Genomic DNA, 72,089 nt, shown 5'->3' with positions numbered 1-72,089 from the left:
GCCCTCGACTGCCTACACGGCGCCAGTTATTTTTCTTCTATTTATCTTCGTTCCGGCTACTGGCAAATTGCTGTTGACGAACGGGATCGTGAGAAGACAGACAGCCTTTGTCACCCCCGATGGCCTGCACTAATTCAAAGTCATGCCTTTCGGCCTCTGCAACGCTCCTGCCACCTTTGAGCGTATGATGGACTCGCTCCAGCGTGGATTCAAATGGACGACGTGCTTGTGCTACCTGGATGACGTTGTCATTCTCTCCCCCACTTTCGAAGCCACCTACACCGTCTTTCTACTATTCTTTCCGTCTTCCGCCGCGCCGGCCTCCAACTCAACTCCAAGAAGTGCAGCTTCGGCCAGCGCCGAATCAAGGTCCTCGGCCACTTGGTCGATGCTTCTGGTGTCAAACCCGACCCTGACAAAGTTCGTGCCGTCCGCGAGTTCCTCACCCCCCGTTCCTCGAGCAATGTGCGCAGTTTCCTCGGGCTCTGCTCGCATTTCCGCCGGTTTATCCCGAACTTCGCCGACACGGCCCATCCCCTTACTTCCCTCCTGAAGAAAGATGTGCCTTTCTCCTGGGGCCTTGACCAAGCTAGCGCCTTCACCGCACTTGTTGCGGCCCTCACTGCTCCACCTATGCTGGCCCATTTCCACCCTTCTGCGCCTACGGAACTTCACACCGACGCCAGTGGCCATGGTATTGGGGCCATCCTTGCGCAGCGCCAGCACGACCACTATCGTGTCATTGCTTACTCCAGCCGCCTGCTATCTCCCTCTGAACGTCCATCACTGAGCGGGAGTACCTTGCATTTGTTTGGGCGGCCCTTCTGCGTCGTTACGGACCACCATGCCTTGTGTTGGCTCTCCTCTCTTAAAGACCCCACAGGCCGACTAGGTCGCTGGGCCTTGCGCTTGCAGTAATACACATTTACTCTTGTTTACAAGTCCAGCCAGTTGCACCAAGACGCTGACTGTCTGTCCCACCATCCTGTCAATCCTCCCGATTCCCACAACCATGATACCGACGATTGTGTTTTGTCCATCTCGGTCTTTCTACACATAGACGACGATCAGCGCCGTGATCCATCTCTGCGCCCTATAATCGAACGCCTACGAAGCGGCACTTCTGATCCTGATCTCAGCCTGTTCGTGCTGCATCACGATATTCTCTACCGTCGCAATATGTACCCTGATGGCTCCGACCTCTTGCTCGTCGTTCCGACGCATCTCCGCCCCACGGTCCTTGCCCAGCTTCATGACGCTCCTACTGCAGGGCACCTCGGCGTGTCCCGCACGTACGACAGCGTGCGCCGGCGGTTCTTCTGGCCTGGCCTTTACCGCTCTGTCCGCGGTGACGTTGCTGCCTGCGATCAATGTCAGCGCCGGAAAACGCCCCCGCTCCCGCCTAGTGGCCCCCCTCAGCCCATCGACATTCCGACTGAGCCATTTTTCCGTGTTGGTCTCGATCTGCTCGGGCCTTTTCCCGCATCAACTTCCGGGAACAAGTCGATTGCCGGTGCGACCGATTACACTACCTGGTACGCTATCACGCGCGCTATCCTGACCAGCTGTGCCTCCGATGTCACCGACTTTCTCCTCCATGACGTCGTCTTGCTTCATGGCGCTCCTCGTCATCTGCTTACGGACCGAGGCCCCGGTTTTTTTTTTTTAAGTGGTCCACGACCTTCTCTGCTCCTGCTCCACCCGTCACAAGTTCACCACGGCCTACCATCCCCAAACTAACGGCCTTACTGAGCGACTTAACCGCACCCTGACGGACATGCTGTTCATGTATGTCCCTGACCACCATCGTGACTGGGACGTCAGTTTACCCTTCGTGACGTTCGCCTACTATTCCTCACGCCATGATACCACCGGTTACTCCCCCTTCTACATGCTTTTTGGCCGCGACCCGTTGCTACCCTTTAAGAGCTTACTGCCTTCTGACCCTTCTACTAGCTGTTATGCGTGACGCCATTGACGGTGCAACGCCGCCCGCCAAATCGCTAGGGATCGTCTCCACGCTTCTCAGACCGCTCAAAAACGTCGTTACGACCTTCATCATCGTGACGTCCATTACCCTCCCGGCTCCCTGGTACTCCTCTGGCTCCCTGCACGCCGCGTGGGACTGTGAGAAGCTCCTGCCTCGTTACGTCGGTCCTTACCGCGTCTTGAGGTAGCAGAGCGATGTGACCTATGAACTGACGCCGCTGCACCCCCACTCCCTTTCCGTGGCCCACTTCACACAGCTTGTGCACTTCGCCCGTCTTAAACCCTAACACTCTCACCCACCCCCCCTAGGCCTCCCCGGGTCTGTGCCTTTTCCCGCAAGGCGGAGGGGGGGGGGGGGTTAGTGTTACGGTACGCAGTCGCCAAGCGAAGACGACGTTATTGTGTCGCTGGGTAGTCGACGAAGACGAAGACGCTGCCGCTAGTGCTTGTGTGACGTTTCGTGGTGTCTTCTGTGTACGGCGTACCGTTCCTGCACGCTGGTGAACGAACCTCGTAATACTATTTCAAAAATAAGTTAAATATCTTAGGTCCAAGGACCAACAGCAAATATTAAATCAGACACACACACACACACACACACACACACACACACACACACACACACACACACACACACACACACACACACACACACACACACACACACACACGCGCGCGCGCGCGCGCACGCGCACACACACACACACACGCACGCACGCACGCACGCACACACACACACACACAAACACACACACACACACACACACAAACACGCGCGCGCGCGCTTACGAAATATCGCGGGCATTTGCGATATAATCACATAACGTACCACACAAAAGCTTCTTCTAAACTGGCTTCAATGTTACCTGCAGGGACGCAAACAACGTGTATTGATTAATGGGTCCCAGTCTGATTATGTTCCTGTATCTTCGGGGGTACCGCAGGGGTCTGTTTTAGGACCTCTGCTGTTTCTAGTTTATATTAATGACATTTCTAAATATATGACCTGTAAAATACGTTTATATGCTGACGATTGTGTTATCTACCATGTTATTAACAGTTCTTCAGATTCTTGTCATTTGCAGTGCAACTTGGACCGCATACAGCAATGGTGTTTGAAGTGGCAGATGTTTCTGAACCCAATAAAATGTCAGTTTATTTCTTTCACGCGCAGGCATCACCCTTTCTTGGCTGAATACAAACTAGATTCTACCCGACTTTCTAGAGTTACTCACTATAAATACCTCGGCGTTTACTTTTCGTCTAATCTCACCTGGAATGAGCACGTCGAGCACGTTTCTGCTAAAGCTTATGGCATGCTAAATTTTCTAAGAAGAAATTTTAAAATGGCACCACTAAAAGTTAAAGAGCTTCTATATTTCACCTATATTCGGCCAATATTGGAGTATGCTTGTGTTGTTTGGCACCCCCCTACTTTAAATTTAACAGACATGCTTGAGCGTATTCAGAACTTTGCCGCTCGGTTTGTCTCAAGTAATTATGATTTTAACAGCAGTGTTACTAACATTAAACTAACGCTGGGATGGGAGCTGTTACGGAAACGCCGTACCAACTACCGGTTAGAAATGCTGTACAGAATCTTTCACCGAAAAATAAAAATAGATAAAGAAAATTATTTGCTTCCACCGCATTTCAGGTCAAACAGACTTGACCATGGGTGGTAGATTAGAGAAATTAAATGCAAAACTAACACTTATCAAAACGCATTTTTCCCATCTAGCATTCATGACTGGAATCGCCTGCCCCATGAAATTGTTGAGTGCCGTTCCGAGTCTATGTTCCGCGCGTTACTGTCGGATGTATGAGTGCGCAGTTGGCTTTCTTTTGGCTTTTTTAATCACGCGGTCTTCGTTCTTGTTGGTCCAGCATCATTTGGTCAGTTGGCTTTTTTTTTTCGTCATGTCTTTTTGTTGTTTCATATTTCATTCATTTTGTACTTGCTGTGTCATGCCTTGTTGTATTGCTTTTTTTTTCCTCTTTTTTTTCTGGCCTATTCTTCTGTTATGTATCCTCATCCCCCCTGCAATGATGCCTTCGGGCGCTGCAGTAATTTCCAATAAATAAATAAATAAACAACTGCGAACGAATTGAATTTGCCAAAACTTCGACCCGATGCTTGTGAACCTGCAGCCGGACGCAGGGGCGCTTTAAAAATGCAATTTTCATTTTCGCTAGTTTAAGATCATCGGAGGTCTGAGGACAATAAAAAAGGCGAAAAGTGGGCTGACGTAAAAAAGTTATCTTTTACTGGTTGAACTATGCCGACAATTAAAAGGAGTGCCATAGGTCATGCGACGGCGAAGAGTCTCTTCTGCAATAACTTCCGCTTCCTATTAGAACACGAACAATTTTAGTCAACAAACCGACGCTGTTCTTATTGTAGTTTTTACATTTTGTTATACAGATCATAAGCTCAGAGTTTTCAATCTGCCGGGGCGGGGGAGGGGGGGGGGGGCTGGAGGCCCAGTTAGCACCCTCTCTTTTTTTATTAGCCCTCCATCTCCTTTGGGAATGCTCCTTGGCAAGAGATATTTATTTCATTTTCGCTCTCAGCGCAACACGAACGGGACACAAAACGAAGGACTAGCACAAACAGGCGCTGACTATCAACTGATTTTTTATTGAAGAACGAAAAGCGTATAAATACAAACAGTGAACTACTTATCAATCAACAAAAGTTATCTGGAAGGCACGTGGGAGGTCAGATAGCTCAATTCCCTCTCGGATAACGTTATGGAAGGGCTGCTGATACATTTTGTGCCGTTGTGGTGAATATAAAAATCCTCTATTACCTCGCGTGTTAATTTATTGTTATGTCGGAAGAGGATGCACGCGTTCATGTAATCGGGAACACATTGGCACTTTTTGCAATGTAAAGACGCCTGGGAAAGGGGGTATCCTTTAGTTCTCCTTTCTGCATATTCCTTTCATGCCTGCATTGGCATTGCCTGCTGTGGGAGCCTGTGTGAGACAGGGGGTCATTTTTCCTGGTGTTTTCATGCTCCATCAAGCGTTTGTTAACGCACCTGTCAGTCTGGCCAATGTACATGGCACCGCAGGAGAAGGGGACCTGCTATACCACCCTTACATCGCAAGGTATAGGTGGCGACACATGACGCACCTGACAAGCATCCCTCTTGCTCCTGCCGTAGTGCCTCTGATTGACCTCTCCTCACCACCGAGAGGTGAGGAGAGGATGAAGCCAAGTGCGCGCAAGCTTGCACACTCTCAACGCGTTAAGAAGGGACACTTCTCTAAGATTCTTGAACAGTCTATGCGCGCTTCGCCGGCTTAACAAATATGTGCGCCAATTTTCGTGACACAGGAGCCTCCGGGTGCGTTTGAGGGAGCCATAATTGTCCTTTTTTCTTCAGATTTTAATGCTATAGCGTCGTAACACGGATTGACATAAAAAAACTGAATCCCGGTTATAGGTATCCTAAATGTGGTGTTTTAGTGTGCGACGGTTAGGCCTAGCTGGCATTGTCTAACAAATCAAAGATGGCGCCTGATGGCTAGTTACACTGGAGAGATGGATAGGGTGATTTCACGTAAGATCGAAGAAAGCGTGGCTGCTCGATCACTTAAGCTTATTTCATTTTTTATGTATTGCAACGGAGGCTTGCGAGAATTGCACTGGCACAAGATTAGAAGCGCAGCGAAGAAGAATGTATAAGATGGCGGACTCGCCACAGGCATAGGTAGGCGAACTCCCTCATGAGTGGACTCGCCGGAGCTCACTCACGCTTATATCATATGATCCGAATCGTGAGTGAGTCCGGGCTCACATTCAGATCATGATCTCAGCCTTGAGTGAGCTCGGACTCACATTCACATCATGATCTGAGTCGTGAGTGAGTCCAAACTCATATTCAGATCGTGATCTGAGTCATGAGTCCGGGCTCTATTTCAGATCCTAATCTGAGTCATTCTGAGTCCGTGCTCACATTCAGATCATGATCTCAGTCATTGGAGTCCGGGCTCATGTTCAGATCGCAATGTGAGTCATGAGTCCGGGTTCACATTAAGATCGTGATCAGAGTCTTGGTTAGTCCGGGCTCAGATTCAGATCATTATGAGTCGTGGTCAGTCCGGTAGAGTTTGCTGTGCACTCGTAATACTTCTTAAGTTTCTAATCGAGATGATGCAAAGAACTTTCATTGTTTCCTGATATGTAATTCCTGTGGATGTTGTACTCTAGATTATAAAAACACAAGAAAAGTTTATTGGCCGCCGCGCTTGGTCTCGATGGATATGACCCGTGTCTGGCTGTAACGCGCTTACAGTAGATCTTCTTTTGCTGTTTATTAATTAGTCACAAAACGCATGCAGCGGCCTCAGACATTTGCGTCCCGTGAGGGCCAGCTACAGACCTCTAGGCCTCTCAGGCAGGCCCGCCTACAGGCTAGCTGCAGTTAAGAGGTCATCGCATCGAAGTGTTAATATTTTTTTTGCATCCTGACTTTAAGTAAGTCAGGTTTGAACATTACTAAGTTTTTTTTTACCCATAGCATCATATTTTGAAATTTAATTCTTTATCCATAATATTCTTATCCATACAATGTCCCAAAACATACTCCGTCTGGACTTAAGAGAAAATAGCGCAAAAGACGGGGACAAGTGAAGAAAACAACAGGACCAGCGCATCACTTGTCCCGGTCCCCTTCTGCGGTGCCATGTACATTGGCCAAACTGGCAGGTGCGTTAACAAACGCTTGATGGAGCATGAAAACACCAGGAAAAATGACCCCCTGTCTTACACAGGCTCCCACAGCAGACAATGCCAATGCAGGCATGAAAAGGATCATGCAGAAAAGAGAACTAAAAGGGACCCCCTTGCCCAGGCGCCTTTTCAGTGCAAAAATTGCCAATGTGTTCCCGGTTACAAGAACACGTGCATCCTGTTCCGACATAACAATAAATTAACACGCGAGGTAATGGAAGCTTTTTATATTCATCACAACGGCACAAAATGTATCAGAAGCCCTTCCATAACGTTATCCGAGAGGGAATTGAGCTATGTGACCTCCCACGTGCCTTCCAGATAACTTTTGTTGATTGATAAGTAGTTTTCTATTTATACGCTTTTCGTTCTTCAATAAAAAACCAGTTGATAGTCAGCGCCTGTTTGTGCTAGTCCTTCGTCTTGTGTCCCGTTCGTGTTGCGCTGAGAGCGAAAATGAATTCTCCAGAGGGTGTTTGCTTAAGGTGGGAGCGGCTGACCCCCTCTGCCATTTGGGTGTGATACCATTGTCCCGCATGACTTGATGTACACGTAAACAGTGGCGTGTCGGCTCCACGAGATACACTAGAAAATACAATACGCCACTGTTGTATTCATGTTTTCATGTAAACAGGGCGAGAGATTACTCAAAAAGAAAAGTACTCGCCACCGCTGTGATTTGGCCTTTAATTGAATTGTTCCATCAGGCGGGACAGCAAAGCGTGGCCGGAGGCAGCAGTTCATTGCCGATTAAGTACGCAACCAACGCAGCGAAACGTGCGAAGTGGTGGTGGTGGTGGAAACATTTATTGCCAAATACCGAGGGGGCTACCCTTAAATACCCTTAGGGGGCTACCCTTACAGGGCAAAGGACAGCCCTTGGAGGGCTATCCGCTTCAGGGCGTCAGTAATTATCCGGCGCTGGTCAGCAGCAGCGGAGCTGGCCAGGAGAGTCTCCCAGTATGAATCCTCTGTGGTGGGGGATGGAGGGTGTGGGAAGGCAGGACATGTGAGGAGAACATGAAGGAAGTCTCCCGGTTTCCCGCAGAGCTTACAAGAAGAAAGTAATCGATCGGGATAGCGGGCATGAAGGAGAATAGGGTAGGGAACAGTTCGGGTCTGGAGTCGGCGCCAGTGGGAGGCCTCGATTAAGGTTAGGGAGGGAGCCGGCGGTGCGTAAACGCGCCGCATATCTCGGTAGTAGGCAAGAATACCTTTTAACGTAAGCAGACGCTCTCGGGATGGCGGAGGAACTCCAACTCCGGCCCAGAAAGTGAGACCTCGGGCGAGGGAGTGGACCTCCTCGTTACCCGGGAGGCCTGCGTGTGCGGGGGTCCAGATAAGGGTTACGGGGTGGGTGAGGTGCCAGAAGCGTAGAAGCCGAGCCGCGGTGCGGGATATCAGGCCTTTGGCGAAATTGGATAGGGCGGATTTTGAGTCGGAGATAATTTTGGTGGCAGAGGTGGAGGCAAGAGCGAGTGCAATGGCCGCTTCCTCAGCAATTTCCGTTGAGTCTGTGGTGACGGATCCTGATGCGATTAGTCGGGCCTGAGAATTAGCGACAGCGAGAACCATGCGGGAGCCCGACGAGTACGCTGCCGCGTCCACGTAGGCTACCTCGGGACTGTTGCCGTAGAGCTTGTGCAGGGCTTTGGCGCGGGCTGTCCTGCGTTCTCCGTCGTGCTCGGGGTGCATGTTCTTAGGGACTGGAAGGATGATGAGATGGGAGCGTTGGTCTGGATGTATGGGAACCCCCTCGGTAGGATGGGTGATCGGGGTGATGATGCCTAGCTGACAGAGTAGAGTGCGGCCTGCCGCGGTACTCGACAGGCGAGTCAGCTGGCTTCTGCCAGCTCCTCAAACGTGTTGTGGGTACCGAGGTTGAGCAGCCGGGTAGTAGAGGTGCTGGGGGGTAGGCGGAGGAAAACCTTCGTGCAGCTCCTGAGGAGCGCGTTGATGCGGTCCCGCTCCTTCTGCTTTAGGGAGATGTAGGGGAATGAGTACGCCGTGCGGCTCATGATGTAAGCTTGGGTGAGGCGGAGAGAGTTCCGCTCTCTCAGACCCGCGCGCCGGTTCGCCACGCGCCGAATGAGACGGGTGGCTTGCTGGGCTTGGGTCTGGAGAGTTTGGATGGCGTTGCCATGCGCGCCGTGGGAGTGAAGGACGAGGCCCAGGATGCGAATCTTGGAGACCAGGGGAATGGGGTGGTTTCCTAGAGTGAGTGAGATGGGAGGGTTGGCGGGGTCGTGCGGCCTGGGGCGGTAGAAGAAGAGTTCTGATTTACAAGGGGAGCAGGCTAGGCCGCGCGAGCTAGCGTATGAGTCGACGATGTTGAGGGCCGACTGTAGGTTGTGTTCCATGTCGGCATCACTGCCTCGATTAGCCCAGATAGTGATGTCGTCAGCATAGAGGCTGAAATGTATGTCGGGTATTTGGGCGAGTTGGTGGGGGAGTTGGAGGAGGGCTATATTAAAGAGGATAGGAGACAGTACAGCACCCTGAGGAGTTCCCCGTGCTCCCAGTGAGACACCGGACAGCCGGTGGTCGCGCATGATGAGTGTGGCTGTTCGTTCGGACCGGAAATCGCGCACGTAATTGTACATACGCGGGCCTACACCTACGGCGTGGAGGCCTTCTAGGATGGCTGCGTGGGTAACGTTGTCGAAAGCTTTTGTTAGGTCGACGCCGAGGATAGCCTTGGTGTCGCCCGCGGGGGAGTCAAGGATGTGGTGCTTGAGCTGTAGAAAGACGTCCTGAGTGGACAAGCCCGGACGGAAACCAAACATGCACGAAGGCATAAGGTTGTTGTTCTCCAAATACCGGCTGAGCCGGGTCTGGAGAACGCGCTCCATGAGCTTGCCCACACACGACGTAAGAGAGATGGGACAGAGGTTAGGCTGCCACCGCTGCCTTGGCAGCGGTGGCAGCACATCGTTCACAGCCTGACGCCTTATCTGTCACATTTTGCAGCTGCTCGCACCGTTGCAAGGCTTAAAGAAGAGTGACCGGAATCTACCGTGCCGCTGCGCCCTGGGTGTAAGGACTGGCTTCTGCGCATCCTATGCGGCACCACCGACGACTGGATACAGCTTAAAAGGAGCGGCTGGACACACGACGGTTTCTTGGCAGCAGTGGCAGCGCATCATTCACAGCCTGACGCCTTATCTGTCACATTTTGCAGCTGCTCGCACCGTTGTAAGGCTTAAAGAAGAGTGACCGGAATCTACCGTGCGCTGCGCCCTGGGTGTAAGGACTGGCTTCTGCGCATCCTATGCGGTGCCACCGACGACTGGATACAGCTTAAAAGGAGCGGCTGGACACACGACGGTTTCTTGGCAACGGTGGCAGCGCATCGTTCACAGCTTGACGCCTTATCTGTCACATTTTGCAGCTGCTCGCACCGTTGCAATGCTTAAAGAAGAGTGACCGGAATCTACCGTGCCGCTGCGCCCTGGGTGTAAGGACTGGCTTCTGCGCATCCTATGCGGCGCCACCGACGACTGGATACAGCTTAAAAGGAGCGGCTGGACACACGACGGTTTCTTGGCAGCGGTGGCAGCGCATCGTTCACAGCCTGACGCCTTATCTGTCACATTTTGCAGCTGCTCGCACCGTTGTAAGGCTTAAAGAAGAGTGACCGGAATCTACCGTGCCGCTGCGCCCTGGGTGTAAGGACTGGCTTCTGCGCATACTATGCGGCGCCACCGACGACTGGATACAGCTTAAAAGGAGCGGCTGGACACACGACGGTTTCTTGGCAGCGGTGGCAGCGCATCGTTCACAGCCTGACGCCTTATCTGTCACATTTTGCAGCTGCTCGCACCGTTGCAAGGCTTAAAGAAGAGTGACCGGAATCTACCGTGCCGCTGCGCCCTGGGTGTAAGGACTGGCTTCTGCGCATCCTATGCGGCGCCACCGACGACTGGATACAGCTTAAAAGGAGCGGCTGGACACACGACGGTTTCTTGGCAGCGGTGGCAGCGCATCGTTCACAGCCTGACGCCTTATCTGTCACGTTTTGCAGGTTGGTTTACAAAATCTCTCCTTCTGTTAGTACAGGATTGTTGCATGTTCTGTCTGCTGCCACTGCTGCCAGTATTGCGTTACATTGTGTATGCTTGTTGGTTGTGCTAAAGGGGCCATGTCGCAGAAGATAAGTGACCTGCGTGATGAACTCCGCCTTGAAATTAAAGCTGCGCGAGAAGCGGTAGACCGCGACTTGCGTGCAGAAATTAGAGCGCTTCGGAGCGAACTCTCCGAACATACTCGGAGCTTGGAATACATGAACGGCGTCTTTGAAGAAATGCGGGAAAACTATAATGCTGCCAAGGTAGAGAATTCTGCCCTGAAAGAAGAGAACAGTGCATTGCATGCTGCACTACAGGCCACCCAAACCCGCCTCGCTGATGCTGAGTCCCGCCTAGTGTTCTCAGAGCAGTACTCACGCAGCAAAGACATTGAACTCAAAGAAATAGAGGAAAGCCCCGATGAAGACGTCACTGACATTGTATGCAAACTTGGAGTGCTCACTGGTGTACCCGTTAATGCCGAGGACGTAGAGGCGTGTCATCGTGTTCCCTCCAAATCTAAACCAAATAACATAATTGTACAATTCACTAGGCGTCAGAAAAGAGACACACTGGTTGAAAAGGCAAGGAAACTCCGACTCAGCAGCAAAGACTTCGGAAACGCATCAACATCGCCGGTCTTCGTTAATGATCACCTTTGTCCCTTTCTTCGGCGCCTTCTGAGCTTGGCCGTAGCTAAGAAAAAGGCAGCCGGATGGAAGTATGTCTGGAGCAGAGGAGGAAAGATATATGACAGGCAGTCTGACGGCTCGGAATTGATTGTTATCAAGAACGACAATGACCTAAACAGGATTCAGTAGAGACACACAGATAGCCTGCGCGTGCGTAGAACAGACTACTTGAAAAAAATATAAGTATGGGTCACCGCTTGTCTTCTGAACTAGAAAACAGCTGCAGAATTACTAAGGGCGCTGCGCAGCGCGCATTCAGAATGAGGCTACTGAAAAGCGAATACCTTAGAAACGTGCCTTGGCTGATTATCAATTCAAATGATAGCGAAGGCAGGCGCCCTATTCCTATGCTTCGACCGAAACTGATAAACGTAAACACAGGTGCGTGCTTTTGGGTAGCTCTAGATGACTACATGGATCAACAAACGCCTTACATAAAGAACCTCCAGACACACGATGTAACACCCGATTGCATTCCCTTACTTTTTATTCTCTTCATTATGGCTTCGCCGGATGGTAGTGATCTGGATATGTCGGAACTTAGAAACTATGCCACCACCAACACACAGACACGGTTTACCTGTGTTCACTTCAATCTGCAGTCTGGTAGAAATAAATACGCGAATTTAGAATGTTTCTTTCGTGAAGTAGGAGTGCTGTTTGATGTAGTAATGTTTTCTGAGACTTGGTTCAACACTGAAAATGATGTGTTTCGTATGCCTGGATACCGATCATATTTTATTAATCGCACTGACCAATGAGGTGGCGGTGTTTGTGCCCTGACCTCGAACAATATGAACTGTGAGCTGCAAAGAGTATGGTGGAGCTGCCATAAAAAAACGTAAACCAATAAGCTCCTGCCTGTACCACTAAAGTATCACAGGCTTAACCCAATCGTAATATAAATGAAAAGGCCCGAAGGCAATGTTGTGCTTTTGCCACCCGTAGGTGGGAAAATAAAAAAATGGGGTAATGCTACTAAGCGACCCACAGCCGGGGTAGCGGGCCCGGGGAGACTCCCCTGATCTCCCCTGGGACGTAGCGGAGGGGGTGGGACATAGGTTGTGGGAATGGGACTGAGGGAAGGGGTATGGGTAATGTGATGGGAATGGGGACAGCGAGATATTGACCCTCATTTTATCATCGCTCGACTCCTGTCTGGCGAGGACAGGGAGGGCGTCGATGTTGTCCAATGGTGCGGCTCCACTCACGGGATGCCCGACCACCCAACGACGCAATAGCTCCGACTCGGAGACAGGGAATCCTAACCCGGGGCAGCTGCCTCGGGCTCCTCCACGACTTTCAGGGGTCCGGTTCGGACTGGCGTTACGCTCCCAGCTACTAACCGTCAAGTGTTTTTCGCGGCTTTTCAGACTCCGGAAGTATGTGTTGTGGATCCAGCCAATGGAATTAGACTCCCAGGGACCCACCTGTGCTTCCAACCAACCAACCTTGCACTTATTTCCTCCCCTGGCTTGCTCCACACCTACTGAGGAGCGAGTGTTCAGGGCCGGGCTGACCGGGCCACAAACCAAGAACCTGGCCGAGGGTGAGATAACCCGGGCCTACTCCACCGCTACTCCACAACATCGACGGTTTTTGCATCGGTCCTACTAAGGTCCCCCTTACCTCGGCGTCCCGCGCTCTAGCCTCACGGCCCCGCGGTCAGCCATCCCTGGCTGCTTCCCCGAGGACATCGCTCCCAAGGAGCCCTTCTGCTGGAAACCCCCGCGCGGACCTGGCCTCTCCGTGGCCAGAAACCGACGCGCCAGCCGGTAGCCACGTACGCCCCCGCGTGCAGAGGCCTTTTGATTTTCGAGCACTTTTTGAGCCCAATTCCGTGAGTCCAACCTGATTATGAAACCAGGCCTGCCTCCGCACAGGCATCGGACCTCACGTGCGCGACTGGCCCACTCAGTCGCTTGGGAGTCGCTGCCACTCCCATGGGGTTTTGCATCCTCAGGGGACGGGCCCTGGCCAGCCCATCCCCACCGCTGGCGTTGCACCGGAACAAAGCCTAGTAGCCGAAACTACACCGGCCCGTATCCGGTGGCAGGGGGGGGGCACGGGCAGGCCGCACAGTCGGATTCCCCCCCCCCCCCCACTGTGAGCTGCAGCCAGAATTCTGTGTTGTCACACCAGACTACGAAACACTGACGCTGAGGTCAGGGTCAACCATTTTCTGTGTTTGCTATCGTCCGCCATCTGGAGATACCTGTCAGTTTTTTTTTCATTTCTGGATTCTATTTTGGAGTACGTAAACGAGAACAAATACCACTTAATTCTAGTTGGGGACTTCAACATAAACTGCCTTGGTGAAACCAGCGTAAAAGAAACCTTCAAAACCATGTTAAACATTCACATATGCAAGAATGCAATAGCGTCACACACAAGAATAACAGTAACTTCACAGTCTGTGTTAGATCTCTTCATCACAAATATTGATATATCTCGTGTGAAAGGTGGAGTCATAAATTACGCGCTCAGCGATCATCTTCCAATCTTTATGTCTATTGAGCATATTGTAAACACCAACAGACACTCAAGACAACCTTTCCAGTACCGTGTAATCAACCCAGAAAAGCTGTCATCCTTTCGCACCCGCTTAACCGGCTTTAATTGGGCCGATGTACTTGAGTTGAGAAACAAACCCTGAAGAAGCTTACGATAAATTAATGGAAAAAATTACTGATGCCTATTACGACTGCTTTCCACTTGTTACGCTAAAACGACCTAAAAAGGCTCGTAAGCCATGAGTTACCACCGACATGCTAAAGCTTATTAGAAAACGAGATCGACTGTATGCTAAGTTTCTGCAAGCCAGGAACCTTGACACATTAAAACTTTATAAAGAGTACCGAAATTTTGTCAACAAAGAACTACGTGCAGCTAAAAGGAATTATCACGAAAATCTTTTTTCAACTCCTCGACTGGCCGATCAGAGGACATATGGAGGATATTGAGTCTTTTGACCAGAGAGTCACCCGAAACAGTCTCGAAATTAACGTTAGATAATGTAGAATTAACCGGGGTTGACCTAGCCAATGCCTTAAACGATTACTTCCTCTCTGTTGCACAGGCACGACACACCACTGATAATTACAGCTACATGGAACAAAGTACCGGCCACAGTATGTTTTTGAAGCCCGTCACTATTGATGAAGTTAGTGCAGCGTTTGTGTCGCTTAGGAATAGTAAGTCAGAAGATGCTCTTGGTCATCAAATCACACCAGTTAAATATGTTATTGATGTAATAGCACCCTATTTGATGCACATTTTTAACGCCTGCCTGTCGTTCGGTCTGTTCCCGCGTGGCATGCAATCCGCAAGGATTACCGTGATCTATAAAAAAGGAAACCGAGATGAATTATCAAATTATCGTCCTATTTCTATTCTTCCTGTCATTTCCAAAGGATTCGAAAAATTAATTCTACAACGCTTGATGGCTTTTTCTGACAAACATAACATTTTAACACCGGCTCAGTACGACTTCCAAAAAATTAATCAACCGAGTTAGCTTTGCTTGCTCAAAAGGAGCTGATATTACGGAATTTTGAAAATAAAAATATTGTGTTAGGCCTCTTTTTAGATTTCACGAAAGCCTTTGATCTCATCAATCACCGCATCCTGCTTATGAATATGGAATACTAGGGTTTTTGCGGCAAAGTTCTCTCTTTAATATCTTCTTACTTACAGCATCGCACACAATTTGTCGATATTCAAAGACAACGCTGAGCTATTAAACCAGTAGTTTCGGGTGTCCCTCAGGAGAGTATATTAAGGCCCTTCTTGGTTTTAATTTACGTCAATGATATTGTTAATATCGACAAATCTGTTGACTATATTATATACGCCGATGACACAAGTGTGTTTTTTTCTGGACAATCGAGTATCAATTTAGCCGATCGAGCAAACAGGACACTTGGACATATAAATACTTGGGCAACGGAGAATGACTTAAAGATCAACGTTGCAAAGACAAAAGCAGTGATCTTTCATCCCCGTCAAAAAGATATTTGTATTCCATCCCTTGCAATAAACAACACTACAATTGAAGTGGTTCGCCATTTTAAAACACTGGGGGTCATTTTTTCGGAAAATATGTCGTGGACGACCACATTACCTACCTCTCCGGGAAGCTCTCGCGTACGACTGGCTATTTGCGTCGCTACGATTCATCTTTTCCTATATCAGTTAACGTATTATTATAAAATTCCCTTTTTTCCTCGGTAATGAATTATGGCGCGCTTGTCTTGGGAACCACAACGCTTAATAATACTAATAAACTGCTTCGTTTACAGAAACGTGCTATCCGCATTATTGCAAAAGTCCCTCGTTATTCACACACAGCTGAATTATTTGAGAAATTTAACATAATCAGTATAGAATCTTTATATTCCTACAGACTAATCCGTCACTACAATTCAGAAATAATTAAACACGACAATTCTTTAAAGTGCTAGCCCCAATTGCTACGAATTATCCTGTGTATTGTACACGAAATCCGGAAAAATGGAAAGTTTGTGTATGCCGCACAAATTACGGGAAACAAATGTTGAAATATCGTCTGCCAGCTATCCTGAACGAACTGTCCGGTGAAGATAACCGAGATGTCTTCAACAAGTCGTTCAGGGATCTGCGCAGCATGTTTCTCTAACCAAAGAAATGTACGTGGCAATATTATGAGTTTCTTTGTTTTGTTTGTGAAATAAGCCCAGTTACAGAGATGTGTGTTATTTTGTTCTCGTTTTTTTCTTCACTTCACTTTCGTGCCGTGCATTTTTTTATTCTTAGCCACTTTTGTGCACTACATTTTTCATGATCCGTACAGCTCAAGTTACTGTTTGCCTTTCGTTATCTGCATTTTTCGTTTTTTTTTATTTTGTACGCCTTTCTGCCTTGTGGGCAGCGGCGTATTCTGCGTTTTCTCCGTTTTCTGCTCATTTCACTGCCTGTATTTTTAAACATTCCGCGTATTCCACTGTATGCCTTTTAAGGGGCACGGACCTCGTCAAGCCACCTTTGGCCTTTTGTCCGTGCCCCTAAGCATCTCAGGATGTTTGAATAAATTGATTTGATGATTTGATGATGATGAGAAGTGGTTTGCCGGATTTGGGAAAAAAGACTACTTTGGCGTCTTTCCACTGAGGTGGGAGGGCGCCGCGCAGCCAGCATTCGTTGAAGTAGTCAGGGCTTTGACGGAGGGGGAATCGAGGTTGCGGAGTGCCTTGTTGTGCACTTCGTCGGGGCCAGGAACTGAGGACGCGTTGAGGCGCTGAAGTTCTTCCCTCACTTCCGCCTCTGTGATCGGTTAGTCGAGAAGGTTGTTGGGGGAGCCTGTGAAGTCAAGGTGGTCTGCGGAGGGATATGCCGGGAAGTAGAGATCACGAAGCTCCTCGAGAAGTTCCTGCGGGGAGGCCTCGGATGTGCGTATGAGCTTTATGAGGTTGTATTTCTGGTGTGTCTTGGACTGAGTCGAATCAATGAAATGGCGGAATAGGTTCCAGGTTTGGGGCAGGCTCAGTTGCCGTCCAGCTTGTTACAGAGAGATGCCCAATTTTGGCGAGACAGAGTTGCAGCATGCGTCTCAATCTCCTTGTTGAGCCGGGCCAGTCGGCGTCTGAGTGTTCTATTCCAGCGCTGACGCCGCCATCTCCATTCGAGACCCGCCTTGGCATCCCATAGGTGCAGGAGATGGGAATCCATCGCGTCTGCAGGGCAATCCTCTGGGATTTGGCGACTCACGGCGCGGACGTCCCGCTGGAGTTGGTCGCACCAAATGGCTATGTCTGAGATGGTGTGTAGAGTGCGGGCTTCTCTGGAGGTGCGGAACGAGTCCCACTTCGTGATGGTAGCATCACGAGAGGGTCTACGTGTTGGGCCTGCTTGTAGGAGAATCTCGAGAATGTAGTGATCAATACCCAAATTCACCTGGGTGTTACACCACGCAGCGTGAGGGAGGCGGTGGCTGAAGGTGAGGTCAGGAGTAGTGTCTGCGCAGACGCTGTTCCCGGTGCGAGTAGGGGTGGTGGGGTCTGTGAGAAGAGAGAAGCCGGCCTGCTGAGCTGCGAGCCATACCCTGCGCCCCTTGGGGGTGTCGGCTGTGTAGCCCCAGGCCGTGTGCGGGGCGTTGAAGTCCCCTACAATCAGAAGGGGACATTTGTGTGCGGCTCGCTTAGCAAGCGTGAATAGTCGGTCTAAGTCGTGCCGCAGGCACTTCGGGTGGCTGTATACGTTGAGGATGAAGAGACCAGTATCCCGAGCACGCTGCGGCACGAGTTCGATGAGGAGATGATCTATTTCGGTGACGTCTAAGGGGTGGGAGATAGTAGTGAGCGCACGGCAAACCGAGGGGGTGTAGGAGAAAAGGGGACGATGTGCACGTAGCTGGGTAGGGTGAGGGGATTGGAGGGCTCTTGCAGCGCGAGCACGTCGGGGCCGTCTGCCCGAGCTAGGAGCTGCTGAAGCAGCCCCCGCTTGGAACCAAAGCCTCGACAGTTCCACTGCCAGATGGTTACGCTAGTGCGTGGTCTCACCATCACTGAAGCTTTCGTTTGCAGTGTAGGAGTTGAAGACGTTTTGGAGCCGGGCTTTCTTTTTAGGCCGCACGGCAGCACAGGCTGTCGCGTGGCGAGACTCTTGCTCCTTAAATCGCTCGTCAATTTGGCGAGCAAATTCGTCTAGACGCGTAGTGAGGTTGGCGAATTGATTTGTGAAGGCCTGGATGGCCGTCTGCACCGCGGCCTGAATTCTCGCCTCCATGAGTTGTTCGAAATTGGGAGGCAGGGCTGGCGTTTCCTCGGTCGGGGTTGGTGTGGTCAGGGAGGTAGTGGGTGTTGCGGCCCGCTTCTTGGGCGGCTGTTCGCGAGTAAAGGAGAGGTGGCGGTGCAAGAGTGCGGGTAGGAGCGGCCGGGGCCGCTGGCGCCGGGGTAGGGGTTTGGGCCTGCTGGTGGGCATGCAGCTGTGCCTGGAGGCGGTTGTTGGTGGTTTGGAGGGAGGCGAGCTGCGCGCGGACACGGAGCAGCTCTTCATAGAGGAGGTTGGCGGAGCGCTGGGAAACTACGCCTGCCCAGCTCACCTCATTGGTGCAGCGGCCGGGTGCCTGGGCAGGTGGTCTCGGTGGGACTGGAGGTGGTGGTGGCCTGGTTCCAGTCCAGGAGCGGGACCGGGCCTTGGGCTTGTGAGGGGTGGCTGGCTGTTTTGGTGCGACAGGCTGCAGTACCGGAAAGGACTTCGATGTGAGCTGCGGAGCCTGGGGCTTGCGGGTCGTGGAGCGGCTGCGGTGTTGGGGTGGAGCCTGACTGATGGGAGTCTGGCTGGCGTTTGCCTTGGCGGCTCGCGTAGCATCCCAGTACCTGTTTTTGACGAGGTATGGCGTGCGGAAGCGCGCCTTGCACGTTTTGTCCGCCGTCAGGTGTGCTTTACCGCAGACCTTGCACTGCGGCGTGCAGGAGTGGTCCTCATGGGGTTCGACTTGGTCGCAGCCGGGACAGCGGCGTTGCTTGGGAGCCGGGCACACATCCGCACGGTGGCCGAGTGCGCCGCAGTTACCGCAGTGCTCGATCTTCTTTTTGAAGAGGTAGCACCTATAAAGTACAGAGGAATAGTAGATGTGCTTGGGCACCCAGTCTTGTTCGAAGAGGATGATGATGGACTCTGCGGAGCCCATGCGTCTAAAGTCAAGGATGGGAGGGTTCCGTTCGTGACTGAGACGGTCCTTGATGTCTTCGTATGAGTTGTCAAGAGGGACCCCGTGGACCACGCCGAGGGCGCAGTCCTCCGGTGCCTCTTTTATATGCCGTAGGCGGTGCCTTTGATCATTATGGACTTGATTTCGAGGTAGCAGAATCTGCGCTGCGGGTCGGGAGTGTTGATGAGGATGAGATGTTGGAGGATGTTGATGATGACTGTGTCGGGCTTGGCCTATTGATGTCCGAGGCGGGCTGCTTGCAGAATGGCATCGCGAAGCACAACGCCGTTCACGGTCGGAAGGTTGGAACGTGCGAAGTGAGCTGCTGCAGGGAAACAACATTCACCTCCCAAGTCCCCGACAAAAACTCAGAGGCAAGCAGTGCTCTCGCATTTACGCATCATAAGCATTGCCTAGGTGCCCGCATACTTTTTGTGAACTAGGGGACCTGTTTTCGGAGGCGAACCTCGCCTCTCTCCTACCAATTATTGTTATTGTTATTATTATTAAAGAGAATGGAACAGTATCGGTCTCACATATCGGCGGACACCTGAACTGCGCCGTAAGGGAAGGGATAAAGGAGGAACTGAGGGAAGACAGGAAGAAAGAGGTGCCGTAGTGGAGGGCTCCGGAATAATTTCGGCCACCTGGGGATCTTTAACGTGCGCTGACATCGCACAGCACACGGGCGCCTTAGCGTTTCGCCTCCATCGAAACACAGCCGCCGCGGTGGGGTTCGAACCCAGGTACACCGGATCAGTAGCCGAGCGCCCTAACTAATGAGCCACCGCGGCGGGTTCTCTTACCTGCAGATGTGTGCGAGCCGCACCGCTGCTCAAGCGTTTGTGAGTCCGTGGTGAATCGGTGAAGCTTGAACCCAGGGTGTTTGGTGGGCTAATCACAACCTAGAAGGCACAATTTTTGCTCACGTCAATGAAGTGCGGATAAGAAAGAAAACGGCAGAGGATGCAACCCTGACAATGATGCGAATCAATATACTCCAGGTGGGATCCGTTAGGGGATAGTAACTGACAAGCGTCGCATAAGATAAAAGCTATATAATAGGAAAATTAGTTCATAACTACTGTATATAGCAGTAACGTAAATAACAGTAGCGTAGCAGTTCTTAAGTCCTTACGGGAGGCTCTGGCTGCTCTTGAGAAGGGAGTAATGCATGGTTCAAGCACAGAAACAGCCCGATTTAAAGGCTTAATAATATCGTTATTTCTGGAGAAATGGTAGCACAGCATAGAAACAAAAGGCAATAAAGGCAAAAATAATGAAACACCAAAAACAGTGTTTATCTATGTTCTAAACGTTGCCCAAATTCGTCATTGAATTCTAGAGCACAAAATCATAAGAAAGTACAAGTACAGGTGCTATAGTTGCACAAGTAATTGTTCTTTCAGGCGGTTAACATGGGCCGTTGGGCGTAAAGCAGATTATTCTGTCCGATGAGTGAGCTTATAGGAGTTGCAGGTCAAGGGGAGACTGGCTGAGTCATGAGTTGAGATGGGCGAGTGAGCCCGAATGAGTGAGCGCAGATGGATCGCGAGTCAAGATAATTTGTGAGACTAAATGAATGAGCCAAGATGAGTCGTGAGTCGAAATGAGTGAGCCCAGATCAGTCGTGAGTCCAGGTGAGTTGAAATGAGTGAGCCCAAATGAGTCGCGAGTTGAAATGAGTGAGTGAGCCTAGATGAGTCGTGAGTTGAGTGAGACGTGAGTCGCTATGAGTGGTTGATCCCGGAAAAGTGGTGAGTATGAGTGAGCACAAGTGAGTTGTGATCATGAATGAGTTTGAGTTTGAGTGAGTCCAGGATTCTCTTAGTGTGAGTTTGAGTGAGCTCGTAGCTCGTAGGCGCCCTCCACACGTCAGTCTTCCGGAGTCGTGTTTCGGCGAGCAGAGGGGCACGTGAGGTGCTCGGCTGGAATGCAGGCTGGAGCGCGGGGGAGGGCTTTCTCTCTTTAGGCGGGTAATACCCCTGTCACACGGCATTCCTCGAAGGCCATTTCAGCAAAGGCACCTTTTTTCTCCAAAGCAGCGAAAGCTTACAGGAGCAGCGACGCTGCTATACGGTGCAGCCCAAAGGTGAAAGAGTCGTTGAGGCTTAGCAACCGCTGCTGTGCTTGAGCCGGCTGAAGTGACTGTTTTAAAATTAAAGTAGAGAATTATGTTCATTTGTTGAGCTCAGGCAATTTTTTTTTTCATTCCAGGCCTCATGGCGGAAACATTCTCCCGCCAGATCGTCCCGTCCGGCGTCGGAGTCTGCCCTAGCGTGGGCGAACATTCGATCGTTACCTTGCTGGTGAGTCGGACGACCCCGATTCAATAGCGTACCTTGTTGCTAGCTGGCGTTATTGTTGCTGTAGCAATAAATGCCTCCATGCTAGCAGCGCACCAAGGACGAGGCACAAGAACAAGATGTACGACAGGACGAGGCGCAAAACTATCAACTTTTATTTCGAGAGGCGAGGTGAAGCGCTATTTAAAAAGTGCGCTATCAGGCCACTTGACCACGAAAAAACGAATCAAAACCAAACGAAACATGACACAGAAATTTCAGGTATGAAGAAGCGAGGGCAAGGCCTCACGTGACGAAGAAGGAAAACACAGAACCAGAAAATGGCAAATATAAGATATCTTCCTAAAAAGAAACCAATTTAACTCAAGTAAAAAAATTTGCGCAGCTCAAACTTATACAACGGCAAGGTCAACCAAGCACAAAAATTCCAATATAGAGCCACCAGGAAGGAAAAACGAATCGCTAAAACTATGATATTACGCATGAAGGAAAACTTGATGAACTATTGTTCATCATAGCCAGCACCAAAACTGCAAAAACAAAACAAAAACTTGAACACAAGGAAACGGAAGTAAAGACGCCAAAAACACCTGAAAGCCAACAATTAACAAAGCTTGAAAAAAAAGTAAAAACTTCTATTACACAAAATATCCCTCCTTAATGTACATGCCGACCTATTAGCATGGATTGAAGCATACCTGCCCGAAAAAAAACAATGCCTGATTCTAGATGTTGAGAGCTCGTCAAATATACCTGTGTTATCTGATGTCCCACAGGGACACCACCTATTGCCTACCACGAGTCCGGCAAAGGTCGGTTTTGAGTCCTCTGCTTTTCTTGATTTATATAATTCCCTAGCTTACCGTACAACCTGCCGAGTAAGTTCGTTTTCCACGGAGCGGTGTTCAGCCACAAATTAGGAAAATTTAAAGAAGCGGTCCACTTCACAGACAGCCTGGTTTGGAGAGAACTAGTCTCGAAAACTCTCTCTCCCGACGGATGCCGGCACTAACGCACTAACGGGAGGCCGGGAGGACAGCAAGGTCTGAAATTGAGGCATGAGCTGCGCATGACCGTGCTTGCAACCAGCTTCCCGTATGTCTACTTTTGTCATTCGGTAAGGAACTAGGCAACAAGGTGGAAATGTGTAGCATGAAACGAAAAACCCTTACGAGATCTGCTTAGTACATGTTGTTTATTGCGGAAAAAATGGGCTTGCGCTTTGTCGATACGTAATGGCAGTGAAAAATCGCGCATTAAAGAGTTAATATTTGAAATTAATTACCTGAGCCGGACAAAGCAGCTGTAATTAGGGTAAAGCCTCTTGGACTTTGACAATATTACGAATACAAATAATTAAGTATAAATCAAAATAAGCGAAGGCAGTTTGGTCACTGCTTCTTGCCCTCTGGTGGTGGCTGGTGGCTGCCCGCTTCGAGAAGATGCAAGATCTGCTGTAGCGTCGCTTCCAACTCTTGCACGGCTCTGGCCTGGCGCTCGGCAGTAGCCAGCTGGCGAGAGGTGCTGGCTTCCACCTGCTCGAATTGAGCGAGATCCTTCTTGTAAGACAGCAATTTCGGTAAGTGCTCAGTCGGCACCTCGAGCAAAAGAAGGTAACGATGTTTTTAGCTTAATAGTTGCAAAAAATATGCCCAGTATGCAGAAACACATCCAAAACCTAACTCCAATAATGTTAATACTTTTATTGGAAAAAATGCACATCAGGTAAAATAGGTTAGTTGCAAAGTACACAGAGAACTCTATATGTGCACAATACACTCATACACTCAGCACAGTGCAAGGCGAACTTGAGAATACAAATCAGAATTTCAAGCGCAATTGACTGACTTTCTGAAAAGCAAGTTTGAAAGAAGCACGGATTTTTGCGCTAAATTCAGAGAACTCTATATGTGCACAATACACTCATACACTCAGCACAGTACAAGGCGAACTTGAGAATACAAATCAGAATTTCAAGCGCAATAGAATGACTTTCAGAAAAGCAAGTTTGAAAGAAGCGCGGAGTTTTGCGCTAAATTCATCGGAAAAAATCGCGGAACGATGATTTAAGGAAGGAGGGCTTTTAGTCCGAACGCATACTTTACGCAGTTCTACCTAGGTTTACCCATGTGCACTTTTACCCGTCCGTGTCAGACGGTGGGCGTGCTGACGCTGACGCCAACGGCGCAATACTGATGAAAGAGGTAGCCACACCTAACGCTGTAGCCAATCGACCGCCTACGGTCGGCACGTACTGCTTGTATGCGGTACGTGCTGGGCTCGTAGGTGGGAGACGCATTTTTACCGAGGTGGGTTGTGCGGACGACACAGCTGACGCCACAGTTTTGAGGCACGAGCTCAGAACAGCCAACGCTCTAAAACATACAACTGTGATTTCGAAGAAGTGTTCGTTTTTCATGCAGTGGAACGAAATCGAATTTTACACTACCATGTTAGGAGAATGGGGACCAGCGTGGTAATACTTTCTCACTGGTTAGATGTTTGCGCACAATAACAAAAACTGGGGAAAAGAAGGTGCCCTCTCACCTCTTCGAGGTGCTTGAGCACTTGATAGCGAAAAGTGGCTGGCGCAGCCGGATCTGGCCCCTTGTGCTCAGCCGAAGCATTTGCGTTGTCCGGTAGAGACGCGCTCGAGATCTGTGGCCGTGCGGCGAGTTCCTTGCTTGCTGAAGTCGACACTTGGGAGGTTCCTTGTTCGGCTGCGCAGAGAACAGCAGCTGGTTTTAATTCGGTCGCATATGACTGCTACGCTAGGATATGCCGTCTGAGGCGACAATCCTACGACACCGTGCTCAAGGCACGCCAGTCCAAAAGGGAATGCCAACATTTCCAATTTCCCATCTAGAAGTGTTTTTCTGTGCGCTTAGATTATTTGCATGCGCCTGCAGAGACTACGTCGTTTTCTGTTTTAAGATAAGAACTTTATTCAGGCAAGTACAAGTGTCTGTGAGATTGGCGAAAAGGCAGTGAAATGCCTCACAATGCGCCGCCCCCCTTCCGATACCAAAAATATGACATTTCATCAAAATGGATGACAAAGAAGAAACAGCACGAATACAGCACACAAAGCACAATTCAACGAACACCTTTAACGTACCAATGAAATCATGGGCCACTGTGAATCAAAAAGGTTCCTTTCGTTCCATCCCGCATTATTGTATAACAAACGATATCCTTATCTCTTGCCTGTCCATCAGACCATCGGGACGTGAAAATTCTCGCATCGGTAGTGCTGATGGTCGACCTTGGTGGTCTTCAAGTTTTCCAACAGTTCTGTGATCATGTGGCACGTTGCATAAACGGACTGGACTAGGACCTCGGACACTAAGAACATGCACAAAAAAAAACATACAACTAGGCAAGAGCGGTACTAGCGCCGCTGTGCCTTTCACAAACGCTGGGTAGCACGCTAAGTTCACTTAAGCGATATCTCTGTCCGAGTGCCCTCCGGATCCGCCTTCAACGTCTCAAGTCTCCTCCTGGATTCTGTTTCCACGCCGTTCCGGCGACGATTTGTTTCACTAATTGGAGACGAACTTGTTACAATCAAGACGGGGCATTCAAAATCGAACTAATCAATGGCACGCCGGCGCCCGCGAGGTTGTTCCACCGCACACAGGCCCAAACACTTAAAAGACAGCAAACACACAAGAAAGGCGAACACGCAGTAGGAACTGCTCTGGCCGCCATCCGCTGTTGGGCAACATCCCCTAGACTTGGCGGCCGAAGCGCTTCTACTGATCACATGATGCCCGTCTGCAGGCGAGGGAGGATGGGTCGTTCGATAACTCTCGTAGCCGAAAAGGCCACTGAGAAAGGAAGCCGCCTGCAGAGAAGGCCGCATTCGCAGGATATTCGTCCGCGCTCGCACTACATGGCGACCTTAAGTTCCTATTTCGAAAATAACGTTTGCTACATGCCACAGTAGACAAAGCATTATGTTAGCGGAATGAAACATCACAGTTAAAAACTGAACTTTTTGTTTCCACGCGCTCTGCTCACTACTTTATCACGCAGATGGAAGTTGTGCAGCGGCGTCCGATCAACTTTTGTTTATCGGTGTGTCGGTTTGTCCGGTAGTAGCAGGACACTAAAGACATACGTGCTGTTGCTGTCCTTCACCTGTTGCGAGATTTTGTGCGCCTGTACTGTGGCTTAGGACGGGCCCGTACGTCGGGTCGCTGCAGCAATGAAATGGTTGTGACGACGCTATGCAAAATTGTGTACCCCGCTGCCGCTGAAACTATACAGCAGAGTGCAAATCCCACGTGTTCAGGTTCCCGCAAGATGACGAACTGCGAGAGAAATGAATTCGCGCAATACCAACATAGGACTTCTTCCCTACGCAGAACCCTAGGGTAAGTAATCTCCATATTCCTGAATAATATTTTATTCTGTGAAATAAATGCCGTGGTCAACTCAACTCTTGACTTGATAATTGAAATAGACTAATTTCTTGACATGTGGAGCAAGCTTTTGGTAAAAAATACCGGTGCGATCGTGTATAGCAGTGCCCTCGTTTGATGCCAGCTGCATTTAAAAAATGGCGGTTAACACGTGATTTCGTTTCGCCGAGTTTAATTACTTGATAACAGTGATTGTAATAGGTCTGACGACCATGCGCATTAAGTAAAGTTCTGACATCCTTCTTTCGTACACCTAGGAAGGTATGCATTTCGATATGTTGCAATGAAGAAAAATTATTTCAATTTATCGCTACATTTTAAACCTATATTTTTATATTATACTGACCCTATGCCACCAATTCAACTTTTTGCATGCGACATGGAAAGAGTAAAGAAAAGTGCTGTTTTCGAAAAACTTCCGCTTGATAAATATGAATTTATGGTGCATTATAAAGGGCAATTACTCAACAGGGGTGATATTATTCCTTCGGTATGCGAGACCCATTTCTGCTCAGAGGATATCCTGAAGGAAACTTCCTACCCTAATGATGCCTCAGGGAGAACAGTGACGGCTCCATTGCCATATCCGCACCTCCGTCAAGGCGCAGTGCCATCGAAATTCCTGGAGAGTCCGACGTATTTGTCGACAGAGAAATAACAGTCAGCGTGGAGAAGGCATATGAACTTATTAGAAAGATGGATCGAGGAGGTCTGGCGCATCCAGTGATGATTTTGGTTAATGCTTTTGCCCACAACTAAGCAATAGTTGAGCAGCTATTCAAAAACAGTGACTTCCTCAGCATGCTCTGAAAGTGCAGAGTTGTGACAGACCTGAGGAAGGAGCTTCTCAAGAGTTAAGACGGCCAATATTTTGACACCTGTGACCGTGTACACACGAGAGAACTGGTGCTGAAACACGTACTGTGGTGTAACACCAATATCCTACGAAAATTTTTTTCCCGAAGGTTGAACGATAACATGCTTATGGTAGCACTTAAAAGAGAGAAAACTGAAAAAGCAAGTAGGTGGGCGGGTGCCATAAATAAAATTTAATTTTTGGATTGCTCTACACGTGACATGTGTGCCATAAATTCCAGCACATCAACGTCAGCGCTTAAACAGCAACGAAAAGCAGCCTGAAAAAGGCGTGCTTCTCATCACGCACATAAACCTAAAAAGTGTACAGGGAGTCCACAAAACAAGCTTTTGAAGTCATTTGCCCCTGGTGGTCTTATTCGCAGCAGGGATCGTGAAAGCCAGTGATATGCTCATATTTGTTGGAGAGATATGGGCGCATATTCGGGCGCGCTTTCACTTCCTGCTCGCATAAGGACGACGCGCACCCGCCTCCAATTCGCGACGTCACGTGGCGAGCACTGGGGCCTTGAAAGTCTAGGGGGCGTTGCTCTGTGACATCCCGTGTTCGTCCCGAGGTCGAGCGAAATTATTTACGCGCTGCGTGCCGGCTCCGCTTTGCTGCAAGAATGCGACCTTCTAATGCCTTGGCTCTCCGCAGTCGCACACGATGCAGTCAGCTAAGCGAAGTTCGTACAGTGTTTGTATTTGACACAAACCATTCCGAACGGTGACGGGTAAAGGGCCGCCCGAGTAGCCCTTACACAAAAGCTAAAAAAAACTTAAGGGTACACTTACGCTGCGCATTAAGGGTATGACGCGATAGCTTTCATGGGTTAATGCCCTTATATGTGGAACTGGCGGAGAAAAAAATGGCCGAGAAACTGGTTAACGGCTTCGGGATGCGCGCTGCCTGACTGTCCTCCTGCGCAATGGCTCACGAGCATTGGGTGAAGCCATGGCAGGCTTTGTTGGGGTGCGCAGAGATCTGCCTGTAACACTAAAAAACTTACGTTTCCGAACTTTGAGGCAAGTAAATTTTTTGCGAACAGGACGGGTATGAAAGTTAGATAGATAAGAAAAAATACGACTCTATTGGTACAGTATTATGTCAAATTAGTCTCGCAGAATCTACCGGGGATAAATGGCGAAAAATATCTTGAACCTCAACGACGACTGTAATTCGAGTCTTCTTAGTTTATGATTTTTGTGACAGGAATACGGGAGCACAATCTCTGCTTTCATTAAAGGGTTGCATACGCGAGAGCAGGCGAAGAGCGACGGAAAAGCTTTCCTCTAAGCATTAAGCTAAAACTGTGCGTGAAGGTGCTTTAGTATCCTTATATATACACCTGTTGATAATCTGACTTTTTTATCAGTCTCATCCTGCGTCGTAGCTTACTTTTCGGCACTCGTGTTTTTAATGGGCCCTTAAACTTCCGCACGCCAATGTTTATTGCCCGGTACCCGAAGCGCTAACGCACACCTGGCCCATGATCTTTAAAAACTGAGAGCTAACTTTGCGAGTGTAATTACTGTTTAGGTTAACAGGCATAGCGAACTTACCTGCTCCATAAAAAGCACGGGCAACAGCAAAACTTACTATACAGCGTACCGCTGTGTAGAGCGCAAGTGCGCTCTACACAGCATTGCCATTTTGGCGAGGAAATGAGTGGAATATGGCACGAACCACCACGAGTCACCGTCGACTGCGATGTGTGTGCACACTTGCAGCTGCGTCGACGTGAGGCCGAGCACTTGGCGCAACCAGCCGGCGGCGACTTGCTCACTGGCCGAGAAGGCGGCTGTCGTGAGTGAACAAAGCCGGGCGAGCGAAGAGGTTTGCTCGGGCAGCGACAATTCAGCGGCGAAAATGGAAAAGCAGCGCAAAGCGAGTATGAACCAATGACACGCAATACTAGTGTTGTGCAAATGCCGAAGCAAAATTCTAAAATGCCACACCAATGACGTTTTGCAAAATGTTCGCGTGAGAAAGAAAAGGCGTACGACAAATTTTGGGGCCGAAGCGCTTTCCACCCCTCGCGTGTCATATTTCTCACATTTAACCTATTACTTCAGCTCATATTGACTAAGCCGTAATAATTTGAAAACAAATATAATGAGTTCCATCAAGTCTATGTCAATCTATCACGCATAAAAATTATGACTACTACATGGCACATTCCAAAATGTTCATGCGATTTCTAGCCTGCTATCTTCGCATAAAATTAAAAAGAGGAATCACCTGCAACAGATGAATAGCGGAATAGCACATTTTCCCAAATCTGAAGTCGATTTCTGCGCAGCAAGTTTTGCTGGCCGAGCAGACAGCATTCCAGAGTGAAAATACACACGCAGTGGGTTCGTTTTTCGGAGCAACGGATGCCTGTGTGGTTTCAGTGAGCTGTGCACACCTTCCGCGAAATAAAGTGCTGTCAGCACTTGATTCACTTCTTCACTTTACTTATGGCCAATACTTCCATTAACTACGCAAAGTGCATTGCAGAGAAGGAAACTTAACTATTAGGAATATTTTTCATTATTTACGTTCATTTATTATTTTGCATGGCTGTTTAGTACAAATCATGGGCAGCTTTCGCGTACGCCTACCATCCACTCTTTGTCGCAGGCGAACGAAGACGCAGCACTTTTACCGAGTACCAGATCTGTTTAATTTTTCCCTTTTAGTGTTCGGTTTTTCTCGCTGCACTAGCTCGGAAGACTATGTCCAAACTGTGAGAAATTTTCGCCGTCTGGACTTCTTTTTCAGTTATGCTCTTATTAGCCGTCTTAAACCCGCCGACATGGCATCGCTAAATTTTCAAGTCGCTATTTCCTGAAAACGCAACTATGCCCTCTGCTTTCTAACCATTCAGTTAGTATACCAGAGGTACTAATTTTATCTTTATTTTCATGAGACGGTGAGTGAGTATTTAAAATTCACGCTGGCACAGGAACAGCCGCAGTGCAGCAAATCATCATCATGGTCATCAGCCTGTTTATGTCCTGCGTAGGGCAAAGGCCTTCCCCATATCTCTCCAATTAATCCTGTCTTTTGCCAGCTACGGCCACCGTATCCCCTCAAACTTATTAATCTCATCCGCCCACCTAACATTCTACCGTCCCCTGCTACGCTTACTTTCTCTTCGAATCCACTCCTTTACCCTTAAGCACCAGCGGTTATCTTGCCTTCGCATTACATGCCCTGCCCAAGCCCATTTCTTTCTCTTGATTTCTACTAGGATGTCATTAACCCGCATTTGCTCCCTCACAGACTCTGCCCGCTTCCGGTCTCTTAACGTTACATCTATCATTTTTCTCTCTATAGCTCGCTGCGTTGTGCTCGACTTGAGCTAAACCCTTTTCGTTAGCCTCCACATTTCTGCCCCGTAGGTAAGTACAGGTAAGAGGCAGCTGTTGTCTACTTTTCTCTTGAGAGATATTGGGAAACTGCCATTCTTTATATGAGAGAGCCTGCATATGCGCTCCACCCCATTCTTATTCTTCTAGTTATTTCCCTCTCATGATCCGGATCAGCAGTCATTACCTGCCCTATGTAGACATATTCGTTTACCACTTCCAGCACCTAGCACCTGGCTACTAATTGTAAACTGCTGTTTCCTTCCGAGACTGTTTAACATTACTTTGGTTTTCTGCATATTCATTTTAGACCCACCGTTCTCCTCTGCCTGTCTAACGTTCATTGATCATGCTTTGCAGCTCATCTCCTGAATGACTTAGTAGGACAATGTCATCACCAAATCGCAAATTACTTAGGTATTCTTCATTAGCTACTATCACCAACTGTTCCCAATCCAGGCCTCTGAACGCCTCCTGTAAACTGGCGAGATCGTGTCTCCCTGCCTGTCATCCTTCCTTATTAGAATTTTATTGCTGACTTTACGGTGGAGTATGCAAACATATTAAGGAAGCCAACAGTCACCGAAACCAAGGTGCATAGAGGAAGGTTTTTAATTTTTTTTATTTGTAGTGCCAGTCAATCGGTTTAAAGAAAATTACTTATAAAGCAGCAGAAAAAACAAGCATGCCGCCGGTGGGATCCGAACCCACGACCTCCGAATATCGCGTCCGGTGCTCTTACCAACTGAGCTACGGCGACGACTGTCCAATCTGCTGCTTTCGTGGGTATTTATGTTTACTGGGTGTAAGCGAACCTTGAGAGTGTTCACCAGCGCCACCCTCGACCATAGCTTCGGACGTAGCACGTCCTGTACTACCGCGAGTGTGACGTAGAACGTCATCTAACGGCAAGGGGAGAAACTGTGCGAGAGCCCTCTTATGCTACCTAAGGCATCAAGACTGCCAGAACCGAGACCCCCGTTAAGCTATTAGCAGACAAGGCAAATGAAGTGAGGGGCTCGTTTGACAAACATATTAAGGAAGCCAACAGTCACCGAAATCAAGGTGCATAGGGGAATGTTTCTTTTTTTTAATATCTAGTGCCAATCAATTAGTTCATTTTAAATGGAAATTACTTATAAAGCAGCAGAAAAAACAACCATGCCGCCGGTGGGATCCGAACCCACGACCTCCGAATATCGCGTCCGGTGCTCTTACCAACTGAGCTACGGCGACGGCTGTCCAATCTGCTGCTTTCATGGGTATTTATGTTTTGCGTGTAAGCGAACCATGAGAGTGTTCACCAGCGCCACCCTCGACCATTGCTTCGGACGTAGCACGTCCTGTACTACCGCGAGTGTGACGTAGAACGTCATCTAACGGCAAGGGGAGAAACTGTGCGAGAGCCCTCTTATGCTACCTAAGGCATCAAGACTGCCAGAACCGAGACCCCCGTTAAGCTATTAGCAGACAAGGCAAATGAAGTGAGGGGCTCGTTTGACAAACATATTAAGGAAGCCAACAGTCACCGAAATCAAGGTGCATAGGGGAATGTTTCTTTTTTTTAATATCTAGTGCCAATCAATTAGTTCATTTTAAATGGAAATTACTTATAAAGCAGCAGAAAAAACAACCATGCCGCCGGTGGGATCCGAACCCACGACCTCCGAATATCGCGTCCAACTGAGCTACGGCGACGGCTGTCCAATCTGCTGCTTTCATGGGTATTTATGTTTTGCGTGTAAGCGAACCATGAGAGTGTTCACCAGCGCCACCCTCGTCCATAGCGGTGGACGTAGCACGTCCTGTAATACCGCAAGTGTGACGTAGAACGTCATCTAACGGCGAGGGCGGAAACTGTGCGAGAGCCCTCTTATGCTACCTAAGGCATCAAGACTGCCAGAACCGAGACCCCCGTTAAGCTATTAGCAGACAAGGCAAATGAAGTGAGGGGCTCGTTTCACAAACATATTAAGGAAGCAAACAGTCACCGAAATCAAGGTGCATAGGGGAATGTTTCCTTTTTTTTAAATATCTAGTGCCAATCAATTAGTTTTTTAAAGAAAATTACTTATAAAGCAGCAGAAAAACAACCATGCCGCCGGTTGGATCCGAACCCACGACCTCCGAATATCGCGTCCGGTGCTCTTACCAACTGAGCTACGGCGACGGCTGTCCAATCTGCTGCTTTCGAGAGTATTTATGTTTTGCCTGTAAGCGAACCTTGAGAGTGTTCACCAGCGCCACCCTCGTCCATGCTTTGTAATTTTCTTTAAAAAAAAAACATTCCCCTATGCACCTTGATTTCGGCGACTGTTGGCTTCCTTAATATATATATATATATATAATATATATATATATATATATATATATATATATATATATATATATATATATATATATATATATATATATATATATATATATATATATATATATATATATATCAGCACTTTAATATAAAGCTCTTCTACACCCTGATTAAATAATTCCTGCATGACTGCTGCGGTTTCGACCGAGTCAAATGCTTTCTTGTAACCTATGAAGGCTATAATAGGGGTTGCTTATATTCTGCACATTTCTCTACAACCGGATTGATCATGTGAATATGGTGTTTTGTAGAGCATCATTTACGAAAGTCTGCCTAATCATTTGGTTGATTGAGGGATTGAGGGCTAAGGTTGCCCTGAATGTATTAGCGATTACCTTAGTAAATTGCATATAGGCAACAGACAGTAAGCTGATCGATGTGTAATTTTAAGTCCTTGACGTTTCCTTTCGTATGGATTAAGATTACGTTGGCGTATTTCTAAGCTTCTGGTAAGCCCGATATCGTAAGGCATTGCGTATACAGGGCGGCTAGTTTATCTAGCACGATCTCGCCTCCGTCCTTCAACAGACCTGCTGTTACCTGATCCTCGCCAGTTCTCATCAGCAAGCCATACGGTACATAAACCCGGGCTCCTCCGTCAGAGTGCGCGAAAATTAATGATGCCTTTAATCCAACGGCACGGAAACTTTTTTTGCTGTTTGTGTTTGTAACATTACTTAATGAGATTTTTGTTCCCGCACAAGTGTTGACACTCTCCTGTTTTCTTTTAAGAATTAATGGCATATCGTTCTGTGCGTCTTTCGCAGTTTCGATAATAGAACCACCGGTGGCCCGAAAAAAGATTAACGGTTGGTGGCGGAGAGATACCTTTTGTAATGCAATAAACCCAGCTAGACTGGTCTTGTAACAATGCTGCTGAAAGTTATATACCTTGGTAGGTTCTTTATTTTGTGTGTTGTCGTTCCACGCCTCAGTTGCTCTGTGCCCTGCCAATGGATCATTTGCTACGCCGAACAGCTTGTCTAAAGGCGTTTCCAAGGAGGACTCCAACATGTGAGCATGTATGTAGCCGACAGACGTGAGTGAATAAGTGAGCGAGCGAGTGAGTGATCGAAGATATTCTGAAAACTGTCGTGTCTCGTTCATACACGTCAAGGGCCATCACGGCGTTCACTGCCTTCAGACGCTTATCACGATCGGCCTCGCACGCTGCAGTTCCAGCGCACAAGCCCGGGGACAATCGCTCTTATTCGTCGCGGCACCCACCACGTGCCAAGTAGAGCAGAATTCTCGAAATAAGCAGAAACATTCGGAGGAGCTTCGATTCGTCTTTATATTGCATCGGTTTTCTGTGGCCATCAAAATAGAAGGTCAGAACGCAGGGATTATTTAATGAGTCAGATTTTCTACCCAGGAGTAAGAGGAGGCCATGATAAGGGCAATGTTCGCGATGGGTTTCTGAGACATAAAGTTTTCACAAAATCACAAGTTTCAAATAGCCGCATTTAGTGGCTTGGTGTTCGCTCCTGCATTCTACACATGGCGCTAGTTACTAATGTCCAGAAACCTGGCCGAGTGTTTAGTCAGCGTCTCGCCTATTCTTCCAACGCCAACCTTGTGCGGCTCACCCCACTGATAAGAGCCCTGTCCTATCCCATTTGCCTCCCCTTTCCTGTCTGGTAACCTTCGCACTTGCTTCATGGCTGTCGGGTAGAGTATGAATAGTTGGAAGGTAGGAGCGTCCCCTTTGAAACGGGGTGATGGGAGGGGCCACCATGCTCATAATCGTTTTTCTTCGCTTTTGATTAACTTTATTGTAAGCTGTTATTAAAATTCGCCATTTTCTTTAAATACTTCGTCCTATACTTTTACCCTATTTCACCTTCCTTTTAACCTTTATGTCACCTTCTATCAATCTTCTAATCGCTTTTGCTAAATTTCACCGCAGATTTACTTACATGATTATTGTTATCTTTATACCCGAAGGCCCCAGGAAGAGTGACGGTGCCTGCATCGACATCTGGATGAATACTATCAGATTTTAGTATGAGGTGTTCTATTGTTTCTACAGATTTACCACACACAGCACATGTGTCATCATCTTCGTTAAATTTCTTTTTGTAGCTGCGCGTTCTAAAACACCCTGACCTAGCTTCAAAGAGGAGGGCACTGCCTCTTGAGTTATCATAAAATGCTTCCTTCCTGATCTGGCTTTTCCAGTATCGATATAGTTCTACACTATGCTTATTTCCATTGAAGCGCTTCATCAGCCGTATCGTTAAAATTCACACCAGACTTAGATGAGCTAGAACTGAAACCGAGAGTGTCTCCTTCGTCTTCACAGCAATTAACTGGAGTTTGCAAATCTTCCCGGCTATCCGCTAACAGTACATTATCGTCCGCATACATTAAACCCGGTAGTCGTTACTCAACAACTTTTCCTCTTACTCTGTATGGCAGATTATAACTTAGATTGCTTCCTTGTAGCCTTCTTTCCATACTTATATAAAGCATGAACAGCAGCGGTGATAGAGCACAACCTTGCCTTAATCCTTTGTGTACCTGTACAATTGTTGTACTCTTAATTCCTTGCCATGTTATTTCAACTTCATTTTCTCGATATATTTCCTGTAGAAAATTATTACCTCATGACGGACACCTTCACCTTTTAATCTGTTCCACAGGAGTTTCCTGTTCACGTTGTCGTATGCACCGCTTATGTCCAGGAAGGCTAAATACAGAGGTCTGTTTTCCGCCTTAGCTATTTCTATGCACTGGGTAAGCACGAACAGGCTATCGTCTAAGCGCCTACCACTTCTGAACCCGTTCTGAAGTTCTCCGAGGATTATATTACTTTCTACCCATGACTGCATTTTTAATTCAACCGCCTGAGTCGCCAGTTTGTATATAACTGATGTTATCGTAATCTGTCGGAAGGATTTTATGTTCATATTATCGCCTTTCCTTTTATAAATCATATTCATTTTAATCTTCTTCCAGCTGTGCGAGATTTGCGTATTTGTTTTGACTGCCTCCTTTGCTTTTATCAGCTTTTCCTTGCCTCTTGGGCCAAGCTCGCTAATTCGCTTGATTGGAATTTCGTCTCTGCCTGCGGCCGTGCATTTAGGAACATTTCATTCTGCCTTTATCCAGTTAAGATTTGTCAGTTCTAAGCTGTTTTCTATTGTGCTGTCCTGTGTTTCTCCCTTATTTGGGGAGATTACCCTATCGGGTTTCCCAAATGACTCCGCTATAACTGATGCAATGTAGTTCACAGAGTGATCTCCCTCTCAACATTTTTCCTCGGCATCGTGAATCTGCTCCTGTCTTCTGTGATCGTCTTTACCGAGCCAGCTTATATGGTTACAGAATTTTCTTGGCACCCTTTAGTTGCATCGCGAACTTCAGCCAGCCAGCGATCATAGGACTGCTTTATTATAGCCTGGACGAGGACCTGCAGTTGTTGTTTCTTTTGTCGATAAGATTCCCATTTCTGGCCTATTTCCTCTTCAGGTAACTGCGCCCTCTTTGCTTCTCTGTGTTCCCATGATGCCAACCGTCGTTGTTCCATGACCTCCTTAATTTCCTTATTCCGCCAATTTCGTGGCTTCCTCTTTCCTCTCCAGTAGTTTACTCCTTTTATTTCTTTTACTTTTGTACTAATGAGTAGTTCTAACGGATTATGATCCAATTTTTCCATGGGATGTTTCTCTATTGCTTCCACAATGCCGGCCGCTATTTGCGCGATTGGTTCGTCATTTAATTTTGCGTACTCTTTTAGACTTACCCGCATTTCTCTTTTGAGCAGCGCTCTCAACTGTAGACTAATACGCTTATGATCACTTCCGGAGGTGTACTTCCCCTCTTCATCTATTACCTTCATTGCGAGCTTGCTATACACCGCTTGCAACATTAAGCAGTAGTCAATGGTCGTTTGCCCGTTACGGGATTCCCACGTGATTTGTCCCTCGCAGTTAGTTTCTCTGTTTAAAATAACTAGGTTATGTCACTCACAGAAATCTAACATCAACTTCCCGTTACAATTTGTGTATCCATTCAGGTCCTCGATGTGGCCATTCATGTCATCCAGCAGAATAATGTCGGTACCTCATCCAAACTGCTTTATATAGCCATTGAGACACTTAACTAGATCCTTGTTTTCTTGCCTGCGCTTGTCCCCTCTCCATAAATAAACTACTCGTAGGCATGTTCTTTTACCGGCAGTTGTACCTGATAACCAGACATGTTCTTTGCAAGTTGATTTATTCTTTACCAATTTATTCCTTGATGTATCAGCATACCGACTCCTCCTCCTTTCCTCTCCGTTGTTGTTCTGTTGCTCCATTCCCAAACGTAGCCATCAATGAACGGTGGATCTTCAAGATCCCTGAGATGTGTCTCGCATAGTGCGTATAAACCTACTTCTTCGTCCTTTAACTGGTGTTCTATTTCTAACCACTTCGCTCTCTTCCTACCGCTTTGCATGTTTATGTACCTGATCCTGCTGTTAAATTTCTTTTTAGTTGTTTTCTTCCTGGACCTCCTAGCGGCCATTTTCCATTGTTACACTTTCTATTTTGCTTCTACCTACCTCTATGCCTTGAGCCACTGTGGATCCCCTGAAAAAAGCTACTGCCCACCCTGCTAGGCGCCAGCCGGTCTCGGCTCCTAGCGTTCATTTAAAATAGATGCCATCTCGTGTAAAGTCTCTGCCAAAGCCTGCTTAAGTCTGCAACTTCAAAGCCTTTCTCCTGGATTAACATCCTTATCCCTCGATTAACAGCCACAATGTCCTTGGCAACTTCTCCGCTAAGTCCTTGCACCTGCGGAACTGTGCACACCGCGATCTAGACTTGCTGTGCTATCGCATTTAAATTGTCCACTCCCCCCGCTAATCTTTCAAGAACTCTATGCGGCTTCACCATTGAGGACATTATTTAGCCCCGCCGCTACCACTACGAAATTGCGCTCTGCAACATCCTTAGAAGTTTCGATTTTTGTCTAAGTACTGCGTCCATTGTCCTGCCTGGGAATGCCCCGACTGCTACCCGCTTATCACCCTTTACAGGCTCCATTATAGTTGTTTTGTACCTACTCATATTTGAGTTACCACAGATAAGCACTAGGGTATTCTCTTCTTCCCTCCTAACTTCCAGATTATGCTGGCTCTTATCAGTGACTGTGACCTCATTCTTTGGGGTTAGCTTGTTCCCGTTCTCTCCATTGCCTCCAGACTTCCTAGCTGCCATGTGTGCTTAGCTGTTCCTGTCTGAACCTGCCTGATCTACTTTCCTATTGCTGTCCATGCCAGTGCAGACCCCGTCCACGTAGCTGACGCTGGAATGTCCGCCAATATGACCTCGCATGACGGCGTCCGCCATTTTTTTGTGCAACTATTCACTAGGCTGGATTTGAAGTTTGCGCTTCTCTGCCCTCGCTACCTGTAGCTCTTTTTCTAGACCATCCATGCGTAACGCTAGTCTGGTGTTCGCTTCGTCAGCCCTGTCTAGGCGTGCACTTAATATGCAGGATTTGCACATAAAATCCGCGCCTTCGGCCTCCTCTAGAGATTCGAACCGCGTTCCCTTCAAATTCACCGACTCCTCGCACTCCTTACACTTAACTTTAAGTTGCTTGACCATCTTAGCCGCACTCTATTATTACTACCACAGAAAGAAAAGAAAAAAAAACCACTTGCAACCACGTGCTCCAATATTCTGCCTGTCGCAAAAGCCGATCACCTAGAAAAGAAATAACTACCTGTCTAGACTAGTTAACTCACAAATGAGTACTGCAAATCTATAGGTGCCGGCCAGAATAGGCCCGGCCGTTAGGGCACTGATTTGCTCTTTCGCGAGCACTTCACCTAACAGGCCTATAACTAAAACTAGCCTAAATCTAAACTCTCAAAATATTAAAGGAAACAACTCATCTATCTGTCGTAGTCACGGCGCTCTTGCAGTTGTCCGTCCGTCCGGTCCCGGTCACCACGCGTAATCCGAAGAGCACCGAAACAAGCTTCCGCAATGCACGGTTGTCAACTGTCCTACCGTACATACCGTCCTGGTGGCGCCCTACCACGAAATGCGGACAAACTAAAAACGTCGGAAGCGGCAGTACACTGTTTCCATGGAGGAAACTGTTTCCGATCCCAGAATGAGGCCATCTGGCTAGCGTCGCGTCGCGGCAACTGCCTGAAATGAGGCGCCCCGAAGGTTTCTATTGCAAAGCGTGCGATGCGGCTCGCGTGGAAAATAGAGGAGGCGCTGGTTTAGTATAGACATATTGCACGCGTTCAGCTTGACACGGCTTTCCTATTTGCGCAGCCCACCGAAAATACAGCGCCTTTTCCGATCTTCTTTTCATCAGCCGCTGAAGTTCCCCAGTGAGTAGGCGCAATTTAGCATTATACTCGTGCTTTTAAGCAGGAGACTACTGACTCAGTTCCTCGTTCCCGTGCCTAAAACAGCGTGCGCACAAGCATGCACAATCCACTGTGCACCATACATCACTGCCATCATGACACAGTGCTTAAATAATTGCCCAATAGAGTAAATTGAGGGGCTAGTTTGCTGATAATGCGCAATAATGGAACCAGGGAAACAACCAAACCATTGTCCTGAGGCAAAATATATATTGGGAAATTGGAGCGTGCTATATGAGCGTTTAAGGGAGTAAACTTTGGGCTCGCGCACGGGAAGAAATTTGGCTTTGCATGTCAAAGACTGCCACTGTTCCCCTCTGTTTCACGTGCTCAGTATTATCTGTCGAAGGAAATTAAGAGGTGAGCGTGAGCTGCTGGAAGTTTTTTAATCAGGAATAATAAGCAGGCGTGTATATGCGACCCTTCAATCATAATGACTGAAAAGGAGTTTCAGTTCTTATCTCCGTAAAGTTATCTTCACCTTGTGCAAAGTGTGCGCTTGCGCAGGAAGTATGTATAAATGTAGTTCAAATCCTCGCAATAAACCAGTGGTGAGTCCAGCGATGTTGCGTGTGAGCCTCCTTGTTCTTGTCCTGCGTGTTTCGCTAGTTCCTCTATTAAGCAAATAATTGCCCCTTCGCTGAGTTATTTTATGATGCTGCTCTTTGAAATTCGTCCGAGTAACCCACTCCGATTCTGCCATTCTCCTTCACCACTGTTCGCAACAATGCTTTGCCGCTTCTTCACTGCGGTTCACCTCTCGTTATGTAATTTTCTAGAAGCAAGTGGAGAATGCCCACTTCCGATGAGTTGCGCGTGCCTGGGCACTGCTCACCGGCGACGCTGCAGCAGAGGCAGGTGAAGGGGACTCAAGACGCTTCTGCACGACGTGACCTCGGCGTACTTCTAGTGCCAGCTCGTCTCCGACGATGCTCAGCACTCGGGCGTCATCTTCAGATAACCGAATGGGCGAGGCGGCGTGCGCACCGTCGGCAGAGCGTCTGCAAACGTACATGGTCTGGTCTTTTCTGCAACCATTTTCTGCGATTCATAACAGTAAAACAACTGGCTCACATTGACAGATATAGTTTCAGTTGATACACCAAGATTAAAGCAACATTTGCACACCTAAAGCGCGCAGCCGTGAATATAAAACACTAAATAAGAACGTTGGAAGTGTCTTGCATACTCATTTAGGGTGTTTTTCGCTTCAGTACGCATGTGATCCTCTTTATCGTATCAAATTTCAACTTCGTCAGGCCGGATGAGTATTTCTCCTACACGTCATTTAACTTGAGTTCGCCGCTTAGTTTACTATTTTTCATTGTCTACACCTCCTATTGTTTCGGGACGCTCGGCCAACGCTCATTAATTTGCCTTTGTTCTTGGATGTATTGGTCAAACACGGTAGATTCTAATTCGTTTCGCATGTTGGATGCTTCACTCTACACGGTATTAATGAGGAAGAAACAGAAATTAGAAAACAAGAAAAGAGTACCCTCCACCTAGCGAACATTTTAGTACTCTAAAAAATGGCGACTTGTTAGCGGCTTTTACAGCTCTGATGAAGCTAAGCGCAGAGAGAAATTGACCTTGTCAGCAAGGAAGCGACTGTTATAAGCTCATATAAAGGATGCGAAGCCTAACTGTGAAACAGCTTAAGTGTGAGTAGATATATTAATTGCTGATACCCTGGGAGCACGGCATTATGCGGAGCTAAAACAGTTCTGTCACCTGTAATATGGTTTATGGTTTGGTGTATGGGGTTTAACATCCCAAAGCGACTCAGACTATGAGGGACGCTGTAGTGGGAGGTCCGGAAATTTCGACCATGTATGGTTTTTAACGTGCACTGACATCTGTTGAAGGATGGAGGGGACATCGTGCTAGAGAAACTAGCCACCCTGTATACGCAATGCCTTATGACCTCGACTGTACCAGAAGCTTGGAAGAATGCAAACATTATCTTAATTCATAAGAAGGGAGACGCCAAGGACTTGAAAAATTACAGGCCGATCAGCTTACTATCCGTTGCCTACAAAGTATTTACTAAGGTGATCGCTAATAGAGTCAGGGCAACGTTAGACTTTAATCAACCAAATGATCAGGCAGGCTTTCGTAAAGGATATTCTACAATAGATCATATTCACACTATCAATCAGGTGATAGAGAAATGCGCAGAATATAACCAACCTCTATATATAGCTTTCATTGATTACGAGAAAGCATTCGACTCAGTGGAAACCTCAGCAGTCATACAGGCATTGCGTAATCAGGGGGTAGAAGAGCCTTATGTCAAAATACTGGAAGATATATATAGCAACTGCACAGCTACTATAGTCCTCCATAAAGTCAGCAATAAAATTCCAATAAGGAAGGGCGTCAGGCAAGGAGACACGATCTCGCCAATGCTGTTTACCGCATGTTTGCAGGAGGTATTTCGAGGCCTGAATTGGGAAGAGTTGGGAATAAGAATAAATGGAGAATACCTAAATATTCTGATATTTGCTGATGACATTGCCTTGCTGAGTCACTCAGGAGGTGAACTGCAAATCATGATCACCGAGTTAGACAGGCAGAGCAGATCGATGGGTCTAAAAATTAACATGCAGAAAACCAAGGTAATGTTCAACAGCCTAGCAAGGGAACAACAGTTCACAATTGGCAGCGAGAGCCTAGAAATGGTGCCGGAATACGTCTACTTAGGGCAGGTAGTGACAGCTGATCCGGATCATGAGAGGGAGATAACTAGAAGGATAAGAATGGGGTGGAGCGCATATGGCAAATTCTCGCAGATCATGAGTGGTAGTTTACCAATTTCCCCCAAGAGGAAAGTGTACAACAGCATAATCTTACCGGTACTCACCTACGGGGCAGAAACGTGGAGGCTAACGAAAAGAGTTCAGCTTAAGTTAAGGACAACGCAGCGAGCCATGGAAAGAAAAATGATAGGTGTAACGTTAAGAGATCGGAAGCGGGCAGAGTGGGTGAGGGAACAAACACGGGTTAATGACATCCTAGTCGAAATCAAGAGAAAGAAATGGGCTTGGGCAGGGCATGTAATGCGAAGGCAAGATAACCGCTGGTCTTTAAGGGTAACGAAGTGGGTTCCAAGAGAAAGTAAGCGTAGCAGGGGGCGGCAGAAGGTTAGATGGGCGGATGAGATTAAGAAGTTTGCAGGCAAAGGGTGGATGCAGCTGGCAAAGGATAGGGTTAATTGGAGAGACATGGGAGAGGCCTTTGCCCTGCAGTGGGTGTAGTAGGGCTGATGATGATGATGATGATGATGACATCGCACAGTACACGGGCCTCTAGTATTTCGTCTTCATCGACATTCAACCACTGCGACCGGGATCGAACCCGCGTCTTTCGGGTCAGCAGCTGAGCGCCATAACTACTGAACCACCGCGTCGGCTAGCGCCTGTAAAAAGCGGACAACTGCTGAATCAGCTCAACATGTTAGAGAATCAAGGTTGAGAAATATTGTAGCACGCTTAGAGGTTGAAGGTGCGCAATAGAAGCTTACGATGAGGAGATATATGACGAAGAGCTAAGTAGAAACAAAGGTATATTGTTAAGAATGCAAGAATAATTAAATCAAGCTCAATTTTTGGGACGCAGTTACAAGTCTAAATTCCCGATCTAGAGGCCGCTACCTTTCGCCAGCTGCCTAAGAAGCACCTTAGAAAGCGCTCTTAAAATCCAGCTCAATGAAAGCACTATCTTCATTGCCTCTCAGAGCACCTGCAGGTTCCTAAAGAAGCAGTTGAATGGAAAGAAAATGGGCTTTCGTGAGCTCTGTATCAGTATGCGAAAAAAGCCCTTGAATGATTAGTTCAAAACACTAGAACCTCACACTGCGTCTTGTGAGGGATTGAGACTGACTCCAGCGACAGCCTGAAGTTTAGATATTCCATAATATAAATGACACTGCGCGAACCATGTTCATTTTTGTGTGCAGCCTCTTGTACAGATTACGTCTAATAAAGATCTAAGCAATTCACTGCAACCTGCCATTCCAGCCGAGGCTTTTGTAGACAGAATACCCGATCTTCTACAAATGCTACGCGCTACACAACTTCCTAAAATCTCAGCGTACTTGCGCTCCGCCGCTGCCAGCTCCTCGGCCCGGTGCCTGGCTGCGGCCACTCGGCTCTGCCAGTAGCGGTGCCAGTCCTCGCTTGTCTTGGACGTGGGGCCCATGGCGTTCAGCAAGCTTGTCAGTTCAGACCAGAGCCGCTGCCTCGTCTCGGGACTCAAGTCGGAGGTGGCCCGGCTCAAACTCTTGTGTACGCACAAGAAGTCTATCATGACGATCCACTGGTCGGTACTGCACCGACTGTTGTCCCGCTGGCGCTTAGCGGGTGGGCCTTCCTTCTTTACCACATTCTCCATCGTCTTCTTGTGTTCTTCGTCTCCTTCGCTTGCAGACCTGTCTCATCACGCACTCGACGTGGAGACCTGCCCACCTTGAACATGATCTCTCACAAGTTCATTCTTAAACCTGCAACAGGAGCGCACAGGGCCACTAAAATTTGGGAAATATTAATGGACTGTTTTTTAGGGCGGACAGTTCAAATTTGGAAGCTGAAGTGAGCGCAAGTGGTCACAACTAAAACCATTCTTAAAACCGCTGTTCGGCCTGGAACCCCACCGCACACCTCATGTGGCTTGAATTAACCCGGCGCCCTCCACTGCGGTGTCTTTTTTGGGCCACGTGATAAATTTCCTACCATGCCCTGACTTCTGACCGACTGCAGCGATCTTCTTCCTTCTTGAGCTTATCCCATTTGTCTATGTGGGGTCGCTTTTCTCCAATGCTTCTCGTACTGAGCTGTGTGCACTGACAGGTTTTTTGTTGGACAATGTACCTTTGCCAGTTTCCTCCACATCCTCCTTCTTTGCCTCCGTGTCCCTTCGGTGTGTATCTCTAGCATTCTCTCTCGGGCGCAATCCTCATACCATCTTATCGCATGACCAAACCAAAGCATTAGTTGCAGTTCCAAGTCAAAATTCACGATCAACTCGAGGCCGCTACTTTTCGCCAGCTGCCTAAGAAGAATCTTAGAAAGCCTAGTCACAATCCAGCACAATGAAAGCACTATCATAGCTTGATTTAATTATTCGGGCTGGGTAAATGTCTCAGCGTGTTGGATAGCTGGTACAAGCAACACCTCGTTTTCTTCAGCGCTTGCTACTCCGGTCGTAAAAAATCCATTGGTTTGGGTGAAGCCATAGTATTGTCCTTTGGCGCCGCCATACTTGGGTACAACGACAGGGCTGGTTTTAACGATTCAAAATTTCTTACTGCAATTTAATCGGCTGCCTTACTAACGTTTTTTTTAATCACTCGGCTACAAAGACCAAAGTGCCCATCTCCTGCGTGTGTTATGCATTTCCCGTTTTATTTAGGAATTCCTTCTTTTTGTGTGCTTCTCTCTTGCCCCAGTAATCATTTTATCTTCGTCCATGAAAAAATTCAACAGAAAAACTCTCGGTGCATCCCAATTCTAGGCCGATCCTCCTGTGTGGGTGTGTGTCATTCTACAACAACAACAACATTTATCTCAGCAGGACTCTGTCGCTACCGATCCGTGGACCGATCATCGGCGCAACTGAATAAATGGGTCGCGATCGTGCTGTTCAAGGCCTCCACATTTATGGAAACACGGAACACGTCATGCGTTTAAGGAGAATTTGCAGTGAGCAACCACTTTAGCTTACGGCATCGCTGACTATTGGCCTAGTTCGTCGCGCCCCTCTTATCCTCCACTGCTTTGGAGCCGCCCTCATCCGTGCAACGCCTGCAACGGTTGTTCTCCGCTGTTCCGAGTAGCACAACCCGACACAAGTTTACAGAGGTGCTCTTTGTAGTCAAGGTTTTATTCGCTACAACTAACGCGGACTTGTGACTCGTGGATGACCGGAGTTGGCTCTGATCCGTACCGTGAGACACTTCATAATTCGTGTTATTAAGAAGCAGGAAGCCGTGTTGGCCGACATACTGGTGTAGCAGCAGCACTAGTCGCACGCAACACAGGCGGCACCAGCCCCTGACGACGACGGCACAAAGGAGCATACGAGCTGGGCTCCTGCCTCTTGGGGGAGCCTCTGTTCTGGCTGGCTCAGGACAGCCTATCGTTCCTTGGCACCACTGCCAATAAATCAGCCACTGCTTACCTCACCACAGCCTCCAATCAGTTGATGCGACACTGGCGCATGCTTACTTCGAAAGCACTATCACACACAGCGCCTGTTTTTTTCCTAACGTTTGAACTCAGCGTTCGCTTGCCATCGCCTCCTCAAGCGTCTCTAAAGCGCGAAAAAGTTCACTGGCAACGAGACTCCATGCCTGCGGGCGAGCCCGAACTCTATGGAGGCGGTTTGTTGCAGCCGCGCGTTATACCCAACAAAAGTGATAAAAAGACGCCGGGGGCGAGGCACGAGGCGCGAACTCAGCGTTCGAAAATAAATTATTCAGCAAGTGTTAGCCCCACAGCTTAAGAGCACGAGGACATTGACTCCAGGAGTGCAGCAAAGATTACTTATACTGACATTTGTTTTCTATACAGACATTAGACATGACGGCCTGCGCAAGCCTCATAAAGGCTTGCGTGGCAGTGCCCGCCAGCAGCTAGTACTTTTGGCATCATCACCACCAGCCTACGTCCACTGCAAAACAAAGTCCGCGCAGTAATCATTATCATCAACCTGTCTACGTCCACTGCAGGACAAAGGCCTCTCCTGTATATTCCAATTAAAGTGGTCCTGTGCCATTTGCGGCCACCCCATCCCCACAGACTTCATAATAATGTCGCTTAATGGTGACTGCAGTGTGGCGAGCAGGAAAACAGCGAGAATGGATTTAAAACGATGCTCTTTACTTAGACTGACCTGCGCCCGCAAAGAACTGAATGGCTCGGCGGCGGCGTAGCAACAGGCGTGCTCGGCGGTCGCCGAACAGAATGCCCGCCTCTCTCGGCCATGCTCAATTTAAAGCTTATTTCGAACTTTCGAGATACTGTGTGCAAAGTTACCGCAACATTATGTAGGAGAGTAGAATCGGTTCTACCTGTATGCGATAAAGCGAGATAAATTTGGTCGTGTCTTGCATCACACAAAAAAGTAAAAGTGGCGTGCCGGCAGCTTTGAAGAATGAACAAAGAGTACAAAGATTTGCGGCATTATTCTCCTGTCAGAGAACCACCGACCGGATGCTTTAAAACTAATAAGGCGCCTAGAAACAAATAAAACGGATTGTACAAAAATAAACACCGAGTGTGGCAACACAGCGTCATTTAGTGACTATAATAGGGCTTTAGACGGTCGACATGGGCGGGTTCTGGTCGTACGCGGCGTCGCTGGGGTACAGTCATTTCCTCAGAGGCGAGTTCACAATACAGTTCACCTAGCCGACGAAGAACCTTGTACGGGCCGAAAGTGCGGCACAAAAGCTCTTCACTTAATCCACGGCGCCGAACGGGCGTCCAAGCCCAGACTCTGTCTCCTGGCTTGTATTCCGCGTTGCGTCTTCGTAGGTTGTAGCGTCTGGCGTCGGACCGCGGCTGGTCTTTCATCCGTAACCAGGCAAGCCTTTGAGCGTGCTCTGCGCGTTGAAGGTAGCCGGCGACGTCGACGTTTTCTTCTTCGGTAACGTGGGCAGCATGGCGTCCAGCGTGGTCGTGGCCTCTCTGCCATAGACGAGCCTAAAATGCGTCATCTTGGTGGTATCCTGCACTGCGGTGTTGTAGGCGAAGAAGATGTAAGGCAGGATGACGTCCCAGGTCTTGTGTTCGAAATCGACATACATGGTGAGCATGTCGGGGATGGTTTTCTTCACGACCTCAGTCAGTCCGTTTGTCTGCGGATAGTATATGCAGTTCCTTCCGTTGGCGTTTGGCTGCAACGCAGAATGGCTTGCGTCAGTTCCGCCGTGAATGCTGTTCCTCTATCCGTGATGAGCCCACTGGGGGCGCATTGTCGCAGAAGAATGCACTCCACGAAAAAGTTGACGACTTCTGCTGCTGTCATGGCTGGATGACGTTGCCTTGAAGCATTTCTTCCACTTGGTCCCGGATGGCTTGTCGTTCTCGCGGCGACACACGGTACGGGCTTTCGCAGAGAGGTCGGGGCGGCTTGTTGATTATAATACGATGCTTAGCAATTGGCAGTTTTTGGTCCTTCGGCGATGACGTGAAGCAATCGCTGTAGCTTCGAAGCAGATTGCAGATCTGGTCTTGTCTGTTCCGGGGAAGGGCTGGGCCGATGTCGGAAGTGAGAAGGTTCTCTTGGTCAGGCCAATCTTCTGTGGATGGGTCGGAGAGGGCGAAGGAGTCGCGTATGTCGAATATTTTGTCGAAGAAAACAATCCTTTGGTGATGTTCTTTTGTGGATGTGCCCGTATTCTTCACTGAAGTTAATCAGCAGTATTTCAGCTCGGCCATTGCAGAAATGTGCGATGCCTCTTGCGAAGCCGATTCCTCGGTCTAAAAGCAATGATCTTTTACATTTCATGTATATGATGTTAATTTATACCGTGGTCCTAGCAAACTAGAACCAAGGGTTAAAAATAAATTTTTAGATACAGGCGAGGAAAACCAGTAGCATATTGGTGACAGCCTCGGTCTGAAAGCAATAATCTTTTACATATCATGTGTATGATGTTAATTTATACCGTTGTCCCAGCAAACTAGAGCCGAGAGTTAAAAAATAAATTTTTAGAGGCAGGCGAAGGAAACCAGTTGCGTATTGGTGACAGCCATCTTGCGCACCACAGGCGTCTTTTTTTTTGTTCCGAAATTAATTATTACTTTAATGAAGTTTAATTACCTAAATTAATAAATATTGTCTTTAGACAACAAATTGCATTCGAAGAGTTGTCGAGCACCTTCGGAAACTCCCATTCCATCATTTTCTATTAGGAAACCCTCACGTACGTCTTTTTTTCCCAGCTCCAAAGAAAGCACTCAAAATACCAAATAAATCACGTGAATAGCGCACTTGCCCCCCAAGATCGTGCTGCTCTCAAGCGTGGTTTGAGAAACAAAACCGCCTGCATCCTTGACTCGACGACATCGCACGAGCGGCAGGCCGATATGTTGGCGGCGGCAACTCGCACCGTCATGTGTGCCACTGGCTGACGCAGACGAGAGACCACCGCCAACATATCGGCTTGCCGCTGGCGCGAGGCCGTCGAGTCAAGGATGCAGGTGATTTTGTTTGCTCAAACCATGCTTGAGAGCAGCACGATCTTGGCGCGCAAGTGCGTTAGTCACGTCGTTGATTTTGTATTTCGCGGGTTTTATTTGGAGCTGGGAAAAAAAGACACGCATAGAGTTTCCTTATCCTAAATTATGGAATGGGGGTTTCTGAAAGTGCTCGAAAACTCTTAAAGTGCAATTTGTTCTCTAAAGCGAATATTTGATAATTTAGATATTTAAACTTAATTAAACTATTAATTCCGAAACAAAAATTGCGTGTGGTGCGCAAGATGGCTGTCACCAATGTGCAACTGGTTTCAGTCGCCCGTCTATAGTAGTTTATTTTTTAACCCTTTACTCTAGTTAGCTAAGACACCCGGTATAATGGCCTCCTACACTGCGTTCTAAGACAAAAAACAAAAACCGATGGTTCCAAGATGTTTCTGAGGGGGATTTATATTTTATGTTTGTTCTTTTTGGGGACTGCAAAGCCAGTGAATGTGGAGTATGTGCTCAACCATTTTGGAAGTATTAAGTACGGCCTGAATGACTTCTTGCGAGCCGAAGAATTGGGAGAGTTCGAAGACCTTCCTTCTAAGGAAAACAATCAAGATAATAGAACTTTTTGAATGGGACAAGGGGCATTCGACAACTTTCATGGTGTGAAACCGGTATTCTCCCGCAAAGTTCGTGTACATTGAGTTTATTCCCGGAATTTGGATTCCAACGCTGCTATGCATGAAAATATAACTGGTGAATTAGTCTCAGTCTCTCAGATGCAGAAGCAGAATATATGAAAATCATTTCAAAGTAGCTCCTGAGAACCTCATCGAGCTCTCTATAAGCACCCAAAAAAACAAAGTTCATCAGAAAGAATAAATGGTTCCGCGCATAACTGGAGCTAAAGTGGGCAGACTTAAACTAAGAATTATCAGAGATTACGGTGGTACGACGTGACATAATGGCCAGTAGCATGTCGCGCGAAAACTACAAACATCCTAAGTCCTACTTTCGCTTTTATCTGAAAGCCCAAAACGGAAAGTACATTCACGAAAGTATGCGCTGCTTAAAAACGGAAAGGCAAAAAGAGAAAGTATTTGTTTTTCAGCAGCCGCACGGCAAGGGGAGCATATATTGTGCTCGGTAGAAGCTATGCTACCGAAGAAATGCTATGATTCATTACGGAGTGCAGTAGAGAATGTCTTTCTTTTTTCTTTCAAGCACACAAAGTCCTTTCCTGCAGACCTCGAAACTTTCAGAGAAAGATCTCTTTTCTTCGCGAGATATTTCTCAGGGTCATCTGCACGATACGGAATCGCAATAGAAGTAAAAAGTCGACGCGTTCTTGAATATAAAGGAATTTTCCGCGTCCATTTTGGGTCGGGAAGATGGAAGCAAAACTTAGTCCCAGTTGAATTCCGGTAATTGCTGCTGCAGCAAACAACACAACGATTTCTTGTACTGTTTACTAAGTTTATTGGTGCCTGAAATAACCTGCCCCCAAAATTCTGCTTCGCTCACTGCTGGTCCGGCGCACTGAACCAGCGCGTTCTAGAACGAATGAATGAACTTCATTTCCGACATCTTGGGGCCTCGCGGTCGGGGCGCAGCAATTAGGAGGGGGTGCCTCCCAGCCGGCTCTCAGCACCGGAGACCGCGGAGAGAGTCTTGCGGTAAGCTGTCTCCGCTTGTCGGATGATCAGTCTTTGCTGATCCGGGTCGTGGCTCTGGATCAGCTCTTCCCAGGTGGCAAGGTCTGGGATGCTTTGTGTTTGATCTCCACGAGAATCCTGACATTTCCAAATTAAGTGATTTTGCGAAGCCCTTCTGCGGCAGCTACTGCAGAGCCCAGGCTCCCCAGTGTCTTCATCATGTAGCATGGAGTAAGGAAAGAATCTGTTGACCTGAAGCCTCCTCCAGGCCCTGCACTCCTTGTGACCGATCCGGAAATGAGAGTGTTCTCCTATTCAGTCTGGGTGCTTCTGTTATTTCTTTATACGTTATGAGAGGGTCTTTGTTCTCACTCAGGGGCACTTCCAGAGCAGCTCGGATGTATAGTTCTCGAGCGAGGCTGTGAGCAGCCTCATTCCCCGGAATGCCCTCATGAGCAGGAACCCATATGAGGGAGACCTCTCTGCTTGAGGGGTATCTTCTTAGTAATTTGGAGGCCTGACTGGAGACCACCCCCTTACAAAAGTTGTGAACAGCTACCTTGCTGTCAGACAAGATGATCTTGGCTTCGGTACGGACGCACGCTAGGGCAATAGCAGCCTCCTCTGCCACTAACGCATTCCGAGTGTTAATTGATGCTACAGTCACTTTATCCCCATTCCCATCAACGGCGGCAATGACGGAGGCGCCATCGGACCCACAGGCTGCGTCGCAGAAGGCTATGTTGCCCGGCGGGTCTCGGGCAGGATTGTTCATTATTGTTCGGGCTCTATGTTTTCTCCTCTCTTTATCATGCTCCGGGTGCATGTTCTTAGATATATTGGCATTTTGAGATGCTTCCGTATGTCTAAAGGGATTAGCTCTGCAGTATACGGGGGTTTCCTCTCGCTCTCCCCTAGGTCATTGAGGATCTGCCTGCCTGCTATTGAGGAGCTAAGCCTCCAAATTTGCGCTTCTCTTACTGCCCTGGTGATCTCCGCACAGGTATTGTGGACTCCCATACTAAGCAATTTCTCCGTTGAGGAGTTCGGTGGGATGCCGAGAGCTCTTTTGTATGCATTTCGTATCAACTTGTCTATTTTGTCCTCCTCTTGCTGACTAAGATTCAAAAATGGAGTCGCGTATGCAATCCTACTCACTATGAATGCTTGTACTAATCTGAGGAGACAGTGCTCTCGCAGGCCTTTGTTTCTGAGGCAGATCCGCCTAAAGATACCTATAACTTGTGCGACATAGGTGCTAAGCTTCTTTATAGTGGTTGTGTTACGTCCGTTCGTCTGGAGAAAGTATCCTAGGACTCTTATAGTGTCAACCCTAGGTACTAACCTACCTCCAACGACAACCTCTATCGGGCCGTATAGGTGAGGGAAGCGAGTCTCTTTCTTCATGTGGTCTTTGGTATTAAGCGAGAAGATCTCAGATTTTTGAGGGGAGCAGGAAAGTCCTCTCTCCAGAGCATAGTTTTCAACTACCTCTGCCGCTGCCTGCAGTCGGTATGAGATGTCAGCGTTCGTTCCCCCTGCTGTCCAAATGGTTATATCATCGGCATAAATGCTGTGTTTTAGCCCTTCAATTCTATTTAGCCTGTGGGACAGTCCTCTCATGGCAAAATTGAAGAGCATTGGAGACAGGACTGAACCTTGAGGGGTCCCCTTATTGACGAGCCCAATATGCTTTGAGGAGAGCCCTACAGAGCTTATAGTGGTTTTTCGATTGCCTAAGAATCTTTTGACATAATTAAAGCACTTGACGCCTACTCCGGCCTCACTGAGGGCTTCAAGGACCGCTCTATGCTCAACATTATCGAAGCCACCACTTCGGCCGCTTCGCATGGAAGGAGAGGAAGTAACTTCTCAGACCAAGCGCTCTTGTCGATGTGCACCTTCCCGCAAGCGCGTTCGAATTTTATCAAGAGTGCAATATCGCCTCCCACGCGGTATGGTGAGACGAGATCCTGCAATCTCTGCCTCCCTTGCTCCTCTACCGAAGCTACAGGGCTAAGACGCGCCATATTCCCTCCGTTCAACGCGATTTCGAGCTCCTTCATTTTCGAGCATGTTCTCTCGCTTTTTTCTCTGCCTCACGGACCTCCCGTCTCTCTTGAGCCAACCGAAGCTCTTCTTTTTCTTTCTGCTCGCACAATTCCCGTCTTTCTTGAGCCAACCGAAGCTCTTCTTTTTCTTTCTGCTCGCACAATTCCCGTCTCTCTTCAGCCAACCGAAGCTCTTCTTTTTCTTTCTTGCGTCCAACAATCGTTTCCAAAACCTCGTCGACCTCCTCAGTAGTCACCTCCTCCTGCCGCATAACCCCGAGAATTTCTTTTTTTCTTTTCGCAGAACGTAGCGAAATCCCCAGCTCCTGGCACATTTCGAGCAGGTCCTGCTCTTTTAACTTCTCCATCGTGAGTTCCACCATGCATTAGCAAGCCCACTAAAACAAAAGCCCTAGCTTGAAGTGGACAAAGCAGTTTCCCTAAATCAGTTTCTCAGACAACAGGAATCCGCACCTAGCATCTACCTGTGCTAGTTCGGTCTGGCGAAAGGAACGGAAAACATTCGGCACTCACCCTGCCAAGGTATAGCTGACGCCTGTCAGTCCCGTAGCTGCCGAGGTCCGTTGGAGCCGGTAACTTCACGTGGACGTCCCACAGCTGCCATCCAGTTGTTGGAATTCAGGTACGAGCATCCCACCGCTGCCACCAGTTGTTGGGATTCAGGTAGCGTCACCGGGCCGGAGAAGAGACGAGGACGATCGGAGGAAGAAAACTTGGAAAACTTTATGCAAGGACTATTTACATTATGTACAAGTACGGGCAACTGAGAGTGCTTCTCAGTAAAGAGAGCTTCTTAGGAGTCGGGAGTCTCTGATACCTCTCAAGAAGGGGGCTCTCTCTGGCATCAAACCAGCAGCTCCTTAAATACTCTTCGTATTCCCCAGATCCCTAGCTGAGGAATACAGTTCGAAGAATGATGTCCAATCACACGATGGCACTGATGGTACCACACACGGCAGTGCGGTCCTGATGTTCCCTCTCAGCTCGGTCGAGGGAAAGGGAACAGGACCCGGTCACGTTGTCGTCCCCGCGGCTTCCAGGTGGCCGCGCACGTGTGTCCGGAGGGCAGCTGCATGACACAGGAATGCTGGCTGTCTTCCCGCAGGTGTCGAAAGATCCTGCACTGGTGACCGGAACTAATACGCTTATGGTCGTCGCTGGCATTTCTGTTGAACACTATCGTTGCGATGGGAACGCTATCATCGCTGCTTCTGGCATTCCTGTTCGAACACGTGGGGACGCTATTGTTGTCGTTCCCTCTTGCAGTCCTGCAGTCACGTCTCTTCGCCGAATTCCACAGCAGGAAGGAAGCTCGATCTCAACACTATTCAAGATCTGAGAGAACCTGCATAAATGCGCTCCACCCCATTCTTATCCCTCTAGTTATTTCCCTTTCATGATCCGGATCAGCTGTCACTACCTGCCCTAAGTAGACGTATTCTTTACAACTTCCAGCACCTCGCTGCCAATTGTGAACTGCTGTTCCTTGGCTAGACTGCTGAGCATTACTTTGGTTTTCTGCATGTTAACTTTTACGCCAACCGTGCTGCTCTGCCTATCTGACTCATTGATCATAATTTGCAGTTCATCTCCTGAGTGTCTCAGCAAGGCAAGGTCATCAGCGAATCGGCGATTATTTACGTATTCTTTATTAACTCTTTCTCTCAACTGGTCCCGATTCAGGCCTCGGAATACCTCCTGTAAACAGGCGGTGAATTGCATTGGCGAGATCGGGTCTCCTTACCTCGCGCCCTTCCTTATTAGAATTTTATTGCTGACATTATAGAGGACTATGGTAGCTGTACAGTCATTATAAATATCTTCGAGTATTTTGACATAAGGATGTTCTACACCCTGATTCCGCAATGCCTGTATGACTGCTGAGGTCTCGACTGAGTCAAATGCTTTCGCGTAATCAATGAAAGCTATACTCGTATATAGAATGTGGTTATATTATGCGGATTTCTCTATCTCGTGATTGATAGTGTGAATATGACCTTTTATGGAATATCCTCTACGAAGGCTTGCCTGACCATTTGGTTGATTAGAGTCTAAGGTTGCCCTCTCTCTATTAGCGATAACCTTAGTAAATACCTTGTAGGAAACGGACAGTAAGCTGATCAGTCAGTAATTTTTCAAGTCCTTGGCGTCTCCTTCATTATGAGTTAAGATAATGTCTGCGTTATTCCGAGCTTCTGGTACCGTCAAGGTCATAAGACATTGCGTATACAGGGTGGCTAATTTTTATAGCACAAGCTACTGTTCGTCCTTCAACAGATCTGCTGTTATCTGATCCTCACGAGCTGATTTTCTCTTTTGCATTGTTCCTAAGACTTTCTTTAATTCCTCTTTCGTTACTGGCGGGATGACGCATTGCTCTTCGCTACTGTCTCTCGCAATAACGTTTTGTTTACACTGTCTACTGTAAAGATTTCTGTAAAACTTTTCGGCTCTTTTTAACTATCTTATCCATATCATATTGCCATCCTTGTCTCCTAACGCATACATCTGTATGCATGCAGATGGGTGATTTGGAATATTGCGAGAGAAACTGCTCTGTTTAAGTTACGGAATAGCTCTTATGCTGCCAGCTCCACACGGAGTACCCAGCGCAAAAGGAGATCGATGTCGAACTACAATGACTGCATAAAAATGGTACTGAGCTCGTCAAGGGTTGAAAGCGTCCCACATTGCTGCCAACCCCATAGTACCTTGAAAGTAAGCTCTTCGACTTTCCAGACGGGTCAGTGGAACAATTTATGACCAGCATCTGAATTCATAATATAGAGACATCTCACAACGGCTCATACTAATGCCAACTAGGAACATCAGCAATACTTGCTGTTGGGCTAGTTGTTAGGCCATGATCTCAGAGGAACCAGCGCAAAAAGAATAACGGACAAGAAACAAGGAGGCCGACACGGACAGAAGGGGTGAACTTTCAACTTTATTCCGGAAGCATTATTTCAACCTATTTATACAGTAACCTGTGAGAGGCACTGATGCGCAAGCAGAGGAAAAGAATCTTTTGATGGGACAATGATTCAGGAATTGAATGATGGGGCAGTGGCAACAAGCAAGCAGAAACCAACACAGCTCTTTACTAAAATTATCAAGAAATATCAAGAAACAATTTGAAGATGAATGGCCAACAAGAAACACGCTATAAACGGGCAGAGATAAAAACATGGTCATGAAGGTAAAAACGATAATAGGTATAAAAATATAACGAGGTTAAAGGCCAAAAAGTAGCACGGCAAAAAGATAAAACTAAACTATACACGCAGAATAACTATAAGATGTGGTCATATGTGATGAAAGTGCTAACAAATCTAGTAGACATGGTGGGAGGGTTGCACAGCTAATGCCTCAAATTTCGTGTCAGATAGGCAAGTTCTTTTTCTGATAGACAAACAGAAGGCTAGCTAATGCAGTTGTAATTTAATGATGCTATGTTGACTGCTTCAATGATCTCACGGGGCATCTTGTTTCTGTTCCTCGCTATTACTACAGTTTTTTCAAATTGGGGCAAACAGCCTGTTTCCACAGCTTCACAATCCCGACAATGAATACCAATGTGGCGGCACTTTTGAACACTTACGTTGTAGTCATGCTCTTTTAACCTTTCATTTAGACAACGTCCAGTCTGACCGATATATTGCTTACCACAAGACAATGAAATAGAATAAACAACCGAATCTGCGCACCGCACGAAACTCTGTTGGTGCTGAATGCTACATTTACTTCTCTTTTTACGTGGTTCATTGACCCGTTTGCAAAGCTGGGAAGGTTTCTCAGGAGCACTAAAGACGACTTCAACACCAACTCGTTTTCTAATTTTTTTTCATATTGTGCGAAATGAGATGCAAGTAGGGCATAACGGCTACCTTCTTACTGGTGGTCTGCGCGGAAGTAGGCTGTTTTGATTTTCTGAGCATTGCTTTGCAACTGAGGCCTAGAGCTTGGTTGGGTAACCTGCCTTTTCTAATCTTATTGTTTGCGTTAAAAAGCTCGTTTCCATTTCGTGATCACAAGATTTCATCAGCGCGTTTATAAAAATTCCTTGAGTCACATTTCTTTTTTGCTAACTTGGAGTGGGCTGAGTAAAACTGAAGAATTGGTTTTTTGCCCCTTGGCTCATAAGACTAGCAAAGGTGATCCGTCTTGAAATGAATCCCCAATTGCAAAAATCTTAAAAACCCATTTTCTGGCAGTTCATGCGTCAAGGTTAATGTTGATAAACATTCTGAGAAAATGGCCAAAGCCTTTGCGAATTCAACTACAACGTAAGTGTTTAAAAGTGCCGTCACATTGGTATTCATTGTCGGGATTGTGAAGATGTGGAAACAGGCTGTTTGCCCCAATTTGAAACAAACTGCAGTAATAGCGAGGAACAGAAACAAGATGCCCCGGGAGATCATTGAAGCGGTCAACATAGCATCATTAAATGACAACTGCATTAGCGAGCCTTCTGTTTGTCTACCAGAAAAAGAACTTGCCTTTCTGACACGAAATTTTAGGCATTAGCTGTGCAACCCACCAACCATGTCTACTGGTTTTTTTTAGCATTTTCATCACATTTGACCACATCTTATTGTTAATCTGCATGCATAGCTTAGTTTTATCTTTTTTCCGTGTTACTTTTTGGCCTTTTAACTCGTTTTATTTTTATACCTTCTATCGTTTTTATCTTCGTGACCATGTTTTTATCTGTGCTTGTTTATGGCATGTTCCTTGTTGGCCATTCATCTTCAAAAATTTTTCTTGATATTTTTAGTAAAGAGCTGTGTTGGTTTTTGCTTGCTTGTTACCACTGCCTCTCCATTTAATTCCTGAATAATTTGTCCGATCAAAAAATTGTTTTGCTCTGCTTGTGCGTCATTGCCTCTGACAGGTTACTGTATAAACAGGTTGCAATAATTCCTCCGAAATAAAGTTGAAAGTTCAGCGCTTCTGTCCATGTCGGCCTCCTTGTTTTTGTCCGTTGTTCTTTTCGCGCTGGTTCCTCCGAGATCAACTGGGAACATGTTTCCCAATCCCACGTTTCGTTAGGCGTGCCTTGCACTGTTTTCGTGTAAGACAAACTAGACTGTCGACAAAGGACATGAAGGGCACAGCTTATCACAATACATAACTTGCAATAGTGATTCAGCACCTGAAAGAAGCTGAAAACGGAGTGAACAAGGCAAGTGAAAGTTTCTGGAAATTAGAGTTCTGGGAGAGACTACAGACAACAGAACCACAAGCAATGAGGGTACAGCACTAGAAGAAAAATATGCAACGCAATGCATGCTAGTCCTAAAGCAAATCTATGGTCAGAGTTTTTGGCTACCTTGACACATCCAGCAAACTGCTCAAAAATCTTGGCAAGGAAAATGAAGCTTCATAGCTAATTGGGCAGAAAAGCTGGTTTGGCAACAACCGGCACTCATGTTTCCTTCTAAAGGAGAATTCTACAGGCAAGTGAAAGAAACACCAATGGGAGCCTCCATCTCTGTTGTTATGGCGACTCTAACTACGGAACACATCGGGGAACGAGACCTCAACTCATTACAGCCAAAGCTAAAGGCTTTCCTCAGGCATGTCGATGGCTGTTTCGCAATCATCAGGAGATCCAAAACCCAAAATTTTCTCCCTCATCTAAATTCTATAGAAGGGAATATTCAACTCAGGCTACAAGTGGAAAAAGGAAACTCTTTTTTGTTTTTGGATGCCTTTGTAACCCGAAAACAATTAAAGCAACCCTTCAGTCTCCCATCTACTGCAAAGCAAGCCCACTCAGGCTTATACGTGCACTTCAGTTCAAACCACCCCACAATCGAGAAGGCAACAGTTTTGAAGACATTATGAAGAGTTGAAACACACTGCAGCACAGAAGCCGACAAAACAAAAAAAACGATATTAAAGGACCTCACCATGACCCGGTACCTAAAAAATTTTATTCTTACAACCATTCGCCTCCAAAAACCCAACATATGATGAGAAACCAACCAACATCAATTAACCCTACCACAAAAAACCGTCACTCTTCCTTATGTCTGATGGCGCCAGCTAAACTGTCACCCGTATCCAGAAAAAAAGCAGCCTCCGAGCAGTGCACATGAACACGAACACGGTGGCGCTTTCCTGCCTGCTCCCAAAGAACGGCCACGGAAAGAGCCCAAGGCACTTTACACGAAATTCCTTGCGCCGGCTATGACGCAAGCTACGATGAAGAAACAGAAAACCTGAGTAAAGAATTCGTCAAAAAAAAAACGACGTATGCAACCTCGCAATAAAACGCAACCCAGTAACTGGACATTCCGAATACGCGGACCATAGAATCAACTTTCAAGGAAGCACCGCACTCAGAACCAAAAAAATATTATTAGAAAAGGCTCTTATTCGAACCTTGGCATATTCAAACTTCTCCAAACAATGTCAACCACACAAATGGCAACCTGTGCCCCTGTGGACGCGCAGACTTTGCTCCGCAGCTCACTGAAGAAGGGACGACAGCCGCTGTCCCCACACTGCCTGGCACCGTGACTCGCAGCCGTAGACCCATTGTCAGCGTTCTCACCCCCTTCCACGCCCTGCACAACGCCGCACTCCTTTCCTGCCCACTGTGTACTTACAGATACAAGCCCGCAGCCCCTGCCACCTCATAAGAAGGAGACAAGCTGGCTCCAAAACGTCGGGATTTTGAAGTTAAAAAGGTTTTCGTTGGAGATGTGTTGCAGTTTACTACAATTTATCAGACACAACCAGAGAGACAACTCTCTAAAATGCCTTGCTTTACGGTGTTCAACAATATTGAATTCGCGACAGTAAACAACCGATGCCGCTATGAGAATCGGAATACTTTCAAGCTCAAGCATTCTCTTAGTGCCGAACAGCAGCTCTTCCTCAGGCAGGTTAAAATGAGAAGTGGTAACCAGTGTAACATGCCTTCTGCGTAGACCATGTTACCAAGAAAACTCAGCTATGTCTCCTGCTAAAATGGCACTAACCGCGATGGATGAATTTATTTATTTGTTTATTCAAAATACCCTCCGGGCCATAGGGAATTGTAGAGGGGAGTGGTTATACAAAGTAACAAAACCGAAATATGAGCATAATTTTACACAAGGTTGCTAGTTATATGTTAGCTAATGCATTCCTGAAATAAATGGTGATAATTAACATGTGTCAGTGGGGCGGGAAGGTCGCTCCATTCGTCGGGTGTCTGGGGTAAAAACGAATGAAAGTAGGGTCTCGTTCTGCAGAATGGTATTCCAGCCTTGTGGGCGTGATCCATCCGAGGTGACACGTATTGTGGGGGTGAAATAAGTTGTTCGCGCAGGTAAGGATGGTGAAAAAGTTTAAGAAAAATGTGAAGACGAAGTGTTCTACGACGAGACGCAAGGGATGGCAGACCGAGACTTGCTTTCATGCTGGTTATACTTGCAGTTCTGTTGTAGTTCGAGAGAAAGAATCGAGCAGCTGTGTTTTGGGCCACTCAAGTGAGTGCTTTAAGTTCTGGCGATAAGGATCCCATATTGATGCTGCGTATTCGAGTTTAGGCAAAATGAGTGCTTTGTACACTAAAAGCTGCAGAGATGAAAGTGCTTTACCAAAGTTACGACGAAGATATGAGAGTGTTTTGTTTGCGTTATTAACGACATGTGTTAACACGAGCAGTCCAGGTAAGGTCATTAGTAATGTGAACACCGAAACATTTATGATAGTGTACAGAGTCTAGAGACAAGCCATTAAGGTGATGAGAGGGCAAGTTCTTAGTCACTCGAAACACACGCATGAATTTGCAATTGTTAACATAAAGGTCCATTAGCCAAGATTTACACCCGGTTGAGTTGGTGTCGAAGTCGCATTTAAGCATTAGTACGTCGCAATCGCATGTTATTTCCCTGAACATTATGCAGTCGTCAGCGAATAAGTGAATATGAGATGAAATACATGAGGGTTGATCAGTAATGTAAATAAAGAAAATACGCGGACTGAGCACGGAGCCTTACGGAACACCGGAGTGAATGACACTTGGATCCGAGGCGAGGTCATTTATGGAAACGAACTGTTGACGGTTTGTAAGAAAAGCTTCAAGCCAGGTTGGAATCTTTGGGTCCTGGTTAAGTTGCTTCAATTTGTATAGTGGTAAGCTATGACATACTTTATCAAGCGCTTTCAGGAAATCTACGAACCAGTAAGCTAGTGAATTACGATCAAGAATAACATGCAACTTGTTAGTAAAGGATTCAAGTTTTTATTCACACGAATATTATTAGCGGAGTCCGTATTCAAATCGCGAGAATAAAGAGTTCGATTCTAGGAAGTCAGCTAGGTGACAAAACAGGATGTGTTCAAGGAGTTTACAAGGAATTCTTGTGAGAGAAATTGGCCTGTGGTTTATTGTGGAATGCTTGTTAAGTGATTTTTAGAGCGGGATCACCTTCCCGACCTTCCATGCGGCATGCAGTGAACCCTGATCAAGTGGCTGGGCAAAATGTTTTGTTTTTGTTAGTATGATGGAGGAATAAATACTTGTATTTTTTAGAAACTTGGAATTGATTAGGTCGTAGCACGGAGCAGCGGATATGTTTATTTATTTATTTTTATTTATTTATTAGTACCTCAATGCCCACTAGTAGCATTACATGAGGGGTGGACTAACATATTATTTAATTAGGTCAGTGATGAATGATTTGAAGGATTCCAGGCCAGGACGGATAAAAGCTTCAGTGGGCAGGTTGTTCCAGTCACTAGCCGTCTGGGCGAAGAATGATTTCAGGTGCGCAGAAGTGGCTGCTCGGGGTGTATGAACAGCCGTCGGATGACTGATGCGAAGTGATAGGCGGTGTGCAGGGGTGATAACGGAATGACTCAAAGGGGAATAAAAAAACGTGTGGAAAAGGCCGACTCTTGTTAGTTTCCGGCGGAATTCAGGGCTAGGCAGGTTAGCTTTGGTTTTCAATGCTGCTACGCTCGTATCTTATTGTAACAGTTGTTACACTGAAAAGGAACTGCTGCGGTTGAACGAGGGCACCAGAGAAACGGACCTACACTTCAGCGTCGTCTACTTCTAGAGGCTGCGATCTCTTTCTTCTTCTACTTCCAATCCTCGTGTCACTGTCCCCTCTTCAGGAGCATCGCCCCGATGCGGTGTTACCGTCAGACCGAATAGCGGGGAGAAAAAGTGTTCAAGAGGTACACCACGAGTCTGACATCACGGAATATGACTACATGCAGCCGGAAAGTCACTCGGGGGGTCGCTCGTAGTACGGCTTCATTCGCACCACATGCACAACGTCGCTGCGCTTGCCGTTGTGCGATGAACGAGCTGGCGAGGCTGGTGCAACTTCGTACGTTACGTCGCTGAGGCGGCGTAAGGGCCGAAGGTAAGGGCCGAAGTAGCGGCGCAGTAACTTTTCGGACAGCCCGCGACGACGAACGGGCGTCCAAACCCAAACATAGTCGCCTGGGTGGTAGGTAACGTAGCGGCGCCCAAGGTTGTAGCGGTCAGCATCGATCTGCTGCTGACGGTGAATGCGGTGTCTGGCCAGTTGCCGTGCTTCTTCCGCGCGCTGAACATAGGTGGCGACGTCGACAACAAGTTCACTCTCACTGTCAGGGGGGTCCACGAGTAGCATAGCATCGAGGGGGGTGGTAACCTGTCGACCGAAGACTAATTCGAACGGAGTGAACTGCGTCGTCTCTTGCTGCGCGGTATTATACGCAAATGTTGCGTATGGGAGAATTTCGTCCCATGCCTTGTGCTAGATATCAATATACATGGAAAGCATGTCGGTCAAGGTCCTGTTGAGGCGTTCTACCAAGCCATTTGTCTGCGGGTGGTAGGCTGTTGTACGTCTATGGCTGGTGTGCGTGAGCTTGAGTACAGCCTGAGTGAAGTGGGCCGTAAATGCAGCTCCACGGTCAGTAATGATAGCTGCAGGAGCGCCATGACGCAGGACGATGTTGTGGACGAAGAAGTCGACGACTTCAGCAGCAGTACCGTTTGCAAGTGACGTGGTCTCCGCGTATCGGGTCAAATAATCTGTCGCGACCGCAATCCACCGGTTTCCTCTGGTCGACTTCGGAAAAGGGCCGAGGAGGTCTATGCCAATTTGCTGAAAAGGGGTCTTTGGTGGTGCTATGGGCTGCAGAAAGCCGGCTGGCTTCAGAGGAGGAGATTTGCGCCGTTGGCGATCCCGGCATGCTGTTACGTATCTACGCACGGATGGGAGTAAATTGGGCCAGTAATACTTAAGCCGAATCTTTGCCAGTGTGCGACTAACCCCCAAGTGGCCGGCGGATGGTTCATCATGACAAGCGCTTAAGATTTCGGAGCGTAACTGGGATGGCACAACAAGCAGAAACGTCTCTTTGTTGTTGTCAAAGTTGCGCTTGTAGAGGACTCCACGCCGCAAAATGAAGGTCTGTAGTCCACGGCGAAACACACGAGGTACATGAGAATTCAAACCCTCCAGATACTTAACGAGCGGCGCCAACTCAGAATCTGCTCGTTGAAGCTGCGCCATACGGGAGATGCTAATGGCACAAAGAACAGGGCCATCTTCGGGGATGTCTTGCGTAGCCGGTTCCACGGGCGCTCGTGATAAACAGACCGCGTCCTGGTGCTGCCGACCCGATTTATAGACGACCGTAACGTCGTACTCCTGTAAACAGAGGCTCCATCTGGCCAACCGGCCAGAAGGGTCTTGAATGCTGGCCAGCCAGCATAGCGAGTGATGATCGCTGACAACACGAAACGGTCGGCCGTAGATGTAAGGTCGAAACTTACGCAGAGCCCAGATGACGGCAAGGCACTCTTATTCGGTCGTCGAATAGTTCCGTTTCGATCGAGAAAGTGTGCGGCTCGCGTAGGCGATTACTCGCTCTGCGCCGTCCTGCCACTGTACGAGGATCGCTCCGAGGCCGACATTGCTGGCGTCAGTGTGGACATCAGTCTCTGCATTCCCGTCAAAATGAGCTAGTATTGGTGGACTTTGAAGGCGGCAGCGGAGTTCCTCGAAGGCTGCGTCTTGGGCACTTCCCCATACGAAGGGTGTGTCATCTCGAATCAAGGCAGTCAATGGCTCAGCTAGGCGAGAAAAATCTTTAACAAAGCGGCGGTAATACGAGCAGAGGCCCAAAAAACGTCGGAGGGCCTTCTTGTCGGTTGGGCGTGGGAAACTGGAGACGGCGGAAGTCTTGTCGGGGTCTGGAAGAACACATTGTGCGCTGACAGCATGTCCTAAGAAACGGAGCTCCTCGAAGGCGAAATGGCATTTCTCTGGCTTGATCGTTAGTTGTGCAGACTGAAGAGCTTGAAGGACAATGCGCAATCGCTGCAAGTGTTGTTCGAAGCTAGACGAAAAGATGACCACGTCGTCCAGGTACACAAGGCACGTCTGCCACTTCAAACCAGCTAAAACAGTGTCCATCATGCGTTGAAATGTGGCCGGAGCGGAGCAAAGTCCAAACGGGAGCACCTTAAATTCGTACAGACCGTACAGACCGTAATAACCGAAATATACGAATCTTATAGTGCGGCTCTGGACGGACTCAAGGGTTTTGGCTAGGTTAATTTGTTGGGGGTCCCAGTTTGAGCATGAATATTCAAGTTTAGGACGGACAAGAGTTAAAAAGGCGGATAGTTTTACGGAAGCAGCTGGTAAACGCAAGTTACGTTTTAGATAACCAAGAACATGGTTAGCTTCGTTGGTTATGCTCCTTATATGGGTGGTATAAGAGATATCCTGCGTCAGGTTGATTCCTAAATATTTATATGAAAATGCGTGGGATATCGTGGAACCAAGAAAGGTGTAGTTAGAAGCAGGATACGATCGGTGACGATGAATTGATATTGGAGTTGTTTTATTAAAGTGTAAGGACATTAGCCAGTTTGTGCACCACTCTCCCAAAAGTTTTATGTCGTATTACAGATAGTAAGTGTCTCTGTTATTAGTGATGCTCCGGTAATTACGCAGTCATCGGCGAACAAACGAACAGTGGAAGACAGATTACTTGGGAGGTCGTCAATGTAAATTAACAACAATAGAGACCCTAAAACCATCCGTTTTCTTTAGCCGCACGCCTGAGGTAACAGAGGAGATGGAAGATGCATAATTGTTAGCCCATACAAACTGTTGGCGGTCAGTCAAAAAATTTCGAAGCCAATCATATACTAGTGGGTACAGGTTTAGGCCTGAAAGTTTAAATAAGAGGCGTTGATGAGAAACTTTGTCGAAAGCTTTTTCAATGTCTAAGAAAAGAGCGCCCACGGGTGTGTTAGAATACATACTAGAACTGATGTCTTGAGTAAAGAGAGCCAGTTGGGTAGAGCAGGATAGGATTTTCAGGAATCCGCGTTGAGAATGGTGAAAAAAGTTGACAACCTGCAAGAAGGTCATGATGTGTGAGTAAATTACGTGCTTCATTAATCCAAAGGGAACGCTAGTGAGGGAGCTGGGACGGGAGCTCTTACTAGACGATGCAGGGCCTTTCTTGTGCACTGGGAGGATTTTTCCCCACTTTCCAGTCGTGAGGTACAATGGCGGACTCGAGTGATCGCTGGAAGATATGACAAAGAAGAACGGCTACAACGTTTTTAGTATTCTTGACAACTTTTGCGTTAATTTCATCGATATCAGCTGATGAAGTTAGTTTCATGGAATCGATTAACGCGATTATTCCGCTAGGGTGAAACGTTCATATTCTTTGTTGTCTTCTTACCATATCCGGCGACATCGAAGTTAACCCCGGATTCAACACCCATTCCACGTCTACGCAAGCGTCTTCTGATCTACTGAACGCCTTAGACGAAATTACATCTGAGCAAAATACGCTCCTTAATGGAAGAAAAAACTTCGCAGCAAACTGATTCAAACCGACAAGGCTATCGAAGAGGCAACCAAAAGGCTCGCTAAAATTGAGTAAGATTGCTTCTCTTTCATAGCTTTTAAGGCTGAAGTAGCATGAACGAAGACGCTTGCTGAAGACAACGCTAAACAAATCACTATCTTGACGGATAGGATGGATGGTGCTGAGGACAAGGTCCCATCGCTCTAATCTTCTTTTCTTTCACCTGAAAGACGCAGCACAGGAAACATGGGATGAGTCTGAAAAAGACATAATTAAACTCTGCCAAGAAAACCTTGATATCACTATGCAACCTACCGACTTCGAACGTGCACACAGGCTTGGACAGAAATCGATCCATACATAGTCTTAAGGTTTGCTCACTTCAAAACTAAGGAATCTGTCATGTCACGTGCAAAGAACCTTAAAGGCTGTGCATATGCAATATGTGAAGATTACTCATCTAGAACCCGACTAGTCCGCTTACATCTGCTTGAATTCGTCAAATCCGAAAAGAAAACTTGCATATAACGATATAGCAAACTTATTGCAGATAATACCACATACATTTTTGACCACTCTTCCCTGACTGTCGTTCTCTGTCAGACTGTTGCTCCCCCTCAGCCTTAGCTAGAAGACGCATGGCCCTCCGAATCCCATGCTAAGTATGTACCTTTCATTTGCACAAACATCAAAAGCATTTTAGATTAATAAGATTCATTGCGCAGCCTCATTGACACCACCGTAAGTAAAATAGTAGTACTAACGGAAACATGGCTGTATCTTTTCGTTTCAAACACTGAATTATCTGCCGCTTTCCCTAATTATGATATCTTCCGCTACGATCGCGAGAACAGGCGTGGCGGTGGCGTCTTCATTGCCACCCATCAAAGCCTGCTCTACTATCCCATAAACGTAGCTTCATGTTTGGAAATCGCGTTCTTTGGCTCCAAAGCATTTAACCCGCCCGTTATTATGTGCTCCTGTTACATGTCTCCTGACGCTGATGCATCGCTTGTCATGCACTGTCACGAGGCGCTCCAGTCCATAACCACCTAATAATATCCGCGCATGCCTTAGCTTATATTCAGCGACTTTAATTTTCCTCTCATATCGTGGAGTGACCTTGCAACAACATGAAACAAGCATACTATCGAGAGCGATTTTTTTAACTCGTGCCTCACATTTGGTCTATCTCAGCTCGTCACCAGCGCGACAAGGCAGGATAATCGTTCTGCTAGCGTTCTCCATCTCATGTTCACTACTCACCCTGACAGCATTTTACCGCTTACGCACCTATAAGGCTTGAGTGATCACTCGGTAATCTGCGGCACTTATCACAGTCCCTTATTACGCCCTGCAAAATGAACGAAAACATTAACGCTTTACGACAAAGGTGATTAAGATACCATGAATAGCAACCGCACGGAATTCTGTAGCTATTTCCTTTAAAACATTTCGAATCGCTGTGCCGAAACTAACTGGCCTCTGTTCACAGCTAAAATGCGCGAGCTCCTCCGCACCTACATTCCCACTAAAACAGTCCCCACACCGACATCATTGCCACTGCTCAACGGAAAGTTAAAAAGGCTGCTTAGCAAAAAAGAAAAACCTCTTCCGATCTGCAAAGAATTATAATGACGCGCACGCATGGGCAAGTATCAGGCTGCAGAAAAGAACTTCCTTCCTCACGCAACATTAGCCAAAAAAACCTCCTTCTCATCCACATTGCCTGATATGATTCACAACTCCAGGCAATTTTGGAAGGCCATAAACCCAAAAGCAACCCCGCCAATATCGCTGTACGGGGAACACGATTCACCTATTCCACAGATTGACGTGGCCGAAGCGTTAAATTATACATTTCCATCCAATTTCACCCGCGAATATATAGCCGACATGCTTGACTACCTTTATTTTGATTATCCTCCTATGCCGGACATATGTTTTGACCCTAACGCAAACATCATCATCAGTTCATCAGTTTTGCAACACCAGCAAGGTCTATTGTGACAGGATACATGAGGGCATAATCGAATGACACTGTGCTAGGAAGCGGGGGATTGGCGGTGATAGAAAAATTGCAACTGAAAACGTCGTTTAATACGGAAGCTTGCAGTTTGCTGGGAATGGTAGTTCCAGTGTTGTCAACAAGAGATATGCTATCGTTATCGTCGGCTTGAAGGTGCACCAAAACTTTCGCAAATCAGTGCATAACATGGACGGAAGAGTAACTTGTAAACATGTGCTCTTCGCCTGTTCCAGCGCTGTAATGTATTCGTGTGACGCGGTCTTATAAGCATTCCATGGGTCACAGTTAGAAAAATGTTTCCCGAGTTTGTACTACATAGCCTTTTTCCTGTATGACAACCGCATGATATTGGTGTTGTACCAGGGAGCTGTGCTGTTAGAGGTAAGTATATGGGTTGGTATGCACTTATCTGCTAAATCTTCAATTTTTGCCACGAACAAGTCCCAATTCGATTGAACGCTGCGATCGATGAAACCGTCCAAGACAGTGTCCAGAAATACACAGAGCTCATGGTTTACGACGCCAATGTTGGCCTTATTTTTGTTATAAATTGTTTTCATTTTCTTCACATTTTTCGGCGGAGAGATGCAAATTTGAAAGGTTATGAGGGTATGGTCGCTCATGCATGGCAAGTAAGCTATGTTCAAAACAAAAAAAAAAATTGGCAGTGGCTTAGCTCGGCTACGCCAGGATATACGTAGCGAAAGCTAAGGCATAGCTTGGTTAGCCTTGGTTAATCTTTATTCCAAGTCCAGGTTAGTGTGGTTGCCTGACTAGTTGTCACATGGTTCGCCACGCGGTTGGTCACGTGACCAGTCGTGTGGTCGGTCACGTGGTGCAGTGCGACCGCGGTGGGAATGCGAGCACGGCGAAACTGCGAGTTCGTGGCGAATGTAGCTTTTGCTACAAAACGGTTGCAGTGCATAAGGACTAGGTAAAGCGTATTTGAAACAGAATCTGCAATTCCAGTAGCTTCTTTTATATGTTGTGTAAGATAGAAGACAGACCATAAGTCAAGGAAGTGTTTAGCTAATGTAGAACAGGAATTAATGCTAATGGGTCCAGTGTACCATGCAATGTTCTAAATATTAAAGTCGGCAAGTAGGGACATAGACGATGAAGGGTGCTGAGATGTAACAAGATTGATTGCATCGTGCAGTTCGTTCCCGAAGTTCGAAGAATCAGACGGAGGACGATAACAAACTCAAATCACAAGTTTTTGGATATTAAAATCGATGTTGGCCCAAATTAACTCTATAGAACTGGGAACCTGAATCCACTGTGACAATATTTCTATCAATGCATAAATAATGGAGTGTACTTGGTCAGGCTCATTTACACATTAATTGCGGACAGGCCAGCTGCATCCATCCTCCTAATAAAGCACATCAACGCAATTACTCTACACTTCAGCCAATCGGCGAACGCTACCATACAATTTCGCCGTTGGGCCCACATAAAAAACGCAGACAGTGTCAGAGAAGGCACTGTACTGCTTGGTGAAAAGTCTGCGGCAATAATTGAACAGTGTGCACCTTCGATGGTTGAACCAAAGCAAGCCACGCTGCTGACTAAAGCGGCTGCACTCATCATGCGCTGCTATATGATCACATTGTCAAACACGCAGACACCCGCACTGCAGTAGCCCAGCTGGTCAAGGCATTGTCTTTGTTATGCCTGCAGTTGGTTTCAATCCTGGTTGTGGCGGCCACATTTCAATGGAGGCCAAATGTAGAATCTATTGCCCATGTGCTGCGCAATGACAGCGCATATTTAAGAGCCCTAGGCAACTGTTTTATTCTCAAGCCCAGCTTTAGCCGTTGGAAGTTAAGCCCCACATACCAAATCATACACTTGTGCTGAATAATGTGAACACACGTTAAAAGAACGTCAAGTAAGGAAAACTAATCCAGGTTTCCCACTACAGCCCACCTCAGAGCTAATGTGACGTTCCTTGTGTGTGCTACGAGGTTCCGCGTTCGACGGCGCGGCGTAGACGGAGCCCCCAGTGGCTGCGAAAGCACAACCGGACCCCCTTTCATGTTTCTACTGTATATGGCTGCAAGCAACTTGAGTGAGATTGCTTTTGGGCCTGCCGCCGTGGACCGCACGGAGACGACCCAGATGACAGCGGCATCATCAATTACCGAGCCATACTCGTTGAGAGTGACGACCAGAACGAAGGGGTTTAAGCCCAACCGGACCCCCTTTCCATAGTGTCGGCACGAGTCGAACGCCGCCGCCGCCGCCGCTGGGAGACGGGCGTTATCTTCCCCAATTGCCGTGGCCGTTCCAGGGCGGCCTCGTTTCGGCGGGCCTGGCCCCGTGGCAAGACGGTGGGCCTCATCAATCAACCCTCCCGAGCACATCCCAGGACAAGGGATCACTTTCCCGGCCTTTTAGTGACCTCGCGTTCCGGCCTTGAGGGGCGAGTGTCATTTGATGGAGAACGGAGGCCAGTGACCCGCGGGAACCGACAGCGGGCCAGAGCGCGCCTTACCACAGCGGACGCTATGCGCTACCTAGAAGACAACCTTCTTTCCCTCGGACTCAACACGTGAGGGGGGGGCTAGACCATAAGTGCGGTGGGGTGTTTGTGCGCCCAAGTGAAAGCCCTAGGCCCCCCACCCCCACCCCCCCCTCCGGCGTGGGCGTCCTCACCCTAGGGAGTGTGGGGATAAGAGGATATAAAAATCGACAAGGAGTACCGAAGAAGACACGCTCAGGACGACATCGTTCGCCAAGAGGACCTTCAGCGCCGAAGCCCGACGGCGTGCAGCTTCTGCCAGCAACCGCTCGAGCTCAACTCCGGAGCCCCTCCATCGTCCCCATGAAGTCGTCGGCACGTAAGCTCGGACGCCCCAGCCTCCGAATCTTAATCATGTATAATTATTGAATATATCTGTTTGTTTAAACTGAGCCATACGGTGTCTCTTTGCCTCTCCGTCCCGTGTGGACCTGCGCATTATGGGGGGTCGTCACACTAACATGCGTCTTCAGTACGTCCAAACACAACAGCATACAGCACCGAAAGCACACAACTATGCGCAGGCACCAAGGGACCTGTGCAGGGACTCGCTCAAGCAGTCCACATCTTCAGTTAGCTCCACCACAGAGAGAAGTACACCACAACTGCTAACTGCTGTGAATTGCGCTGGCTATGCCACTAGATCCATCTCGATGCGATGCAAACCTTGAAACGTAGGCTTGCACAAGTTCTGCATTGTTGACTGGCTCAAACATGCTTGACAGAGATGGTGGAGCTGATGGCAGTGTACTCGCCTGTGCACTGCCACAGCTACCACTCTCCACGAGCTTGTCAACGATTCCGGGGAGCTAGCTGACAAAGCCTGCATAAAATAGATGCAAATGGAAAAGCGCCCATGAAAAAAATGGAATCCTAAGAAACATTGTAAAGAACTGCAAACTGGCCCTCTTCTTCAACTTTTTTCTATATTGAGAACCAAACATTGAAAACAAAAGTACAGGAGTAAATAAAAGGTTTACTAAAATAAAATCTCAATTATAATCTCTATATTGGTAAATAATATATCACAATTTGTCTGATTCTAACAGTGCGAGTAATTTGCTTTTAAAACGCGCAGGGTCGGTAATACAAGTGGCTGTGAGTTAAAGATAATTCCAGTCCCGACATGTTTTAGGGATAAATGAATTAGAGCAGGCCACTGTGCAGCAGTGTGGAGCAGCTACTTTTTGATTGTGGTCTATGCGAGGTGAAATGAAAGATGGTGCCTTTACACAGATGGCTTTCAGGTAAGGATTGTGGTAGTAAATTTTATGGAAAAGGCAAATGCGTGAATGTTTACGGCGAGTGGAGAGTAAGGGAAGTTTAAGATTAGATTTAATTTCTGTTACACTGGCGGTGCGATGATAGTTTCCAACGATGAAACGGACACTTCGACTCTGCACGGCTTCTAGTTCTTTTATTAAAGTGAAAGTGCCGGGGTCCCAAATCGAGCATGCGTACTCTAGCTGCGGACGAATGAATGTAGTGTATAGTAGCATTTTCAATGAAGGTGGAGAGGAAGAAAATTTCTGCGGACGTACCCTAGCATGCGATTAGCCTTTGAAGTGATGAACTTGATATGAGCATTCAAAGAAAGGTTATAAGACACATTAACGCCAAGATACTTGTAAGACGATACTGGATTCAGCTGAGTGTTGTTACTAAAATAGTCTGGGCTTTTTTGCTTGTTACGGTTTACACGCATGCATTTGCATGTATATATGTTTAATTCCATTTTCCACGATTGGCACCATTCATAAGTTTTATTTAATCTGTCTGTAGCTGAACAATACTATCAGTGTTATTAATTACTCTGTAAATTACACAGTCGCCAGCAAACAAGCACATGTTAGAAGAAATCTTTAAAGGTAAGTCATTTCCGTATATTAGAAATAATAACGGGCCAAGGACCGACCCATGGGGCGCACCTGATTGTACTGGCACTGGTGATGAGCCGTGGTTATTGGCGAGCACGAACTGAGTGTGGTTACGAAGGCAGACACGAATCCAATCGAGTACATTAGGATCAATGTTAAGTTGCCTGAGCTTTAAAATTAAAAGAGAATGACTGACTTTATCACAGGCTTTTGGAAAATCTAAGGATAAGCAATTTGTAATGAGTCCAGAGTCTAAAGAAACATGCAAGCCTTTAGTGAAAATCTTCAACTGCGTTTCACACGAGAAGAATTTGCGGTATCCATGCTCTTTCGGAGTAAAGAACTGGTTGGTTTCTAGGAAATTAACAAAATTACTGAATATGATGTGCTCTAGAACTTTACATGGGTCGGAAGTAAGTGACATGGGACGGTAATTACGTGGATCTTGCGTTTCCCCTGATTTGTGCACTGGTATTACTTTGCCTGTGAGCCAGTCATTAAGAAGGGTGGGATCGTTCAAAGACTGTGAAAAGATACACTGTAGTATAATGAAAGAATATTCTACGGCATTTTTCATGAATTTAGTGCTGAAGCCATCGATACCGCAAGAGGATGACATTTTAAGCTGATTAATAGTGCTGCGAATTCCTTCTGATGAGATGACAATGGGATCCATTGGTACAAAGTGATTTTCCATGAGTGAAGGTAGTGCGGAAGTGTCGTTGGGGCTAGAAAACGCTTTGATAAAAGTGCTATTGAGAAGCAATGCGCACAGCTGGTCAGGAACTGGATCCCCTTCCTGGGTAAATAGTTGTATGGTAGTATTTCGTTTCCCTTTCACTGTGTTCCAAAATTGCTTCGGGTTATTGTTTAGCATTGCTGGGAGAGTATGATTAAAGAAGGTAAATTTGGTTGATTTTAATGCCTTTGAGTAAGCGAGTGCAGCGTCTTTATACGCAGACCACCTGACAGCAGAGTGCGTGAAGCGAGCTGTACGAAAAAG

General features: G+C 47.4%; 1 protein-coding gene across 2 annotated transcripts; it reads right to left on the bottom strand.

Moving 5' to 3' along the window:
• Positions 1-22,586: 22,586 nt before the first annotated feature.
• LOC144119491 (uncharacterized) lies at positions 22,587-43,382 on the bottom strand. Of its 2 annotated transcripts, XM_077652083.1 has the most exons (5): positions 42,986-43,382; positions 39,722-39,887; positions 28,461-28,575; positions 24,036-24,208; positions 22,824-23,023 (listed from the first exon to the last, which is right to left on the bottom strand). In XM_077652083.1, the coding sequence occupies exons 1-5, from the start codon at positions 43,279-43,281 to the stop codon at positions 22,880-22,882; spliced, it is 894 nt and encodes a 297-aa protein (XP_077508209.1). In that variant the 5' UTR covers positions 43,282-43,382; the 3' UTR covers positions 22,824-22,879. The 2 variants fall into 2 exon arrangements, with proteins under 2 accessions (XP_077508210.1, XP_077508209.1); XM_077652084.1 differs by lacking the exon at positions 28,461-28,575 and having other exon boundaries at positions 22,587-23,023.
• Positions 43,383-72,089: the final 28,707 nt, after the last annotated feature.

This window comes from Amblyomma americanum, chromosome 2, assembly GCF_052857255.1.
Source record: "Amblyomma americanum isolate KBUSLIRL-KWMA chromosome 2, ASM5285725v1, whole genome shotgun sequence".
Lineage (NCBI taxonomy): Eukaryota > Metazoa > Arthropoda > Arachnida > Ixodida > Ixodidae > Amblyomma > Amblyomma americanum.
This window is presented reverse-complemented; position numbering and strand designations above follow the sequence as displayed.

Coding starts and splice junctions, on each gene's coding strand:
- LOC144119491 (XM_077652083.1), bottom strand. CDS start 43,281: ATGGAGAATGTGGTAAAGAAGGAAGGCCCACCCGCTAAGCGCCAGCGG. Junction 28,576..39,721: donor CCTCTGCTGCAGCGTCGCCG/GTGAGCAGTGCC, acceptor CACTCACGACAG/CCGCCTTCTCGGCCAGTGAG. Junction 23,024..24,035: donor TGCTCAAGCACCTCGAAGAG/GTGAGAGGGCAC, acceptor CAATTCGAGCAG/GTGGAAGCCAGCACCTCTCG.